Raw genomic sequence first — 72,089 nt, 5'->3', positions numbered from 1 at the left:
TCTCCTTTGGGTCGTCTGGAAGAACTCCATCTTTGAGATAGGAGATTATTCCATCCACCCATGTGGAGCTTCGGTCAATGATTTGCATAGGCTCGGCATCAATGCTTTGCTTTTCTTTAACTTCCCAGAACATGGATCTCGGAGTATCACATGATGCCAAAGAGGCTAGCTTGGACAGAGCGTCCGCTAGATGATTCTCGGACCGAGGAACTTGCTGCAGCATGAAATGCTTCAGGCCCTTGGCCTCATCTAAGAGTCCGAGCAAGCATCAATTTTTGTTGCCTCGGCCGCCTTACACATTCTCAGGTCGGCCAGGAGGGCTTCTTACTCAGCCTCATTGTTGGAGGCTTGAAACTGAAATCTCAAGGCATATTCAAACTTACCTCCTTCTAGAGATATACAAATGATACCAGCGCCACATCTGGTCGTTGTTGCACTTCCATCAACAAAAACTTTCCAGATCTGATCCCCTGCCGGTTGTAGGTCCGGTCGTGTCATTTCAGCCAAAAAATTTGCGAAGGCTTGACCCTTGATAGCTTTCCTGGGTTCGAATGTAATATCGAATCCCCTTAATTCCGAGGCCCATTTTAGCATTCGGTCGCTGGCCTTTAGCGTCGTGAACGGCTTCTTCAATTGTTGGTCCGTGTAGACCACAATCGAATGAGCAAGAAAATATGGCCTTAGCTTTTTTGATGCCATGAACAATGTCAAGCCAAACTTTTCAATGGGTGGATACCTAAGCTCGGCATTGTGCAGAACATGGTTGATGAAATACACAGGGATCTAATGGCCATCCCTTTCGGCAAGCAGGATGGCACTTAAGGAATTATCAGAAATAGCCTATAACACCCCCAAATCTCTCTCTACGTAGATTGTAGAAAAATACGTATAAATACCGTAGAGATAGACTTGGGCGTATTACCGCCGCGTAATAACGCAAGGCTTATATAAAAAATACTTTTGAAGCGGAAAACTTTATTCTTTATTAAATAAACCATTGAAAAAAAAATTCGTTCATAATTCGTGACACAAAATGACTCAAACTTTTCCTAACTAGGTGAAATTCCCGTGGACTCCCGTATGCATCAATCAATTTCCACCTGAAATATTCACCTGTTTACCATAAATGGTAAACCGGGCAAAGCCAAAACAAAAGCACGTATTAGCAAAATATGCTAAGTAAGTCATGTGTAAGATAAGTCAAACGTAATTTAAAACGTTTACGTTTAATTTATAAAAATACTAATGCCATATTCAAATAAGAACTTTTCCAATCCAATTCTTTCAAGACAAGTTTAAAACTCAATCGATTACAATCCAAAACCAATTCCTCACTAAGTGTGCACACCCCCCAAGTGGTTTACTTTATGAACAAAGGCCAATCTTGAGGAAAGACTAGGTCATGCAAAGTCCATAGTCTTCTCTAATCCATTCCCTAAGTGGGATTCATAACCATATCGATTGATTTACTTAAAAGCACCTTTTAAAAATCCATCATTCTTGAATATTAAGAAACCTGTAAATCAATTTTAATCCAATCCTTTTTAATAATTTTAATCATAATTCAAAGTCTATTTTGATTAACCAAAAATCATTAATTCAAACCATCATGAAACATAATTTTATAAGGAACATAATAAGATACAATTTCATGGACAACTTTCGAAGGTATCAAACCACATAACGTACCTTAATTCCGAATATCAATCAACACTTCGTACTTTCAAAGTTCAATCACGAATACATCTTGCAATTAACATAACCATACGGTTATCACAACATCTCTAGACATAAACCCAAATCTAATGTGCATGGACTATAAAACTCTTTTAAAAATAATACTTTAATATAAAATTATAACTGTGAAATAGGTAATTATATTTTAGAAAACTAACCATGAAGAAAATAAAGGAATAGGATTAAAGGAAATTGAATTTGCGTTGGAAAGGATAGGCAGAACTTGCAGAGGTCATAACTCCTTTGATATAACTCCGATTTGAGTGCTTCTTGAGCCTAACCTCAAGGATTTTTCAAGATAAATAATTTTCTGTGAAATAGAAAAATCAAAAAACTGACCAGAAGTGACCGAAAATTTGCTCCAAAGATATACGGGCAGATTTTCTTTTAGAAAAGAGGAAAAGAAAAATAGGAAAAGTTTGAGGGAAAAGAAGAGTAAAAGAAAAGAAGGGAATTGAGTTTTTGGTGTGAAGAATATGAGAGGTATGAGGGGGTATTTATAGGTGTTTAGGTGATGAGTTTATAGAAATTTAGGGTTGTATGATTTATGGTAATTTCAAAGGATGGAAATTAGGGTTTAAGGGTTTAGGAAATAATTAAATGTATAGAAGAATATTTAGATTTTATTTGGTCATGAAATTTTTGTTTAGTAAGTTTTGAGCTTGGAGTGAAAGTATAGAATAAGATCAAATAATTTTTAGATTTAAGAGTAGAAATAAGGAATTTTAAAGGATTTTTATTTTTAATAAAATAAATTAAAATCATTTAGAAAAATCATGAGTGGCCAAAAATATTGAGCTCAATATTGCTCAATAATTCCGGTCCCTCTATGTTAATTTTATAGATTTTGTAAAATAATTTTTATGCCTAAAATTAATAATCCAATAAAATTTATTTTGTGAAAATTAATACTTGAAAGAATAAAATCAGATTTTTATTAAATAATTGGGGTGGCCGAAAATTTGACTTATAATAATTAATTAAGTCAGATTTTTATTATATAAAATCTGAAAATTAATTCTTTAAAAATATATTTCATGAAAATAATTAATTTGGAAAGATATTAAAACAATTTAGATTTTTATTCTATGAAAACCGAAAATACAATTTAATTAATCTACCGAATTAATATAATTTCGGTTTAGCTATTTAATTTTGAGAAATCAAAAAATACTATTTATAACATAAGTATAAAATAGTTTCATTTATTGGATTATCAAATTTAAATAGTTTTGTAAAATAATGATTTAGGCGCCAAAATTTAAATATCATTTTGGCTCCAAAACTAAAATACTCTTTAGGAAAATAATTAATTTAGATAATACGTCAAAAATACGAGACTAGAATATTCTTTAATTTAGAAAATGTCTTTCAAAAATACGGGGTATTACATAGCCAAATACATGTATATATCTTTTCTTTGAGTGGACTAACGAGCCGAGGAAGTGTATGCAAATGATTCTTCAACCGTACAAAGGCTCCCTCGGCCTCCTCTGTCCACTCGAACATTGTTTTTTTCTTAATTGTCTGGAAAAATAGCGGCACTTATCCCCTGATCTTGACAAAAATTGTCCGAGTGCAGCTAAGCAATCGGTTAATCTCTGAACTTCTTTTATAGTTCTAGGTGATTTCATGTCTAAGACCGCCTGGATCTTTTCAGGGTTGGCCTCAATGCCGCACTGATCAATATAAAATCCGAGAAATTTGCCGGACTCAACACCAAAGACACACTTCTTTGGATTTAACATCATCTTATGCCGCCTGAGTTCGGTAAATGTTTCTCGGAGGTCACTCAGATGATCGGCCGGCTTCTTTGATTTAACAATCATGTCATCAATATAAGCCTCCATATTCCAGCCAATCTGATCTCTGAAGACCGTATTCACAAGTCTCTGAAATATGGTAGGGTCATTCTTCCGGCCGAATGACATAACTTTGTAATAGTACAGCCCCTGCTCGGTCACAAACACTATTTTTTCTTGATCTTCTTCCCACAAAGAGATTTGATGGAAACCAGAGTATGCGTCCATAAATCTCATCAGGGCATGCCCGGCCGTTGAATCAACCGGACGGTTAATTTTAGGCAAAGGAAAGCTATCCTTAGGGCATGCCTTGTTAAGATCAGTGTAATCCACGCACATCCGCCAAGTTCCATTCGGCTTCTTGACCAGAACTACATTGGCCACCCAGTTAGAGTAATAACATTGTCGAATCAAACCAGCGTCCAACTACTTCTTTACTTCGGCCGCAGCCGCCTGATTTCTTTCTTCACCATGATTTCTCTTTTTCTGCCGTATAGGCTTTACGGCTGGATTCACAGCCAGCTTATGGACTGCTAAGTCTGGGATTATACCTGCCATCTCATGAACTTCAAATGCAAACACGTCTCTGATTTCTCTTAATAAATTCACCAAGTCATCTCCAAGCAAGCCCATGGCCATAGTGCCCATTTTGACCGTCCAATCAGGATGGTCTTGGTCGAGCACTATGTTCGTATAATCGCTGGTCAGCTGTGGCCTCAACTCTTCTATCCGGCCGACATTCATTAACTGTTATGCTTTTTCTTTCTTGATCGACTTACGTTTCTTGCCGACCTAGTATGCTTGGAGTGACCCTTCTTCGGAGTTTTGCTTAGACGCTTTTCCATGTCCGTGTGATGTTGGCTTCACGGCCAACTGATTACATTCTTTTGCCATCTTTTGGTTTCCCTAAATAGACCAATCTTTCCATCCGACTGCTCAAACTTCATCAGCATCAAGTGAGGGACGATTACAGCCTTTTCTAAGGTCAAAGTAGGGCAGCCAATAATGACATTATAGCCAGTGAGCTCTTTAACAACTAGGAAGCGAAAAACCATGTCCATTCCTTCTCCCTTCTTCTTAATCCGACGGGCAAGTCTATTCATCCGACCAGGTGGATAATGCTCCCACCGAACCCAAACAACGGGTCAGAGATATCCTTTAGGGCATCTTCTGGAAACTTCAAATTCTTTAGATAAGCTAAACTGATTATGTCGAACGAGCTGTCTGTGTCTATCAGCACCTGTCCAACCTTCAAATTGGCGACTTTGAGAATGAACACCATGGGGTCATTGCGGGGAGCTTTTTGGAAAAGGCTCAGCCTTGACCCCTTTTGCGTGCATTACATTCCCTAAATTCCTAGCGTCTTGCTTGATTCCCTTCATGGTTGGGCCGCCTGCAGCAAAGCCGCCTGATATGACGGCCACAAACCCTGAGTCCGTGATGTCCCCGTCATCATCTTTTCTTTTCTCCTTCTTCTTCTCATACTTGTTGTCTGTTCGAGAGTAGGTAAACTTAGACTTCAGAACGTACAAATTGAGCATGCCCTTCTCGACCAGCTTATCCAGCAACCTTTTTAAATTGTTACAGTCGTTCGTATCATGCCCCACATCCTTGTGGTAATGAAAATACTTGTGCTTGTTTCTATACTGGGCCGGCCCTCTCAAAGGTTGTAGCTTCTCAAACTCGAATTTGTCTTTGATTTCCATAAAAATTGAATAACAATCTTTGTTGAACTCGTACGATGGCTCGTACATCTTGGCTTTCTTTGACTTGGTCTGTTGGCAATCAGCCAGCCAGACTTCTTTTCTTTGGTTGTTTCCTTCTTTCTTTTTGTCGGCCGAGTCTTGCTGAGAAGGTAGTTTCTTCTCGGCGCCCTTGGCCGGCTCTTCTGACTTTGTCAGCGAACAGAAATAGCTGCATCAATATATGATTCGGCCTCCCGCAAAACACCTGTGTATGTCCGAATCTTTTTTCTGATCAAATCAAACTTGAAGTCATTATGCCTTAGACCTCGAAGAAACTCCGAGTAGGCCATTTCATCCGGCAGATTCTGAATTTGCGCTTTCTCCAAATTAAACCTCTGAACATACAAACGCAACCCCTCTTTCTTTCCTTGGACAATGGTCGCCAAGTTAAGACTAGTCTTCCAGGGTGGAATATTATAGGAGAAGTTTCCAACAAACAACAGGCTGAGAGTTGTAAAGAAATTTATGCATCCGGCCGGCAGACTGTTGAACCAGTCTTGAGCCACACCCTTGAGGGTGGCCACGAAGCATTTACACCAGGTGGCATCATCCACACTCTGCAAGTACATTTAATTTCTGAACGAGGTAACATGCTCTTCTGGATTGCCCGTACCATCATAGGCACTTACAAGTACACTCTTCACTTTAGCTGGATAAGGAGAGTTGAGAATTTCTTGAGAAAACAGAGGCGGCTTGTAACCAAGATTTAACAAGCGAATTTGCCAATAAATAGGTTGAGGTTGGGCGGCCGGGTCTGGCCAGGTAAGCTTCCTGGTCGTACGGCTGGCCATATTGCCCGTACTGCCCATATATAGGAGGAGTAGGCGGCATAATTGCACCATAGTTATGGGGCGTTTGAAACTAAAGGGGTTGAGTTAAAGGAACTGGAGTTGGAGTACGGGGAGCTTGACTTCTGCTGGTCTTGGCCGAGCTGGTATGATTGGAGAGAGTGTGGTTGGAGAATTCATCCGGCATGGTGGGAGTGGAGGCGGTGTCCGAGTAGTAGGATTGTGCTCGCTCCTGCCGCTTGTGCCGGAGATAGTCTCTAGCATCCTTCCGGGACTGGGATGGCTCATTTGGCTGCCTCAAAGGCTGCTTGATCTGCCCCCCCCCCCCCCAACCGACTGTGTTTTCACAAGTAGCATGGACTAGTTCATCCGAGGCACCCTTGGGGACCTCTGATGTCTTCTGAACGGGTATTCCCTGCATCTTCAGTATTGGCCGTCTTGTTTTGGAGTTTTTTCCTGATGCCCTCTTCTTCTCTTCTGGACGGCTGTCTAGAAGAAGAAGGTATCTTACCCTCAAGCTTTTTTCGGAGCTTGTTCAAGGCAGCACAAGGAGCTGGCCGTTACTAGGGGGGTCCTCGGCCTCATGGAATGAGGCGGTCAGAGGATCACTGGTGTTGATTGTAGCGACTATGTTCTCTACATAGCCGTCCTGACCAGAATCGGGTGTCTGACCATCTTTAGCCATTTCAGTCGTGTATCCCCACAGACGGCGCCAAATGTTTCGGGGTTTTTTGAAATCCCTCGGGATATAGGTCTTAAATATAGCCAGACAATCGTGGACACCTGCAAAACAACAAATATTCCGTTTGACGGTATTCGCCTCCGACAACCAAGTTAATGATCGGAAAACGAAATAATTTATAGAGAAGTTGGAGCAAATTGCTTATGCAATAAATGAGATGTCGCTATCCACCCCTTCCATCATAAATGATTGGGGTATTTATAGGGATAGGATTGTGTGCCATCTAGGGTTTGGTGACCTAGAATGGTGTGCTTTAATTGGCGGCGCAATCAGGTAAGGACAAGTGTCCTTTGGGGGCGTCGTTTTAGCGCCTTTCTCGGTATTTGAGCCTCCTGGTGTAAGGAGGTCTTTCCTCATTCAAGTGCTTTCCTCTTTGCCACTTGTCATCTTCCTATTGGGACACGTGTCGTCCTGTTATTGCGCCACGTGTCTCTATAGGATTAGACCACGTGTCAGGGGTATTTTTATCCTAAATAGGAAACATAAAAGATTAGATAATTTTAATAAACTGATTAGGGATAGTGATGTTGCGTGTAGGAGTGAATTGTGTATGAATGGACAAACCTTTGGTGTACTTTGTGAGATGCTTCGGGATATAGGGGGGCTAAAAGGAACTCGTAGTATGACCTTACAGGAGATTATTATTGCATTGTTTTCGTACACGTTATCTCTATCACAAAAAGAATAGGTTGATAGGAAATTATTTCTATAGGAGTGGTGAAAGTATTAGCAGACAATTCAACCTTTATCTCAGCTCCTTGCGGTTTTAAAGTTACATCATCACTTTGTCGCATTGTTACAGCACGTGCTTTATTACACAATCTGATTCGGAAGTACATGCCCACAAATTTTGATGTTGACATCAGATGAGAGTGAGGATGAGAATGATGATGATTCCGACGATGAAGTTGAATATATTACCCAAGTTCGATCATCAAATGCTTGGACTACTTTTAGGAATGATTTAGCCAAGTCCTTATGATAAATGGAAGAAGGAAGTGGTGCTTGACCTTTTGAGCCGTAATGTTTAAATAGATTATTTTCGTAAGGGTGAAAAACTCTACTGAATTTGACAGAAGAAGATTCTTGAAGGTTCTGCCTTGTTACTCCGTATTTGCTTTACATAAGAAGATTCTTGAAGGTTCACCCCCTCCCCCTAGCCCACTCTTTTCTTGAACTTTTTTTGTACGGCACATCCTTTTTCTAGAACCGCTTGGTGTGTATTGTCCTAACATGTAATGATGTTGCACTACTGGATTTTCATTTATTAGCTTTATGTGCCATTTATTTTAAATTGGTCTCCGTGAAGGTGTTTTTTTCTTGGGGTTTTCATATTCATTATGTTATTTTTCACTTTTTTTGTCGATGCAACATGCAAGTGCTTTGATTGGTGGTCATGGCTTTTTATCCTTATTTTCCCGTTAGTCTCCACCTCTCTCGTTGGTTGAACCGCTAAAGTAAATAGAGTATAGCTTCTGAAGTTGACAAAATTAGAACTTTTGTTCCATACCTATAGTTTTGCATGATGTTCAACTTGGGATTTTTGAGGTTTGATATAAATGTTGTAGCAGTTACTAATTTGGTATGTAGTAGAATGTTACAAGTGCCAATTTCCTACAATGATTTTATATTTTTATGTACTAAAATTTTACTATGTTGATTCCTGATTCCAACATTATGAACCAAATACTAGGTAAGGAGATGATATTCATTCCAGAAATGAACCAAACACAAGGTATTAGGAATTAAATTCCAACCTCATACCACTCTGATTTCATTCCTGATTCCAAACCCATACCAAGTTGGTGGTCTCAATCCGTCGAGTAATTCAAATTGGGTAATCAAATTAAAAGCTAGTTTAGCCAAGTCTAGATCCAAGGAGCAACTGGTCACATACTCCGATATAACTGACAAACAAATCCCTAAATCATTGACCTCAGCACAGGCAATTGCAAATTGACCCAAGTAATTAAAAGCACAAAAAACTACAAGATCAAATTTTCTCCTGATGAAGCATATCAGTTTCACCCTATTATTAGCACATAATCCATTACACATGTCCTGGTATTTCATACACTGATCTGATATCCAGAAGGATGAACCACCATAAAACAAATGGAAATAACATATACATTCACAGGCCTGAAGCCTGTAGTCAAAGGTTTTCTGAAACTTTATGACAGGCGTAAAACAAAGTATTATCGTCATCATCTAGTATCCCCCTTGAATAAATGCGTTCAAGCGGTCTAACTCATCTCGGTGCTCACTAACCACCGCACGGACTACGTCGCCAATAGACACCATACCTTTCATCCCTTTATCATCAATCACTGGGATGTGTCGAATGCGGTTATCTGCCACTCAAAACAATGTGAGAGAACATTCATGTTTAGCAGGTACTCCTAAATAACAGGGGAAAAAAAAAAAAAAAAAAAGAAGAGCCAGCAACTTCAATAACTAACCTGTCATCAATTGCATCGCCTTCAGAACCTTGGTATCAGGTGTAACGGTAATAAGCTTGTTCTGCACGCAAACCAGACATAATAAGAAATGACACATGAGAAAGTCAAATGAGTCTTTAAACAACCATATCTGTCTTGATTATGGTTAGGGTAAGATGCAACATACCTCCTCAGTCATGATGTCACCAACCTTGGTAGACTTTGAGGATCTTCCTTGCACTATGATTTTCCTCAGATAATCTGGAACACCAAAAAGAAACTTTTATTATAAGTCCTGTCATTATGCTTTTGTTAACAGCATTTAGCATGAAATGAACTAGTTTACGGTATAAGATTGTGCCAAAGCAAGCTAATAAGATGAGGCTTTGTTGACTTAAAAAAAAAAAAACTTTGGCAATCTTTCCAGTTTCCTCACCTTATGTTATTATATTAGTAAACAATCAAAAGTTTGGGAAAGCAAAAGATTTAAGGCAAAGACCATCAAGAAGATGTAAAATGTCTAATACACTATGGATAGGAGCATCTACTGCCAGGTAATCAGGGGGGGGTGTTAGAACCACAACATCTTAATTAAGAGCAAAAAGATTAAAATATACCTTGATTTTGATCACTACACCTTATTTCACTTATTTTAGATGCAAGTATACCTTGATTTTGATCACTACACCTTATTTCAACTTATTTTAGATGAAAGAGCAAATCCTTAAGTTAAACGGCCTCAAACAGAAGGGTTGATTATTTCTAAAGGTATAAAATGGATAGAGACAGATGTGGTCACTTTATTACACTTTACACTTAGCTATATACACCAAACAGGATCAGGATCACATCCGCAAATGGGAACTTTTTTTTGAATCACAAGTTCAAATCCAAACCAAAATTACTGAACAACATGATAGCTTTTCTACATATCAAAACCCAAACAAAAATTATTCAACAGTTGGAATTGAATTCAACATCAAACCAAATTTAAATTACTTCTAAACTGATTAAAACCAAAATTTGAATTTGCTGGTTTGGATCCAAGCTAATGCTTTCTCATGCCAATGATGGGTCACTCCAATAAATCTAATATCTAGTTGTATTGTTGTAACAAATTATATACTTCCTCTCTTCACTCTCTCTTAATAACATTTTGACTTTTGCACTATTCATACACCCTACTTTAATGTTTTTACTTGTACATAAAAAAGCAAATTGTAAACGACGGTTAAATTAGTCCCAACTCCCAACGTATATTTTAATAGCAGAATATATACTTCCTCCCTTTACTCTCTCTCTCTCTCTCTCTCTCAGGAGAGCTTTTGGTGCGTCTCGCCAAAAAAAAAAAAGTCACTCTACCCCAATCGCCTTACACCTAGGCAAACTTTCTAATACATTGTTTCTGAGTTTCTCTGCTTATAAGTGACCACCTTTCCATCCAACATAGCAAATAATTGTAGTTCTCCACCATTCGGTCTCTAAATTAGAAATACTACGCATCCAAATAATTGTTGTTATTGAAATTCTAGATCTTTGATAAAACATTACTCCAAGTTCATGAAAACTATTCAATACAGTACTAGATCCTTATAAAACATCTATTATAAAGTTGTAAGGCTCTAAAATAAGGATAAACAGTCATAGAACGAGTGTGTGTATTAACTGTATAAGTAGTAGAAAAATAATTCCTACTTCCTTGAAAAGCCTATAAAATTCACTACTACTACGGCAAGCCACCTCTTCTAATGAATAGGAGAGTTGAGAACCCTGTCACTAAGAAATTTTTCGTGAACAATGCAGTGAATCATATGGTACTTGGGAAGCCTGTATCTGGCTCAAATGATATTATGCAATTAAAATCTCAGCTAAAAGAAAACTAAAAATAACGGCTCCAAATTCTAATACCAGAGAACTCCTTTATGATCAGATAGTGTGAAACTTCAGACAGATTACAATTCAACAGGTTCCAACAAGGATTCAAAACCCAACAATAATCATTCCAACTTCAAAAATACTGTAGGATTCCCTTTAAATGCCACCATACCTTAAACAGATCCAGATTACTTTATCACAATTCTACCTCCTCCTACAAGAATTCAAAACCCAACAATAACCGTCCCAAGTTCAAATACCACTAATTCCCCTTCAAATACCATTATACTTCAAACATATTTCAATTCCAGTTGCTCCGGCAAGGATTTGAAACAGCAATATTAAATTAGAACCTTCATGTGAAACCAATCTAGCCCAGAATGGAACCTTTTGAGAAAACTTAGAAATAGAACAGGAAGTCCTCTTAGAAAATAGAATGCTATCATTCATCATAATAATTAAATACTACAGAGTACTACGTATCAAAATTTACAGAGAATCAGGTTCATAAGTCCTCAACTCAGCAAATCTGCAATCAACAGATCTTATATGAGAATCACTCATCCATGAGTGAATTTTGGCAACCCTGCAAGACCTTATAATGTTGATTAAATTAACCATTAGAGAACTTTGACCCTCCACTCAAACCTAAGAATGCATTGGATCAGAATATTCAGCACACAATAATCCTGCTGACAAAATCAAACTTTTAATGAGAACTTATAATTCCAAACAATCCATCTAAAACCGATCAAAAACCCAAATAAATTTTGGATGAAACGCACTATGCTCAAATTTATGCAATCTTTGACGTGCTTCCCAATTCCAATCCCAGTCCACAACTCAAATTCTTCCACTAGATTTAATCAAGCTCAGTCAGTCAAGATACCTTACAATGCACACTTAAATCATCAGATAGACCCTGATTACTATCAATTGCATCTCGAAACTTCCTGGTCCTCACATGACTTGGAACCTTTATTTGATGTTGAAATGAGATACCTAATTACCAAGTTGCATCAGGTTCTTTGCCGATACATCTGCATCTATTAACTCTTTAGTTTTATCTTACTAAATTTAACAAAATTTTCTTCATGATTCTCACCCTTTGATATCCATGAAATGGGATACCTAATTACCAAGTTGCATCAGGTTCTTTGCTGATACATCTAACATCTATTACCTCTTTAGTTTTATCTTACTAAATTTAACAAAATTTTCTTCATGATTCTCGCCCTTTGATATCCATTATGGCCAAGGACATCATCTTCGCTATCAATAAATAGCATGAAAGATCAAGTAGGAGACATAAGTAGCTTACTAAAGTATTTATCCTCAAAGTTAGCATGACCTGACAGGCACGCAAAATAAGTTGCTTGAGTTGATCATGATTCATTATAAAAAAAAAAATTAAAAAAAAAATAAAAATAAAAAAAAAAAACAACTTCATGGTGCACTAAAAGTGTTGACTCAAGGATTTGATTTATGTCCTACAACATCTGCACATACAAGCTGATCAATCTTCCTTCAACAATCAAAAGTCAAGACCACACTTTTTGGAACAGTTCCTAGAGAACTGGAGCACTATGTGGAAGGCTATAGCCTTTCAAGGTCTAGAAGAATTACATTAGTTCCAAGGCCAAGTGAAAATTTAGAGAGCGATTCTAAGATTATTCATCCAAGATGCAAAGATTTAAAGTCAGTTAAACTTGAATAGTTATATGTATGATGTGAGTGAACTCAGAATTAACAAGCATAATTGAATTATATTATGATAATATTTCGGCTACAAGTTTAAACACATAATTAAGTCATTCTAGTCCAAGCTTTGTACTCCTACACTACATAACTGGGTGATGAACATGGTTGATTTATACAGTCCATCAATGAGTTCATGATAAAAAAGAAAATGGTTGATCTACATGTGGCAAAAATTCTCAAAAAGAAAAGATCCCAAATTTCATGTTCTTCTGTAATATTGTACACATACCTCTTTCTGTGATGATACCAGCAATTGACTTTTCCTCTTCAGGCTTCACAACCAACAATGCTCCCACATTGTGTTGTGTCATCTGTAAAGATAAAGATGATGTCCATGGCTGATGAGCTTACCAAGCAACCAGACATGAAGAAATGAATTCAGTAGTACAAAGCAAAGAGGAAGACATAAGTCGCATACCGACTTAACAGCATCGTAAACAGTGTCCTCAACTGTGCACCAAAGCCAGGAGCCATCAGCCCCTTTACCCTTTTCTTTCAAGATATCAGAAATGGTGGTTCTCTCAAAGCCATGCTCATCTATACGGGCAGACACAGTTGACTCAAATCGTGCACATGCAATGGGTCTCAGAAATTGATTTCCCAGGCGTACATGTTGCAAGACTGCATTCTTTCCATTTAAGAGAAGACCTCGAACTGCCCCTTGCATTTTTTTCCTGCTAACCAAAATTTTAACACTGATTAGCACTTAGCATACTAAATACTATATATTAAAGACCAATAATATTTTAACTATAAAAAAAACAATTAACCTACAATAAGATACTCTAAACAAAATATAGTGAGGAAACTTCAAACAAGACAGGCGAAAGGGCAAGAGATAATGAGAGGGTCAAGGGTGAACGGCAGAGAGGAATGCAGGGGAAATGGTTAGAGATCATGCCATTGTCTAGGAGAAATCAAAGGTGTAGCAAGATAGAGAGATTAAAATATTTGCCCTCTCTTTTTAGGGACTAGGAAGTGGAGAGAGGGAACTAAGGAGGATGCTAAGCACTAATGAACTCATATCTTGTTAGTCGTTCAAACTCCAAGTAGTTGTTTGGAATTAGTTTGATTTGAGAATATTATATCCAAATAAAAGTTTTAGCTATGACATAAATAGGTCCCACTAGTGGGAGAACTATATAGTGGAGAAAAATAGTAAGTTCTTCATATGTTTTCCTTGTATTGTGAATTGTGATAGCAAAATAACTTCATAAGCTGGCAAAACATATATTATTGGAGACAATAATTTTTTTTTTAACCCTTGAAGTCATATCAAGTAGCAGTGACAGCATGTATACAACAATTCTTTTTTACGTTTTCATTCACGCAATCGCGCATGATAATTAGTAAGCATATCACCATGGAAATTCCAAACATTAAAACTAATTTCAATAATATTAGAAGAAAAGTCTATCACAGATCACAATTTACACCTCCATTACAAATTAGTCATCCCTTTAACCAACACTAACAATATTAATTTCACAATATTATCCACTTCACAAATGCAATATTGCTCGTCACTTCAGAAAATTAAGTTCCTACCTCTGAGAAGAGTTTGTCAGTTTGACTACATATAATCACAAATGCGGTTCACAACTTCACATAAATCGACAATCAGTCATCAAATCCTATTAACTTAATCTGTCTTTTTCAAAGGAGTATAAATGTTCCAAGTAGTGGGTGGAGTTCGTTTCATTTGGGAATAATTTTATCAAAACAAAATTTAAATATGACAACAAACAACCCAATTTAGTTCATCTGATCTCTCTAAATTGTGAATTCTAGTAACAAAAGCACTACATAAGCTAGTTACATTCCTGTAAACAAAAAAAAAAGCAGCCTTTTATACATTCTTTATTAATTGAAAACTCATGGGCGCAATCATCAAACAGGTAATTACAGGGAAGTCGATTACAAATCACAATCTGATTCATACACTCCACTACATTACTCGTACATTTAACCAACAATAACAACACTGATTTCACAATACTATTCACTTCACAAATGCAATGTCACTTGTCGTATTAGGAATCTTCCTCCATTTTTTTAGTTGGATCATTTTGACTTTTGCACCAGTCAAATACTCTACTCAGACTAACTTGGGTGATTTATATAAGGAAAAACATAGTCATTTACTCATGTGGGAACTTTTTAGATCCATCTTAACTTATATTTTCAAATATCAACACTAAGGATGCATAAACAAACGTAAAAGTCAACACGTTGCAACTAAAATTAATCGCAAATCGGTCAATCGGTCATCGAATCCTAAAATAACAGTCTATGAAATATCTGATGAATTTAATGTGATCTAACTTCAATATAATTACACTTATAATTTTCAAATACAACGACCAAGTTGAGTAGTTGACTATGGTCCAGCCTTGACTTCATAATACAAAGCCCTTTTTTTTTCTTCATCAAAAAATTTCAACATCATAATAATCACAAATTAATAATTATAATAATAACAATAAATATTAGAAAATAACATTCAAATAAATAGTTGATCAACTACAATAATAGCAAGATCTAAGAAAAATGAATCAATAGAATCGGAAAAAAAAAAAAAAAAAAAAAAAAAAGAGAGAGAGAGAGAGAGGCCTCGGGAAAGGGTGAATAAATTACCGGCGAAAGGAGAAAAGCGACGGCGATTGTCTAGGGTTAATGGGAAGAGAGAGAAAAGTTTAAGGTTAAAGGTTTGAGAGAGGTGGAGTGATGACTGTATTGAAATTGTAGAGACAAAAATGAATGAGTCATTTTTATAGATAAGAGCTTGCTGCTTTTATGTGGACCCCACCTCAATCCACCTGTCTAGATTGAAAGGACAGTTACATTTTTCTAATATTGGATATTGGATTGGATATTTTTATACTCTGTTAATAATTTTTAGGATATTTTGGATTTTAACACCTGACAAAAGGCTGAAAATGGTTTTTAACACCCCCCAAAAAAAAACTTTTATTTTAACACCTCCCAAAAATATAAAAGTTGGAAGTTAACACCAGTTAACGATTTCCGTCACGGAAATTTAACGTGGGTCCCATAAATTGGCTTCAACTCTCCTTCGTTTTCAATTTTTTACGAAACCCACCTTCGTGGCTGCCATCCCATTTTTTCTTCTTATTCCTCCCTTCATCTTTTCTTCGTCTTCTTCCTCCCTTCATCTTCATGGCTGCCATCCCAAACTCTTTCCTTCGTTCTTGCCCACCCTCCCCTCAACTGCCACCCCTTCCCTCCCCCCTCCCTTTCCCCCACCCCTACGCTGCCAACCGAACCCACCCCCCTTCCCTTTCCCCGTTCTCGCAACCAAATCAGCTCCTCTCCAAATACCAGCCCACAATCGCAACCCCTGCAGCCACCTCCTCACTCAAACCGCAAAAAATCAATTCCCAACATCAATTCCCGAAATCAGAGCAAATCGCAGATCCATCGAACCTCGTCTAGAAATCAATTTAAGTTTGCCGAAAAAAGTTACGGTGTGGTGGTTTAGGGGTTAGGGTGGCCGAAAAGGTTAAGGCGGGTCGATTCGTTAGGGTTTGGAGCAAAGTGTTGCAGAAGAGTGGTGGTAGTGGTGGTGGTTGCGGCGATTCAGATCTTTGATTGTGGTTTCGGTGTGGTGGCTTGGGTCGGGGCAGCAGGGGAAAAGGGAGAGGGTTGGGTTGCATTTGTGGGGAAAAGGGGTGGGATGGGTTCGCCGGTCGTCGGTCGGGGGAGGGAGCTGGGTGGCTAACGGGATGGGGCAAGGTTGGTTTCTTGGGTGGTTGATTTAATTTTGGTGGCCGGTCCCCAGTTAACATGTTTGCTGGCTGCGAAGGCTTGGTCAGTAGCCGTACAGGGCCCTTTATGGGCGGCGGAATTGGTGGTAAAAAAAATGGAAGTTCTCAGTCGCTTTGTTCTCCAACGAAGGAGAAGATGAACCGGTGTTGAATTTTTATTTATTTTTTGTATGGTTTGATTTATGAGCACCAAAAATCTGTAAATCTGTAAATTATGAGCACCAAAAATCTGTAATGGATAAAATCAATGAAATGAAGGTTCAGAGAGGAAGTTTCGTGTTTTGCTGGGTGAAAATTGAAGTTGAAGCCAATTTGTGGGACCCACGTTAAATTTCCGTGACGGAAATCGTTAACTGGTGTTAACTTCCAACTTTTATATTTTTGGGAGGTGTTAAAATAAAAGTTTTTTTTTGGGGGGTGTTAAAAACCATTTTCAGCCTTTTGTCAGGTGTTAAAATCCAAAATATCCTAATTTTTATGACAATCTTATTTTTCTAAATTGATTAATCAGTAAGAAAAAAGATCTAAAAATTTTCTCTCCACAAACCTAGCCACCATAGTTTAAAGTTAGGAGTTGTCATTGATTTTTATCGGTGATAAGCTTCAAATTCTTCTTTAATTTAATGTTCTTAGCCAATAAAAATCACCAACAGTATGGTGATTATAGTTAGTCCTTCCATGTAGGGTTTAGTCAGTTCTCTAATGGTGGGATGTTTAGCATTGTTTGTTTGCATGTTTTTCGTGTGTGCAAGGATATAAATTTGAATGATTCGTCTTGCAAATTTATGAAATTGCAGGTCTGTTGGTATAGGGTGCAGATTTAAAAGATTCGTCTTGCAAATTTGCAGATCTTGATGACCAATTAAGTTTTTTCCCTTTTGCGACTATACATCAATGGAGCTCCGTCAAGAACGATGCAAAGACATCTAAAATTATCCAGGAGCAATTCAGAAGCGATACCATTAGTTTAGGGGTGTTTAATTCTTGTATTGAGAATTTAGATCTCTTAAGGGATGATTGTAAGTGCTGAATGGCTATTATTATTTAATGAAATCACCCCTCCCTATTTCATTCAAAAAAAAAAATGATTAATCAGTAGAGGGGGGAAATTAATTAAAAATGTTGTTAAAATAAGGTTAGTGAAAGAGAGATATATTTCTCGTGAAATAATAGTGAACTTTACCAAATAAAAAAGCACTAGATTTAAACTCGTACATAGCACGGATTTTATTCATAGTTAAACTTAACTTTTAGCATTTAATCGAAATAACAAAATATTAATACATAATATTACTATTTTTTTAATCTTATACAAATAAGCCTCACACATATACAAACAAATTTTAAATCTTCCAGGCTTCCATCATCATTCGTAAATCAATCGTTAATCGTGTCAGTTGATTAGTTGCGTAGTTAAACCAGCCCCCTTAATTATGATCTTTGTTCATCGCATTCAAAAATTTCATGGTGTTCAAATTCTAAAATATGCTTCTACTTTTACGTTTGAATATTAGATGAGTTTATATTGGATTGAAAAAATACTGGATTTAAAGTGGTGAAAAAGTACATTAGATATAATAAATTTTATTAACGTAGAACTTAATCTTTTAGCCGAATAAATGATAAATGATGAACATTTTTTATTCGCTGGAAAAAGAGAAAGGATATATTTTTAGTTTCAATGATTTTTTCTTATTTTTTGAATCTAATTCAAAACTGATATTTTTTATAATTGAACGTGATTTCATATTTTTTTATTAGTATTTTTTAAAAAAAATATTTTAGGAAAAATTAGAAAATAACGCCACAAATTTCACAAAAAATGAATTATAACACCACAAAATTTCAAACTTTTATTATAACACCACAAAAAAATCAAAAAAATTTGATTTCACCACCATCTAACGGATTCTTGGATGGAAGCCGTTAGTGGGGTTCACTGTGGACATGTGTCACTCAACAATTTTTTTAAAATAATAAATAAAAATAAAAACAAAAATAAAAAAAATAAAAAAAAACCCTAAATCCTAACCCAATCCAGCCCCGCCACCGAAACCACCTACTAAAGCCGCCGACACCCAAAAGCCAACCGTTGGAGCCCCTTGACCTCCCGCCAGAACCCGTCGGAACCCCCTGACCTCCCGCCGGAAACCCCTAACCCTACCAAAATCGCCGACTCCACCTAATCCCCTCTTCCTCCTCCCCAAAAACCACCGCAGCCACCACAACCATCTCACGCAATGCCCCCACTGTACCGACACCAGCACCCAGCCGGCGACCCACAGAAGTCCGCCTGCCCGACGATCCCCACCCTGATCCTCACCCTAGTCTGCGACTCTGCGACCCCATCTCTTTGCTAGCGCGCGACTGGGGTGTTTTTCGGTGGCTAGGGTGTTTCAAGGTTGGCTCAAGTGGGTTTTTCGGTGGCTGGGGGTGCCGACGGTGGGGCAGGGTTAGGGTTTAGGGGTTGCCAGCGGGCGACGACAGTTGCATGGTTGCTGGTGGTGGGGCTGGGTTAGGGTTTAAGTTTTCTTTTTTTTTAATTTCTTTTTTTTTTCTTTTTTTTTAACCAATCAATGAATGACACGTGTATTTGGTGAGTCCCACTAACAAATTCCATCCAAAAATCCGTTAGATGGTGGTGAAATCTGTAGGGTTTCGTGGTGTCCATTACCGCGCGGAAACAAAACCCGCCCAAAGATCCGTGCATAAATTAAAGCGACTAAACATGCATGCAATTAATTAAACAATAAACACATAATAATAGAGAGAGAGAGAGAGGAAAAGATGATCATACCCTTGATGCGTGTTTTCCACTTAACACGAGCACGAACTCACGAACGGAGAAAGAGCCTCAAACGCGACCCTTCCAACGTAATCCACCTACGCGCCCAAACTTGGCTAATATTACCGGCTAGGGTAATATTAACACTACTAACAAGAAGATCTCTTTATAAGGTTTTCTCAATGGAGATGCCTTATATAGAGTTCAACTCTTGCAATGATTCCCAAGGGAGGCCTTGGGTATTTATAGGAGAAGCATCTTCGTCCCCTTGATTTCCAATCAATGTGGGACTTTGCAAAGTTGAGAAATAAATGCATTTAATTTAATTCTAAAATAAATTAAAATACAAACAACAAATAATCAAACAACAAGTGGCATAAATATGAGAGGGTTAGGTGAGGACCACAAGGCCCTCCTTGCTCCCCAAGCCAAAACCGGACCCTATTCACGTGCGCCAAGTGGCAGCCCAGCTAGCGGTTTGCCTTGAGCAACAAGGCCTGCCATTGCTAGCAGCCTTGTGCTCTCGGCTGGCCTGCTAGCTTAGGTCCATCGCAGCAAGCCTCACAAACATGCGGGCTGCTATGCTGCTGGGCGCTGTTGCTGCTATTGCAAGCTGCACGCCCCTTGCAGGCTACTGGTGCTTGCTAGTCGCAGCGAGTGCTAGCGATGCCTAGAACACTACTCACATAAATGCTGGCCTTGCTAGCCTGTGCTGCCACATGCCGCACTTAGCCAGCACGCCCAGCTCACCCATGCGCGTGGCTTGCTAGGCTTGCGGCCCGAGCATCATGCACTTGGCCAGCAAGACTAGCTAGTGCATGCGCGCACCAAGCTAGGCTTGCGATCAGTGCTTGCTCGTGGCTACTTATGCTAGCCTAGCCCTCGCATGGCTAAGCCACTGCGAGGCTAGGGCTACGCACTTTTAACTTTATTATTGTTGTTTGATTTATTTGTTCGTCTCGTTAATTCCTAGAATTTAACTCGATGTTTGATGTTCGGCTTCGACGCTCTAAGCTCAGAATCCGACGTCGGATTACGTATCCTCTTGTTTGACGTATTAAGGCCTTCGGCTTAATTCGTCGACTTAGTTTGGTTGTGTTAGGTTTTCAAGTAATTGTAGAACAAGAACTACTTTAACAAGAACTACTTTAACAAGTGTGGGAACAAAACCTAAAACATGTATAATTAATATTAAATTATACAATTATCCAAATACAATTCAATGTATTACAACCAAACACCAAAAAATTAAAGTATTTCAGAAATTACAATGAAAAACACTAGTGTGAAAGATAATGTACTTGCCTCTACTCCAAGCTTTAACAATCTACATGAACATGAGAAATAGGTGACTACTTGAGTCTAATTCCTTGATACTCTGTCTTAGGCGTATGAATACTTTCCTAAAGAGTTTAATTTCCCCCACAACGGTGCTTGGGTTTAATCCGGAAATACTCTTTGAGATACAAAAGACAGCCCAATGTTCTTAGCACTAAGAATCAATGAAAGATGAACAATTCACAAGAAAGGATTAATTGTAAGAGATTTCTCACAAAAGTTTGCAAGAAGTTTGTGAGGAATTGTGAAGAATTCTTTTTGGGAGAGAAGCAGAATAATTCTGTATATCTCGAATCTCTTCATTAAGCCTTTTATTAAAGACTTAATAACCGTCAGAATTTCGCGAAATCAGGACTGGCGCGGGCGCTCCACCAGGAGGCGCGGGCGCGCCCCAAAGTGGCGCGGGCGCTCCTAATCAGGAGCGGGCGCGCCTCTCCTGTACTTCCGAAATTCAACAAAGGAGGCAGAAGGGGGCGCGGTTTAGGCGCGACCCAAGCGCGGGCGCGCCACTTGGACGCGCGGGCGCGCCAAATGACGCGCAGGCGCGCCAACTTTCTCCTTTCAAACGTTCAGATTCCAGTGAGGTCCGCGGTTTAGGCGCGACCTCGGCGCGGCCGCGCTTACCCAGCGCGGGCGCTACTCATGGTTCGCGAGCGCGCAACCATCAACACTCTAAATCTTCCAACAATCCTCCCCCATTTAGAGTGTTACTTAAAACATTCTCCACTTCTTACAATTAAACCACATCTCATGCATCAATGTCAATGTCCCTTCGGATTGAATTGACACCTAGTATAACACACTTAACGATGATCATATCCCATGATTTCCATATTGATTGAATCATGTGGATATATCCAATCATTCGAAGGTGAAGTACACATAAGACAAATCGAATTAATCATCACTTGACACCTTTAAACAGCCATGTGTCCGTATCTTTCATAAGTTCATCAAAGTCTATATGTCCAACTAGACTTCTTGAAGCGGCTAAACTTCGAACTTATATAGGTAGGTTCTCATATACGTAAATGTGTCCTAGTGACAAGACACTTACATTTAGATCTTCTCAACTCTAAACCTTTGAGAACTTTAAATGACGCTACCTTACACATCACAAGTACCATAGCAATATGGGTCATCAAATATTGCTAACAAACAACAAAAATGCAATTCAACCACATTGAATCTAAGACTTGATGTTTCTTCAAGCGTTAGATTGGGTTTCACAAATTTGTGTTTTTGGACATAACCCCATTCCATTCATAGCAAATATGATGGAATGTCTTGGCATTGCCTTTGTAAAGCAATCCGCCAAATTCAACTTTGTTGGAACATAGTCAAGACTTATGACCCCATCATTGATAAGCTCTTTCACTAGGCTATGCCTTAGTGAAATATGCCGAGACTTACCATTGTACACTTGACTATAAGCCTTTATCAACGCCGAATTGGAATCACAATGGATTGCCACCGGTGGCATTGGCTTTGACAATAAAGGCAACTCAATCATGAGATTCCTCAACCACTCAGCTTCCTTACTAGCTGAAGCAAGAGCTATAAACTCTGCTGGCATAGTGGAGTCGGCAATGCAAGTCTGTTTCTTAGAAGACCAAGAGATGGCACCTCCTCCAAACATAAATACCCAACCACTTACAGAAGAACCATCTTCTTTGTAAGTGATCCAACTTGCATCCGAATATCCTTCTAAAACCGAAGGAAATCCACTATAAGATAGACCATAGTCTAACGTACCCTTAAGGTACCTCAAGACCCTCCTTATTGCAAACCAATGCTGTGCACCTGGGTTACTAGTAAATCTACTTAGTTTTCCCACAGCCAATGCAATATCCGGTCTTGTACTAGTCATGGCATACATCAAGGATCCAATTATCCTTGAGTATTCCAATTGGGAAATCGTTTTCCCCGAATTCTTAACCAATTTTACATTAGGTTCCATGGGGGTGTTCACGGGGCACTTATCAAACATGTTAAACCGTTTGATCATTTTCTCAATGTAATGAGATTGACTTAATATAAGTCTTCCTTTGTCCCGAATTATTTTGATGCCAAGAATGACATCCGCCTACCCCAAATCCTTCATCTGAAAAGATGAGGATAAGAATTCCTTGGTCAATTCTACTTGTTGTAGACTTGTACCAAAGATAAGCATATCATCAACATATAGACAAATGATGACACCATGACCTTTGTCATCAAATTTGCTATATATACACTTATCAGCTTGATTCACCTTGAATCCAAAAGACAAAATTGTGTCATCAAATTTTCGATGCCACTGTTTTGGTGCTTGTTTAAGTCCATACAAGGACTTAACCAATTTACACACCTTATCTTCTTGTCCTTCCAAAACAAACCCTTCGGGTTGTTTCATGTACACTTCTTCCTCTAGATCTCCATAAAGGAATGTCGTTTTCACATCCATTTGATGGATTACTAGATTGTATACCGAAACCATTGCAATTAATAACCTAATTGAGGTTATTCTTGCAACCGGTGCATATGTGTCAAAATAATCAACACCATGCTTTTGCCTAAAGCCTTGGATAACCAATCTGGCTTTAAATTTCACTATGGAGCCATCCGGTCTCCTTTTCTTAGTGAAAATCCACTTGCAACCAAGAGGTTTGCAACCGGAAGGTAAATCCTCTAAGACCCAAGTGTTATTTCCCATGATGGAATCCATCTCATCATTTATAGCCTCTTTCCAAAATGCACTATCTTGGGAAGAAATTGGTTCACTATAAGTCTTTGGGTCACTATCCACATTGAAACAATATGGAATAGTAGAACTTAGGGTATCTCTAGATCCTTCAACCAAATAAATTATGAAGTCATCTAGAGGATTCCTAATTTCCTTTTCTCTAGTACTTCTCCTCAATTGAGGAGTTTCAACATTCTCATTATCGAATGCACTTTCATGAGTTTCAAGTTGATCATTCAACTCTACTATCTCCCTATCATTGGCACTAATTTGTAGATCTTTCGGTCTACTCATTGATGAAAATCGGTTTTCATCAAAAATTGCATCTCTCGACTCTATAACTGAATGAACAGATATATAGTCATTTTGTTCTATTACATAGAACCTATAGGTTTTGCTATGCTCAGCATACCCTATAAATATGCAATCCAAGCCCCTTTCACCGAGCTTTCTTTTCTTGTTGCCGGGCACTCTTACGACTGCCCTACAACCCCAAACCTTGAGATACTTCAAGTTTGGCTTTCTTTTGTACCAAAGTTCATAAGGAGTAGATTCTTTTCCCTTTGTGGGAACCCGGTTAAGAATGTGACATGCTGTCAACATAGCTTCACCCCAGAACCCTTCACTCAAACCTGAGTAAGATAACATGGAATTTACCATTTCTTCTAGGGTTCTGTTTTTCCTTTCAGCTACACCATTTGATTGTGGTGCATAACCAGCTGTTGTCTCATGAATTATACCCAAAGATTGGAAATAACTTGGATCATAATATTCCCCTCCCTTATCAGTTCTAATTCTCTTAATAAATGAATCTACTTGCAATTCTACTTCCCTTTTGTAAATATCAAACTTGGTTAAAGCTTCATCTTTGGAATGCAAAAGATACACGTAACAAAACCTAGAAAAATCATCTATAAAAGTGACCATGTATCTTTTGTTCCCCAAAGAAGGCGTACTATGAAAATCACACAAGTCACTATGGATTAGTTCTAAAATGTTAGAACTTCTCTCAACTCTCTTAAATGGAGTTCTAGTGATCTTGTTCAACATGCAAGTAGAACACTTATTAGGAGAAATATCACAACATGGAATCAATTCTTGTTTGGACATAAACAACATTTTATTATAATTCACATGTCCTAATCTAGAATGCCACAAGTCAAATAAATTCAAATCAACATGATTATCACTTGCATCAACATTCAAACAAACATCATTAAATCCATACATGTCTTTCAAAGAAAGCTTAAATAATCCATTACATAAATAACAACGACCTATGAAATTTGTTCCTCTAGTAATAATACACCTATTAGCTTCAAACACTAGTTTATAGCCAAGACTATTCAGGGAAGGCACCGATACAAGATTCCTACTAATATCCGGAGCATACAACACATCCCTAAGAATGATTGCATTCCCCGAACTAAACATTAGTTCTACTTGTCCTCTACCAAGGACCTTGATGGTTGAATTGTTCCCCATAAAGAGATCTTCTCCATCACCAACCTTGTGAAAGGTTTTGAACCAATGCCTCATCTTGCATACATGCCTTGAAGCCCCCGAATCAATCCACCAGGAGTCATCATCCTGCACCATAAAAATGTTAGGATCCGTTGCATTTAAATCCAAACCGGAATTAAATTCAACCTCATGAATTGGATTACCTTTGGTGGGTTGTTCCTTGCTAGTACTAGCATGGCCCTCCTTGGCTTTCTCCATCCTTTTCTTGTAAGAAAAGCAGTCCTTCTTGCGGTGTCCAACTTTACCGCATTCCCAACAAGCAAACTTGTTATTGTTTGCTTGCTTCTTGGACTTTCCTTTGAAAGAGGTATTATTCTTCCTCTTTCCACTAGTGGAAGCACCAGTTTTTCTTTCCTCTACCAAATTAATGGTAGATGAGCTAGGATTCCCATCCTTAGCACTTTCCATGGCTCTTATCCCTTCTTCAACTTGAAGATGGGTGGCCAACTCGGACAAAGACATGTCCTCTTTCTTGTGTTTAAGCTCATGCTTAACACTTTTCCAACTAGCAGGCAACTTGTCAATTATACTTGAAACTACAAACAATTCATCCATAGAAATACCATGTTGTTTCAAGTTCCCATAGATTCGTTGTAATTCATGAAATTGGTCCATTATGGACCGACCATCAACAAACTTAAAATTATTGAAATTACTTACTAAAAACTTCTTACTTGAAGCATCTTCAGCCATATATTTGCCTTCTAAGGACTCCCAAAGCTCCTTAGCCGACTCCACATTTTGATACACATCAAAAAGATCATCTTCCATACCATTCAAAATATGACCACGACAAATAAAGTCATCGTTGTCCCATTTTGACATTTCCCGAACATTTTCCAAGGATTCTTTCTCATGTTCACTAGGCCTTGGAGTACTAATAACATAGGCTACTTTCAAAGATGTAAGAAGAAAGTACATCTTCTTCTTCCATCTCCGAAACTCCACACCGTCAAACTTCTTGAGTTTGACAAAGTTTGTGGTCAATTCTTTCACACTAGACATGCTTGATTACTTCTAAATTTAAACTCTTTAGATTGTTAGGTTTTCAAGTAATTTTAGAACAAGAACTACTTTAACAAGTGTGGGAACAAAACCTAAAACATGTATAATTAATATTCAATTATACAATTATCCAAATACAATTCAATGTATTACAACCAAACACCAAAAAATCAAAGTATTTCAGAAATTACAATGAAAAACACTAGTGTGAAAGATAATGTACTTGCCTCTACTCTAAGCTTTAGCAATCTACATGAACATGAGAAATAGGTGACCACTTGAGTCTAATTCCTTGATACTCTGTCTTAGGCGTATGAATACTTTCCTAAAGAGTTTAATTTCCCCCACAACGGTGCTTGGGTTTAATCCGGAAATACTCTTTGAGATACAAAAGACAGCCCAATGTTCTTAGCACTAAGAATCAATGAAAGATGAACAATTCACAAGAAAGGATTAATTGTAAGAGATTTCTCACAAAAGTTTGCAAGAAGTTTGTGAGGAATTGTGAAGAATTCTTTTTGAGAGAGAAGCAGAATAATTCTGTATATCTCGAATCTCTTCATTAAGCCTTTTATTAAAGACTTAATAACCGTCAGAATTTCGCGAAATCAGGACTGGTGCGGGCGCTCCACCAGGAGGCGCGGGCGCGCCCCAAAGTGGCGCAGGCGCTCCTAATCAGGAGCGGGCGCGCCTCTCCTGTACTTCCGAAATTCAACAAAGGAGGCAGAAGGGGGCGCGGTTTAGGCGCGACCCAAGCGCGGGCGCGCCACTTGGACGCGCGGGCGCGCCAAATGACGCGCGGGCGCGCCAACTTTCTCCTTTCAAACGTTCAGATTCCAGTGAGGTCCGCGGTTTAGGCGCGACCTCGGCGCGGCCGCGCTTACCCAGCGCGGGCGCTACTCATGGTTCACGAGCGCGCAACCATCAACACTCTAAATCTTCCAACAACTTGCACGCTTGGGTGTGACCCGTTGGGTTCAATTAAAGGAAAGCTGTGAGATTAATATAATTAATCTCACTGATTGGAGATGGCCTCTAACCCGACTTTCCAATCACTCGACTTTACTACATAATTAACTTTGTAATTGATTCTAAACCCTCTATCGCAATAATACACTTGTTGGAAGAACATCATTCCTTTCAAAATCTAATTTTTGGGTTTTTTTTTATGGTGTTATAATAAAAGTTTGAGATTTTGTGGTGTTATAATCCAATTTTTGTGAAATTTGTGGTGTTAATTTCTAATTTTCCCAATATTTTATAATAATCACTTCTCATATTTCATTATCTTCTTTATCTAATCCAAATTATTTTTTCAAAAAAAAAAATCAATTGAAAGTGAATTTCTTTTTAAGTTTAATACTATTTATATATATATATATACAAAATAAAATAAATTGTTTCTTTTCTCTTAGATAAAATTTTTAATTTTAAAAGATAATATTTTTTTTATAATAAATTTAAACCTGTAATTTTAATCCTATGTGACGCTTTAAAATAATAATCCTAAGCATAATCTTATACGGAACGCTCTAATACTAATCCTACATGGCGCTCTAATAATTTTTAAAAAATTAAAATCCTACGTGGCTCTCTAAAATCTTGAGAAAAAACTCCCCTTTATATATATACACTAGTTTTGTGCCCGGGCGATACCCAGATTGTTGATAAAATGTTTTGGTTTGAATGTTAAATAAATACGGTTATATAATCCCTTTTGATAATGCTAGATATTTAGACATACAATATCATATCGCTATTTATATAATAATTGTACTTTTTGTAGTTTTGTTTGTAAATCGATATCTATGATATTATAGACTTAAAATTATTTTTTATTGAACTTAGATTATTTTTACTGAATTGAAAGTATTTAATTTTTACCAAAATAAAATTATTTTTACTGATTAAAACTCATTTTTATTGATTCATTATTATTTTTAAAAATAAATTAAATATATTATAAATGGATCTTATTTTAAAGAACTTTTTAAAACAAATTTTATGATGGAATTAGAACCGAGTTATAGGATATTTATTAAAAGTTATGATTAATTTTGTATATGTGAAATATTAGAAGTATATCAGTAATAAAACTCTATACAACATTTTTATCTTAAAAAATCTATCCAAAATTCTCTTCCTTACCATCATATGTGTCACTATAATATCTATTTATGGCCTATATATGGGGCTCGACAGTTGGAGAAAAACTAAAATGCCAAGTGTCGCTGTCTCGTGGCTTGGCTGCGAAAAATCGGCTTTATTTATTAGTGATATGATATAATATTATATTGTAATAAATCATAAATGGATGAAAATAAAAAGTGTTGTGATTAATCAAAAAATGGAGAATACGAAACAAATTTGCTATTAATTTAATCTACTTTGTCCTAATTATTGCTTTTAAAATAGATAATTATCAATAAGTTTTTTTTTTTTTTTTTTTGACAAGTAGAACTAAGAAAGAACAAACCAAACCAAAACAAACCAAACAGTTAAAAAGACCAAAAAAGAAAATGACGTTGACGACTTCGAACAGCTAGACAATGAGCAGGGGCATTCCACTGACGAGGAACCTTGCGAATCCTACAAGCAGGAAAATCATGAAGAGTCTGGCGAATATCCCCTAGCAACCAAAGGCAAGAAATGTCCGCCGACAAGAAGCACACAACAACGAAATTAACATAGCATAGGCTGTATAAATGGACACCGAAGAGAATCCTTTCCGCAAAGCCGATCGAAGACCCCACAAGCAAGCCTACAGTTCTGCCTAAAGGGCGGAAGAAGCCCGAGTAGCACGAGAACCACCGCCCAAGACTACATCAGAATACAAATCCCAAAGGATCCAACTGGTACCTGCACTACCATCTTCACCATCCCATGCACCACCGAAAACCACACAGGCAGATAAGAAGTCGATATCATTACCCTGTGAACAAGTAAAAATCGTAAGCCTGAAACGACTAGGACGGTGGGTGCAAGAAGGAGAAGGCCGCCGGGGAAAGGAATCAAATTGTTTGAGGCGTTGGAACCACTCGTCAGCAATATGGAAAATGGCTATTGAGACCACACTGCTTGCCTAAAAACATAGTGATTCCTGGAAATCCACACAGCCCATAGCAGAGAAAGAAAAGGAGAAAAGACCATCCTAATTCTTAGATCCAATGTAATCAGAGACCTGATTTGCAAACCAAAACTCAAATCGAGGTGTAGGAAAGGGAGAGGGGCCAAAGTCCGAAAGACCAGTAACCAGGAGTTGACGAACAAAGGAGCAATCTTGAAACAAATGAGCAGTGGATTCCGGATGCTGACGACAGAAAACACACAATGAATCAACGGGAATACCTCGTTGACTGAGAATAGCAAACAGAGAAGGGCATTATGAAGAATCTTCTAACAGAAAACTTTCAACCTTGGCAAGAGGCCCCAAAGCCGCTTCCACCAAGAATCCAAAACTGGATGACTGACCATAGGGGAAACTAAACGCCAAACCGGCATCGCATAAACCGACTTGGTGGAAAATTGGTCATCCCGAATAGATTTCCAGTACACAAAATCATCCATAGGACGAAGAGGCCGCTCAGCAGAAAGAATTCGAGTTGATGTAGCGTTATCAAAGTATCAATGAACCAAAGAAGGTTCCCACGCGTAAGAACGCGAATAAATGATAGAAGAAATATGAGACGGAAGATCCGACTCAACCAAACCATCCCTGAACTGCACCGGCCCGACGGCCCCCCCGCGGCCCAGTCGTCGTCAACTAGATGAACAGACGACCCATTGCCGACCTTCCAAGCTAGCCCCTGGCGCAAAGTAGACATGCCTTCCAACAAGCCTCGACAACCCCAAGAAGGCCGCGGAATACGACCAAGAGCGAAAGCAGTCAGCGAAGGGTACTTAGCCTGTAGGACTTGAGTAACAATTATCGAAGTTGTTACTCAAAGAAGAAACGCGCTTCATCTCTATTTCTGTATTTACGCAAATAAAGGAGTATCCAATATAAATAGTTGATGAAAAATAAAATGGGGAGTTCGATTTTGAGGTGGATTTAGTACATAAGGGAATCTAACATCCGACAATGATCCAAAAATCATTCACCTGATCCAAATTAACACAAATTTCGACATATTTATATTTCAGTGGGCTGATTTAAAATGCAAATAAGATCCAGTGGGCATATAAATATACTTCGTACACAGGGTGATTAGACAACAGTCCACTCAAATTATTTATTATAGATTAATACTGTAATAATTTTTTTCAAAACATTTCCTCGTTTACTCTGTAAGCCTAAAATTAGCCAAACATCAGTCGATAAATTTTCCCATTTAAAAGGCCACTTTTACAGATTGTTCACATGACATGTTTTTACCCAAGAATAAAAAAGGGGGGATCAACAAAAAATTTTACTGCAACCTCACCACTTCTTTTCACAAGCTCAACGAGTAAATTACAGTGTAACTTTACATGGAAGGTTGACTAAAAAAATGCTTCCAAAATACAAACCTGATAACTTGTAAACATACATGGCTGTAAAATTACAGGCTTTCGGTTTTTATGTCCCGTGTTGATTAATGGTTAGAGGTTTCCATCCAAAAGGAGAGGCCGAACTGAGGAATTTGAAAGTTGAGGGACTAACTGCCAGTCTGCCACACTGGGCAAAGTTTAGGGATCTCCAGTGTTGTAAACTCACCAAAAAAACGAAAAACAAAAATGTGTCGCACGCACAATGTTAACTGTGCATATGCCTCTACCATCTAATTTGCAGCTTGAAAAGACCTTGAATCGTCATCTCACAGAAGCCATCATTCTCCAGTCATGCTTCTTCCGGCGGCCTCTGTGATGGGCTTTCTGCTCTGAGAAAGTGTTTTCCCCAACCATTTCCAAATTAGTACCTATATCAACATTATCAAGAGAGTATAATTAGCAATGCCACAATTATTTCTATAATCCACTAAAGCAATTGAACCATTGTTCCTTCGATCTCCCAACCTATCAATCAATGTGTATTTGGATGTTTCTAATGGACAATCTTACTGAAGATGCTAAGCCTATCAATTACAGTCGATTTTCTATCCAACAACAAATCTCATAATTTCAGGAAACAGCTGCAGACGGTAGTAAGCTAAACAAGCTTTGATCAATATTTGCTGAAAGTCTGAAACTATCCATAACAAAAAGGCACAAGTATAAAGGAAAAACTACGTTGAAACTGTCAACACTGCCAGTCAATTATCCATCCATCAGAAACTGGTAGAACCACGAATTACTGACAATGATGAAAGACACCACACAATCTCTATATGATCCATGAACAGCCAATCCAACTTTCTAACTTCATTTTCTATGATTCCCATACAATGCTAAGCTTTGAAGTATACAATACTTTGTGATACATTCTGAGTCATCTTCAGTTTAAAATCAATGAAGTTTTATCTCTTAATTTTGGATTACATTTTACTTAAAAGTCACCAAGGAAAACGGTGATCTCCACAACTGAGTATAACCAAGAACCTTTTTACATTCTAAACCTCTTCCAAGGTGGTACTGACCCTCATAAACTGTTTTGTGTTGCAAGTCGCACTATATAAAGAATTTTATAAAAAATTTTAAAAATCATATACTGCAATGTTGAAAAAGGGAAGGAAAAAAGAAACATTAGGCAGGTGTTGGTAACTATAACAACTAAGTGGTCAAACTGATCCTCCAATTCCTCTCCTCCAATGTTATCCACAAAAGAAGTATTCTAACCCATTTGAGTAAAAGAACGTGGCACTGCAAGCCAGAAATTACAATAGTAATGTTTTTGCACTAACTGCTCTGAACTATTGATATCTCTTCTGTAGTATATTAGCACATGTAGAGCAGATCATTCTTGTGAGGCAAAGGTCTTGAATATTGACACCATAAAACTACAACAAGAATACAAGATTACTATAATTATGTCTAATGAATACGGTATTAGAGTCAGACAGCTGAAGAGCAAGCATTGATTGAGCAACTGTAGATCATATCAAAGGCCTGTAGTAAAAGCTAACACCTAGGCATCTTGCTATGAAAAGCATTTAAGAAACTAGTCTATTCTTCCTTTACTACCACAGCAAAAAATGAGTTTCCATTTACAAAAATTATACAACTCTTTTGTTGATCAATGCTCTTACATATAAGAGCCTAAGAAGCTCCTGATGATGGATACTGAAGTAAGAGCCAAAGCTAGATAAGGACTTTCAGAATGTGTGACCGCTTACTCAGCATGACAAATTGGATGCTTGTTCCTACAGGTGACTTACTTAGACCTGCTCCTCACTAGAATATCCAAAATTGGCAGAGGACAAGAGCAGTTGCAATAAAAAGAGACAAAGGACCTGGGTAATGGTCCAATCCAAATTACACACACTTAAAGGAAGGGGGAAAAAAAGAAGTAAGAATATAGGGATAGAACACGTGCAACTAGCAACTAAAGTCGCTTTCTCTGAAGTTCTAAAGCATCATCATGGTATGATAGTTCAATTCTTCTTTTGAAAAAGGAAAACTTCCACAGCATAAAATCTAAAAAGATTCCCACTACACATTAAATACTAGCCACATATTCTCCTTCACTTTAAGTTTCTCACTAGATTGCTTTCAAGTTTCAACCTAATAAAGTAGTCACTGCTTCCTACAGCACTCACCATCTAAATTGCAGCATATCAAGTCATGTACTGAGTTTACTACTTTTGCTTTTAGTGATTTAGGTTTTGTGTGTGTGTTTTGTTTTGCCTTTTTTTTTTTTTAATATAGATCATATAAACCAATCTATCAAATACTAGGTCTCCAGACACTCCCAAATATATTCATTCCGTTCTCTATTCCTTTGCCTTATACTCACCTAACATCCTCGATATTTATTTTCACCCTCATCCATAAGCAATATATATTAATTTAGAAGCTCCAAAGCCACTATACATTCACCGGTGTATAAAAATGCTATTTTCTTTTTTCTCTGCATGCTCATACACCTTCGTTTCCTTCACATGCCTCTCCCCTTACTTTCTAAATCCCACTGCACTCCAACTTCACAGCACTTAGCTTAGAGTTGCTGACAGTGTAGGACATAGATATGGCCATATGGCCACACAAAATGGGAATGAACAGTTGTAAAATTTTGAAACTTTAAAATATGTACAAGTATATGTGTATTTGAGCCAAATTGTGCTATCTAGAAAGCACTCCTCCCACCAGCATACACACACAAAAAGCAATTTTTCTCTCTATCTTAATCTTTTAAGACTTTTCCTACTTGACTTGCTCACCACCAACCACATGCATCAGCTGCAGGTGGATTCAGGTGCTATGAGGATAATTAATGGTTTCAATACCTCAAAAAGTTTCCAGTTCTCGTGGTATTACTAATTGTGAAAAACAATGGCAAGTAAATTCATGTAGTCTTTCTTGTTTGGAGAAAAAACCCTTCACAAATCAATACACAATCTCTAAATCGTGGTTTTCATTTGTTATCCTGTGGCATATAATCTGAATACTGTACCTCCCACATCTTAACCCACAGCCAACCATCAATGCATTCTTTCTGTTCAATCAGTAGGCACATAATTCAACAGGCGTTACCTGGTTAGCTAAATAATTGCAACCAGCTCCTATTCACTCATATGGAGTGTATGGACACATTCAATTGACTGGAGCTGAACTCCTATATTCTACTCTTGTATTATCAACCTTCTATATAGAGTCAACATCTTCACCAACATGTTTTAAGCTATACTTTCAAAGTAAATCAAACGAACACGATCAGTCTATTGTCAATAGTCTACAATACTCCATTGGGTTAATGCAACGAAGACAAGTAGTATTGTCAATATTCTACAAGTTGAAATTTCTGAAGTTTTGCATGAACTTTTCGCAATCAATCTATGGAAATAAAACAAGAGACAAACTATTACGAAGTAGTACATACATTGGGTTAATGCAACGAAGACAAGGGAGTATTGTCAATATTCTACAAGTTGAAATTTCTGAAGTTTTGCATGAACTTTCCACATACAGTCTATGGAAATAAAACAGGTCAAGCACAAACAAGAGACAAACTATTACGAAGTACATACATTTACACTCACGCAACTAAACACACAAAACAGTTAAGACTTGATAATGCACAACTGCACAACAAACACAATAGAACCAATGAAACTGAATCATTGCATATAGCATACTGTATATCCTAACTGAAGTCTACAAGAAATTTCATAAGCCAAAAGACCGAAGAATGAATGAAATGACCAATATCCAAATCCAAAAACAAGTAAAAGATAGTTAAACTATGTACCTCCAAATCTTTCACCCCATAACAACAATCTGGTATCCTCTTCCTCATCATCAATCTCATCACCATACCCAAACTCCGCATCGCCACGATACCCGGGTTCACTCCCGTACCCGGATTCGCTCCCCTGCGCATCAAACCCGAACCCCAAATTCGAACCTTCCCTCTCCCCAACCCCATTCCCCCTATCTCTCTCCCTCTCCCTTTCTCTCCTAGCTTCACTCACATCAGAAGCCCAACCATTTGCATTCCCACTAGCTCCACCATTCACAAACAACTCCCCACTCGAATCGGTCCCGCCTGCCGCCACCATAAAATCCGAGCAAGTAGCTGTCGCCGTTGCCCCAACTGAGCAGCCCCTGCCATTTCGGGTCCCACTACGATCACTGCTCCTCCCAGAAACCGACCGTGACCCCCCTCGACGACGTCGTTTCTTTGCCATCCACCGAAACTTATCCTTCCTACTGTTATAGTTACGGGATTTATCACCGCCATCGTCGAAAAGACTGAGCTTGGAGAAATCAATGGAGTCAATCGAAAGAGAAAACAAAGAAGTAGCTCGATCTGCTAAACAAGGACGTTTGGGATGAAGCCCAGATGTTTTTTTATGATTAGGGTTTGAATTTAAATTGGAATTGGTTGAAATGTATGAATCGGAATCTAGGATTTTGGAATTGGAATTGAGATTGGAATTAGGGTTTGTGTAATTGTTGAAGGGTTTCCATGTATGAAGTTGCAATAAGCATGAATCAATCGAATTACGAGATGTTAGGGATTTAGGTGACATAATTTACAGAAATTATCCAGAATTTGGTGAAGAAATTAAATTACAATTGGGGGTCAAAAGGGGCTGAATTTGAAGAAGTTAGAGAAAATAATTGGTGGGAATTGTGAAGAGAGTTTACAAGCAGTAGCAATAAAAGTTGCAGAAGATTGAGGTTGAAGATGAAAGTGATGGTGATGGATAGATTCTAGAATAGAATACAAGTACAAGAATTGACATATACGAAGTACTTTCGAAGAAGCTGGAGAATGGTGTACAAAATACAATAAATATCGTATTCCCTCCGTTTTTTTCAATACTGTATTATCAGACGATCTTTAATGGTGCGACTTAATTTTGAGTATTAAAATACAAAATTAGTTGTTTTTCACACCCAATGTTGATATCCAACCCACTTTTCAATTTAACGACTCATGTAATACGTAGTATATAATTTTTCAATGGTGAAATTCTCTTATACAAGTACTCCGTATATACTAATGTCATTTTCCAATATGACCCACTACATCCAATTAAATAAATAATTTTAAGTTTTTACAAAAAACATTTAAAGTTAAATAAATAAATAAACCAATATAAAATTGATAAGGGTCCACTTATTTTTGTCAATTGAGACTCAAAGTTGAGTATCTAAACTTAGCAATTTTCTTTTGGAGTATCTAAGTTTAGATACCAATTTATTAATATCCTTTACAAAAAATACTCTATCTCCTAAAAAAACTTTAATGAGTCTCACCATTGGAGATGGTCTCATATTCCCTCCGGGCTTTTCTAGTGCATTACTTTTGTGAATTGATCATTATCATTAAATGCATCATTTCTTTGAATAAATCAAAAGTTTTACCTTCCTAAAGAAAAAAAAAAAATTCCAAAACCTAAATTACTAATAAATCTCGGTTTACATGTAATAAATGTCTCAATACAAGACCGAGGTGTTTTGGGTTTTTAAAATAATTTTGACCTCAATATTCACCCTTAACAGCCAAAATGACCCTCCAAAGTCTTTACCAAACAATTTTCTTAGCTTGTAAAATAGCGACTCACAAACCCAAGTGTTTCTTGACACGTAGTGTCGTAACCAAGTCATTAATGGTAAGTATTTTTTACTTACCTCAAATTTGATTCTTAAGGGTTAAAATGACCCCTAAAATCTTAATTGATCAACTTTTCCACATACAAACCACAACACGCAAGCTGAGGATTAATTGGCACGCAAAACATAATATTTCTGGATTATTTTTTGCCAATTATGACCTCAAATTGGGCCCTTTAAAAATAAATAATCTCAAAACCTTAATCAATCAATTTTCCTTGACATGCTAATCAAGAAAAAAAAAAAAAAAATTAAAGCGACAATGTCATTGAGTGGCCCCACAAACGATTTCCACGGACATAAACTATTAGTGGTGAAATTAAACAAATAATAAATTCTAAGTAATAATAAAACACAAAAGATGGGTATTTTTAAAGGGAAATTACTGGCTGATCTTCATGGTCAACATAATTTGTCAATCATAGGGGGGGATGGTGTCTTTTCATTCATTAAGTCAAGGATAGTAATGTCATGGGACATGTATTGATGTGTTCATAGTGGCAGCTATGCACTATTGTGGTAGTTATCGTTTGATAGCGTTAACAACAAAGTAAAACGTCTATTAGGGGCAAAGCCCCAAAATCCAAAATCACTCCTCTCTCCTCTTTCTCAAGTCTCAACAGTGGCGGGTGCGTAGTGTTAGGTTTTACAGCAATTCAACAAAATAAGAATTACTTAAAGATGGTGGAACAAAACCTAAACAGTGTATAAATCCAAACAAATTATACAACAACCAAATACTAATTAAAGTATTACAAACCAAGCACTAAATAAACAATGTAATTCAGAAATTACAAAAATAAAACACTAATGTGAAAGATTCTACACTTGCCTCACTCCAAGCCAATGAATCCACCAAGAACATGAGAATACCAAGGACCACGTGAGTCTTCAATACCGGATACTTGTCTAAGGCATGTAAACACTTTCCTAAAGTGATTATTTCCCCCACCACGGTGCTTGGGTTGAAACTGGAAAGTCACTTTGAGATACAATAGACAAACACTACAATCTTTGCACTAAGAATTGTAGTAAGATGATCAAATTCTCAAAATTAACTTAATTGATAGAGGATTTCTAGAAGAGATTGCAAGTTTCTTAGAGAAATTGTGAAGAATAGAGAATAATAGACAATAAAAATCAGAGAGAGCAAAAAACCCGAATCCCCTTCATTCTTTTAATTTCGCAATTAAAAGAACAAACGAATCCGCAACTGCCAGGGCCGCGGGCGCGGCATCCTGTGTAATACCCCTAATTTTTGGATATACTTTCTTAATAACTTAATAATTTCTTCAATTTGGAGACAAAATAAATTTTAAATTTTGGCGACAAAAATCTTTTTAACAAATTAAATATTTTCATATTTCTAAATTAAATGATAATCTTGGTCGATCCACATTTTTTTACTAATTAATAATGTACGTCGTTTTGAACTAAATTATATTATTTTCTGATTTTTATCTTAATAATAATTAATAATCTTAGCCTAATTATCTTATGATTTACAACTAATTTAGATTTTTAATATTATCTAAAATATTTTAAGGATAAACTTGATTTAATTATCATTTTCCTAACTAATAATTAATTTCCGTTGGTTTAAAAAAAAAAAATGTTTGCCGTATGTTTTGGGATGGAATTCCCAACTTTCAAGATTTCTTTGATTTCATCCTTACTCCTCCAACCAAACCAATGATAATCTTATTTTCTTCTCATCTTTTTCACTTGATCCTTTTCACATAAATTAACTTAGGCCAAATTACATCCAAATTCATCTAAAGAACCCAAATTTATCTTGTTTGCATACCAATCCTACACTCTCTTGAACTTTATCTTTTTCACCCTTATTCACCTATAAATAGACCCTTAATCCCCTTCATTCATTCACACCAAAATCAGAAAAAAAATCCTCTTCTCAACCTTCAATCCCACGCCATCCTCTTCCTCTATTTTCTTCTTGTTTGCTCAAACAAACACCGTACCGCAACTACACTACCGATTGTTGGCACCCAAACAACCACCACTACTACCATCTACTTGCCACCATACACCACCTGCTGTCACTGCCGGCCACCTGCTGCACTATCCTTGCAGCCAGCCGCCCCGTAAGCTGCTGCCAGAAGGTCCTACCTTCCTTCACCTTGCCGTACTTGGTTGAACAACAAAACAAAGAAAAACTCCACTTAGTAGTACTACTATTTTAACCTTAAACTTTTCTTTTCCTCCTCCACTCTTATCAATGATGCTATAATTAATTATACTAATTGTAGTACTAACACCACTATTATGATACTAAAATTTTATTTTTGATACTTAAATATACAATTTGCTACAAACAAAACTTGGTTTTATAAAGGTTAATGTTAGGTGGTTCATGCACTAGTAGAGTATTAATTATAGTTTGGGTTTATTTTATTAACCTTATATTAATTAAGGTTATTTTAATTGTGTAGGAGGATTCCATTGATCGTGGTCAAGTGTAGTAGTCGTACCATAATTCGTTCTTGTGATCAAGGTACGTATAGGTGGCTAGGTCCTTGATACAAGTTTTGAATGCGTGTTTTGGTGAATGTTTATAGTTGTTTAAATATTGCGTATGAAAGATTTGTTTAATGATTTTCATAATGTGTTAAAAATAAAATTTTACGACTTAAAAGTTTGATCTTAAAAGTGTTGTTTAATTTAATAAAAAATTGTTTATAAATCACTTGATTACATGTTATTAAATTAAAGAAACTAATTTAAGATTTGCGGCTCATTATGAGCCTGAGTATTGATTACATATTATTTAATTAAAGAGATTTATTTAAAATTTGCAGCTCATTATGGGCCTGAGTATTTAGTATTTTATTGTCGCTCTACCCGGGACTGGTTAAGTAAGACCATGAGCTTTGTATGATCTGGTCTTTCCTCAAGTACAGTTTAACTTGCTTGGGGGGTGTGCACACTTAGGTGAGGAAAATTGATTTTGGAACTTTGTCTGAAATTAGAATTCTATTGATTTGGGAAGTTTTTATTAATGGACGTTACTACTTTTGGAAGACTTAAATTTGGAAAGTCTAATTTTGGAAAAGTGACTTTTGGCAAGTTTGAGTTGGAATAATTATTTCGAAAGCATGTCTGTCTAATAAAAGCATTTATATGCCTTGCACTTATACGTACTTAGCGTTTTTGCTAACCCGTTTTCCTTTTTGTTTTGGTTCGCCCTATTTACCATTATTGGTAAGCAGTTTTGATTTCAGGTGTGAAGTTGATCGTGCGCATACTTGAGTCGGGAGTGGGATCACTTAGTTAGGAGTTTATTCATTCATGAGTTAGACATGTATTATTTGGAGTAGTAATTATTTTTTTTTTCAAACCATATTATGAAGTTATTATATTATTAATAAAATCAGTTATTTTTCCGCTGTCATAATTAGTAGTTAAAAAGCCTTACGTTTTCACGTGGCGGTAATACGCCCAAGTCTACCTCTACGGTATTTTATACGTACAAATATAGTATTTACGTAGAGAGAGATTTGAGGGTGTTACATCTTGTACCGCGGGCGCGGTTGCCTGTGCCGCGGGAGCGGCGGCCATGTCACGGGCGCGGACAGGGTAACCCGCGAGCGCGGCTGCCCATGCCGCGGGCGCGGACAGGGTAAATTTCAATTCACCCTCAGATTCAGGAGATGGTTGGTCGCGCCCTTGCCGCGGGCGCGGCTTTCCGTGGCTTCCCAGCCGCGACCTCTCCTGAATCAGGAGTGGGCGCTCCCAACACACTCTAAATATCTAACAATCCTCCCCTATTTAGAGTGTGAATTTCAAAACTTTCTCCACTTCTATCAATTAAGTCACATCTTATGCATCAATGCCAATGTCCCTTCGGATTGAATTGACACCTAGTACAACACTCTTAACGATGATCATATCCCATGATTTCCATATGGATTGAATCACACGGATATATCCAACCATTTGAAGGTAAAGTACACACAAGACAAATCGAATTAATCATCACTTGACACTTTTAAACAGCCATGTGTCCGTATCTTTCATAAGTTCATCAAAGTTTATATGTCCATCTAGACTTCTTGAAGTGGCTAAACTTCGAACTTATATAGGTAGGTTCTCATATACGTAATAGTGCCCTTGTGACAAGACACCGTCATCTAGAGCTTCTCAACTCTAGAACTCTGAGAACTTTAAATTGATGCTACCTCTCACATCACAAGTAACATAGCAATATGGGTCATTAAACATTGCTAACAAACAACAAAAATGTAATTCAACCACATTGAATCAAAGACTTGATGTTTCTTCAAGCGTTAGATTGGGTTTCACAAATCGGTGTTCTTGGACATAAACCCATTCCATTCAAAGCAAATAAGATGGAATGTCTTGGCATTGTTTTAGTAAAGCAATCTACCAAATTCATTTTTGTAGGAACATAGTCAAGACTTATGACCTCATCATTGATAAGCTCTTTCACTAGGCTATGCCTAAGTGAAATATGCCGAGACTTACCATTATACACTTGACTATATGCCTTTATTAAATCCGAATTAGAATCACAATGGATTGCTACCAGTGACATTGGCTTAGACAATAAAGGCAACTCTAACATGAGATTTCTCAACCACTCAGCTTCCTTACTAGATGAGGCAAGAGCAATAAACTCCACTGCCATAGTGGAATCGGCAATGCAAGTTTGTTTCTTGGAAGACCATGAAATGACACCTCCCCCAAACATGAACACCCAACCACTTACAGAAGAGTCATCCTCTTTGTAAGTGATCCAGCTTGCATCAGAATATCCTTCTAAAACAGAAAGAAATCCACTATAAGACAAACCATAATCCAACTTACCCTTAAGGTACCTCAAGACCCTCCGAACTGCAAACCAATGCTGTGTACCCGGGTTACTAGTAAATCTACTAAGTTTTCCCACAGCCAATGCAATATCTGGTCTTGAACTTATCATGGAATACATCAAGGATCCAATCCAATTGGGAAATTGTTTTCCCCGATAACATTAGGTTCCATGGGGGTGTTCACAAGACACTTGTCAAACATATTAAACCGTTTGATCATCTTCTCAATGTAATGAGATTGACTTAGAATAAGTCTTCCATTGTCCCTAATGATCTTGATGCCCAAAATGACATCCGCCTCCTCCAAATCCTTCATCTGAAAAGATGAGGTTAAGAATTCCTTGGTCAATTCTACTTATTGTAGACTTGTACCAAAGATAAGCATATCATCAACATATAGACAAGTGATGACACCATGACCTTTGTCATCAAATTTGCTATATATACACTTATCAGCTTGATAAGCTTTGAATCCAAAGGACAAAATTGTGTCATCAAATTTCCGATGCCATTGCTTTGGTGCTTGTTTAAGTCCATACAATGACTTAACCAATTTACACACCTTATTTTCTTGTCCTTCCAAAACAAGCCCTTCGGGTTGTTTCATGTACACTTATTCCTCTAGATCTCCATAAAGGAATGCCGTTTTGACATCCATTTGATGAATCACTAGATTATACACCGAAGCCATTGCAATCAATAACCTTATTGAGGTAATTCTTGCAACAGGTGCATAGGTATCGAAATAATCAACACCATGCTTTTGCCTAAAGCCCTGGATAACCAATCTGGCTTTAAATTTCACTATGGAGCCATCCGGCCTCCTTTTCCTAGTGAAAATCCACTTGCAACCAAGAGGTAAATCCTCTGAGACCCAGGTATTATTTCCCATGATGGAATCCATCTTATCATTTATAGCTTCCTTCCAAAATGCACTATCTTGAGAAGATATGGCCTCGCTATAACTCTTTGGGTCACTATCCACATAAAAACAATATGGAGTAGTAGAACTAAGGACATCCCTAGAACCTTCAACTAAATAAATTATAAAGTCATCAAGAGGGTTCCTAGGTTTCCTTTGTCTCTTACTTCTTCTAACATGAGGAGTCTCATCCTCATTATTAGGAGAACATTCATGAGATTCAAGTTGATCATCAAAATCAACAATCTCCTTTCCTTCGGCACTAACCTGTAGATCCTTCGGCATCTCTTGACTCAATAACCGAATGGATCGATGTATAGTCATTTTGTTCTATTACATAGAACCTATAGGTTTTGCTATGCTCAACATAACCTATAAATATGCAATCCAAGCCCCTTTCACCGAGCTTTCTTTTCTTGTTGCCAGGCACTCTTACGATTGCCCTATAACCCCAAACCTTGAGATACTTCAAGTTTGGTTTTCTTTTTTACCAAAGTTCATAAGGAGTAGATTGTTTTCCCTTAGTGGGAACCCGGTTAAGAATGTGACAAGCTGTCAACATTGCTTCACCCCAGAACCCTTCACTCAAACTAGAGTAAGATAACATGGAATTAACCATTTCTTCAAGAGTTCTGTTTTTCCTTTCAACTACACCATTTGATTGTGGTGCATAACCAACTATAGTCTCATGTATTATACCCAAAGATTGGAAACAAGCAGGATCATAATTCTCTCCTCCCTTATTAGTTCTAATTCTCTTAATAAATGATTCTACTTGTAGTTCTACTTCTCTTTTATAAATATCAAACTTTATTAAACCTTCATCTTTGGAATGCAAAAGATACACATAACAAAACCTAGAATAATCATCTATAAACGTAATCATGTATCTTTTGTTCCCCAAAGAAGGAGTATTATGAAAATCACACAAGTCACTATGGATCAGTTCTAAAATATTAGAACTTCTCTCAACTCTTTAAAAGGAGATCTAATGATCTTGTTCAACATACAAGTAGAACATTTATTAGAAGAAATATCACAAGGAGGAGTTAACTCTAGTTTAGACATGAAATTCAACTTATTGGAATTGACATGACTTAATCTAGAATGCCATAAATAAAACAAATTCACACCATTGTCATTACTAATATTTAAACAAACATCATCCATCATTACAAACTTCTCTCTTAACGAGAGTTTAAACAATCCATGAGTTAAATAACAACGTCCAACGAAAGTGCTACCTCTAGTAATAATACATCTATCTGCTTCAAACACTAGTTTATATCCAAGACGATTCAGGGTAGGACCAGATACGAGATTTCTAGAAATCTTCGGAGCATATAATACATCCCTAAGAATGATACCATTGCCCGAACAAAACATTAGCTCAACTTGTCCTCTTCCTTGGACTTTGATGGAAGAGTTGTTCCCCATATAGAGCTCTTCACCATCAACAACCTTGTGAAAGGTTTTGAACCAATGCTTCACCTTGCATACATGCCTTGAAGCCCCGAAATCCATCCACCATGAGTCATCATCATGTACCATAAAAATATTAGGATCCGTTGCATTTAAATCCATACCGGAATTAAATTCAACCTCATGTAAAGGATTACCTTTGACAGATGGCTCCTTGCTATTAGAAGCATGGCCCTCCTTGGATTTCTCCATTTTCTTCTTGAAAATGTAGCATTCCTTCTTGCGGTGTCCAGTTTTACCGCATTCCCAACAAGCAAACTTGTTGTTGTCCTCCTTCTTCTTGGACTTCCCTTTGGAAGAATTAACATTCTTCCTCTTTCTACTAGTTGAAAAGCACTAGATTTACCTTCCTCCACCACATTAATGGTGGAAGTGCTAGGATTCCCATCCTTAGCATTTTCCATGGCCCTAATCCCTTCTTCAACTTGAAGATGTGTAGCCAAATCAGACAAATATATGTCCTCCTTTTTGTGTTTTAATTTATGTTTCACATCTTTCCAACTAGTAGGTAGCTTATCAATGATACTTGAAACAACAAACAGTTCATCAACACTAATTCCATGTTGTTTCAAATTTCCATATATACGTTGTATCTCATGAAATTGATCCATGATGGACCTACTATCAACAAACTTAAAATTATTTAAATTACTTACAAGGAACTTCTTGCTCGAAGCATCCTCCGCCATATATTTGCTCTCCAATGACTCCCATAGCTCCTTAGCAGACTCAACATGTTGATACACATCAAATAAATCATCCTCCATCCCATTGAGAATATGACCCCGACAAATAAAGTCATTATTATCCTATTTTGATTTCTCACGAACATCTTCCATGGTTTCATTCTCATGTTCTACTGGCCTAGGAGTACTAATAACATAAGCAATCTTCAACGAAGTAAGAAGAAAATACATCTTCTTCCAACGTCGAAATTCCACACCATCAAACTTCTTAAGTTTGACAAAATTAGTGGTAAGTTCTTTCACACTAGACATGATTAAATAATCACTTTAGATTGTTAGGTTTTACATCAATTCAACAAAATAAGAATTACTTAAAGATGGTTTAACAAAATCTAAACAGTGTATAATTCCAAACAAATTATACAATAACCACATACTAATTAAAGTATTACAAACCAAGCACTAAATAAACAATGTAATTCAGAAATTACAAAAGTAAAACACTAATGTGAAAGATTCTACACTTGCCTCACTCCAAGCCAATGAATCCAACAAGAACATGAGAATACCAAGGACCACGTGAGTCTTCAATACCGGATACTTGTCTAAGGCGTGTAAACACTTTCCTAAAGTGATTATTTCCCCCACCACGGTGCTTGGGTTGAAACTGGAAAGTCACTTTGAGATACAATAGACAAACACTACAATCTTTGCACTAAGAATTGTATTAAGATGATCAAATTCTCAAATTAACTTAATTGATAGAGGATTTCTAGAAGAGATTGCAAGTTTCTTAGAGAAATTGTGAAGAATAGAGAATAAAAATCAGAGAGAGCAAAAAACCCGAATCCCCTTCATTCTTTTAATTTCGCAATTAAAAGAACAAACGAATCCACAACTGCCAGGGCCGCGGGCGCGGCATCCTGTACCGTGGGCACGGCGGCCCATTCCGCGGGCGCGGACAGGGTGAATTTCAATTCACCTCAGATTCTAGAGATGGCTGGCCGCGCCCTTGCCGCGAGCGCGGCTTTCAGTGGCTTCCAGCCGCGGCCTCTCCTGAATTAGGAGAGGGCTCTCCCAACACACTCTCAATATCTAACATGTAGTAGTTCCGACGATGGAGGGTGCAGCAGCAACAACAAAACTGAAATCAGTGTTGGGTGAAAGCTAGTTGTGACTCCAACAACGAGTGGTAATCGATCTCTTTCATCCATCAACGTCGGCAAGAATTAAGTCTAAGAGCTCCTTGCACAATGCCCAAGGTTATTAATTTCAAGATGAAATAGTCACCCCTACCTTTTGGGGTTGACCAAGCCCTTAATATCACCTTTTACTCCTAGGATTTTCTTTTAATATGGTGCTGTCGATGGTGTTGGTAGACGGTTTAATGGATGAAGCTTGGACATGATGAAGATGGTGGTGTCGGTGGTAGCTTCAATGGAGGAAGCAACTTGGACACCATTGTTAGCGTTATTAACGAAGGTAGGATCTAGGCTTGCGTTTTTGGTGATTAAGTAGCTGACGAAGCACTAGTATGAGCTAGCTTTTATGAGTAAGCACTAAATTGACAAAATATGTTGATCATGAAGATCAACTGGGCGAGCCCATTTTTAAAGGTTGTAAAAGTCATGGGATTTTTTTTTCTTTTTTTTTTGACGGGTATGTCATGGAAAGTTATTAGGAGGGTTTATTTTTTTAAAAAAAAAAAAAAAAAAAAAAAAAAAAAAAAAAAAAAAAAAAAACCCTCATTTTGGAGAGAGTCTAGAATGGCTAAGCTGGGGTTTTCAAGTACTGTTAAAGTTGAGAGAGTGACTCTACAATTATAAATTGTAGGTTATTAGCCATAATATTATGAACTTATTAGACACAAAATAGTATTAATTGTACTTCCTCCAATTGTTAGATGCTTTTCATATCTATACCTAAAAACAACTGTATTAATGAATGAAAGTAGGATAGGGAGGACGAGTAAACCTTTATTGATCATGAACGTAAAGAGGTTTTTGTCCTAAAACACAAGGGTTGAACAAAATGATGAAGAGGAAGTGAGAGAGAACCACAAAATGCCCAGAGATTCAGTTATCAAAATGATTTTCCGCATAAAATCATATTCATCATATTCCAATATGCAATTTCAAGTTGGCTGGTTAGCTAGACAGTGCAGTTCTTCCCATACTAAGTACTAAAGAAGTAAAGATCACATTATGCTTCAGATAGTTACAGCGACACAAAAACACTACAGAAACTGCACAGATTGACCCATATTAAGCCCACAAATCTATATTTACAAGTTGTAAGTAGCCAGTCTAATTATTTACTGGTTGCTGTGTAGACTATCATGCAAAGCAGAAGCATAATCTCCAAACTGCAGGTCAGAAGGCGGATGCAAGGTGAAAACATAGGAAATGGGACTGGATGTTACTAGAGGTTTTTTTGTATTGACAGCATCTGGTACAACTCCAAAAGTAGTTTCATCAAACTGGAAAGACTCCTTAAGAAAGAAGAAGCACTCTGCACCCAACTTCTCCACCTGAGACACCATTAACAGATTATAGTAGTATGTCATATATTCAACATAGACGGAGAAATGATTTGTATTGTGCCTAGAATTATCAACCAAGGAGAACATATAGCATGAACACGGGATAATCATTTCATATTGATCTGAAACAAAAACAATCCATACACTCCCAAATTTCTTAAGATTCTGTCGGTGTGTGATACATCAACCAACTTCCATGGTTCAAACATTTAGTGGTAGGAGAGAGACTGAGGTCAACAAAAGAGGGACATTTGACTTTCTAGGCAGCATCCTTCGGGTACCACTCCTAATAAACCTTGTATATACCTAAGCCTGCTGTTCTGGACAGGCATGGATACAATGTAAGATTAGGAATAACTGGCTAGTGGGCTATCCCTAATTCAAGCATCACGAAGTATCAAAGCTGTCCAACACACATCAAAACATATTCTCGAGCATAAAATTTTGTATGACAGCCTATTAACTAGGTCAGAGTCACAGCAGTTAAACAAATCGAACAAGATATTGAAGGTTTAAGTAATTAACAGCTGTACCTGTAGGCGTGAGAACCTGACATTGTTCATGGTAAGGATGACATGAACTTCAAACAGCATATCAGCTAAAATGCGGATAGCCAAATGCTCAAAAAAGTTATGTATAAGATGCTTTTGGTTTTCCGCGATTTCTTCACAACTATCAAAATTAGGAAACCAGAAGATACGCTTCACTTTGTCCCAAGAAATTGAATTTTCAACTGCTCCAGATTTAAAAATCTCAAAAGGTTGACTTATGCCCCACAAAATTTGAACACCAGACAGAGATGGATCAAATATAGTGGTCTTTGAAAGAGAGGTTGTGGCTATAATCTTTGATGATTCACAATGCTGAGAGAACGTTGATGAAAAAAGCAAGTCTGTGTCATCCAGTAACAATAGACAGCCATCGGAAGATGTGGGAAATAATTTAATAAATGCTGCAGCATCACCAGCCTCATCTTCTGGAATGCATAAACTTGATCCAGCAGACACGAATTGAGCACCATGATCATGAGAAAAGACACATGCGTCACCATTTCGACAACCCTGCGTAAGCACTAAACAATTAAACAAAAGTAGAAACTAGTAGCAGAAGAATGTGTGGAAGACTTTAAAAACGTAAGAATGATAATGAAGAAGGCAGCAAATAGCATAAGGGCAGAGAGGTGTGGCTATCCATTTTCTTTATGCCTGGTCATGATGATCAGGTAAATATCAAGAAAAGAGCTACAAGGGCTAACTATTTCCCATTATTACTAATACTTGTATATATATGTGCACTAGTTGACTCGCTTTATAGTTTATGACTGATGTTTGTGTTCATTTGCAAAGGACTACTAGAGAGGACTAAAAACTGCCAGTTAAATTTCTAAGGATGTTCACCTTGCTCATTGCTCCTGATACAAAAAGAACTAATAACAAAGCAACCTTGTTATCTTTTCTGCTTCTCATCAGTCATTACACACAACAAAAGCAATGGACTTAAAGTTATATCATCAATTCAAAGCACCGATGAGCAATGATACATCATTGAGACATCTGCAAAATGTTGCTTTGTACAGCTATTCATCATCTGATACAAGGCAACACAAACATAAGTGTCGACAGAGACTGATACCTGCAAAGATGCAAAAAATTTGCACACAGGTTTTTTGGCTTGTTGTGAATGGGAGAATAGACAATCACTGCCTCTCTTACAATACCCTTGGACAAAAAACCTACACATTGATACTTCCACGTTAAAATGTGATTCCCTCTCATTAACATACTGGTGAGGGTCTCCAACCAAGGCTTCTGCATGCTGAACTCGGATCTGAGAAGCAAATTTACTAGACAAATGAGATTGCATATAATCAAATATAAGTGGGAGGAGGGGGGGGGGGGGGGGGGAGATGCGACAGATGCTACCTCTTTAATAACAGTTGCAAACTTCTCTGCCATGCTTTGACTTTGAAAGTGGTGAGGGGACACAAATGGTGTAGCAAGGCATTTCTTTGTTTCATCATCCTCAAGAAGAGCATCCAAATCGTCATTTGGCTGACATTCTAAAAGGCACGTATGTCTAAATTCATAAGGATCATAGTAAGAGGGCAAGCCACAAGATGTGGCAAGAAACTTAGGCCTATATTGATGCAACGAGCATAAAATTTCATTGTCTGCATAGAAAAGTGCAGCAAATATTAAACCAGATTGTAATGAAGAGTTTCAACTTCAAGGGGTCTAAAGGAGCATAATAACATACATATTTCAGAAATCTGATGCATCGATGCCTGCAACAGATTATGGAAGCAGCACCATTCTTCTTCGATTTTAGAGAGCAACACATGCGGTGCTTTTATCTCCTCGACATTTAAAAGTTGTTTCAAACGCTGCAACCGTTGCTTATCCTTCATAGCAATTAAAAAGGTAGAAAACAATCATATATAGCAAGAAAACATAAACCCTTGAGTCTAGAGATACGCAGAAGGAACATCACTATTACCTTACATACTCGCTGCCAAAATTGATAAGCACACAGATTTGCCATGCAAACCACCTCTTTCCTTCCAGCCAGAGAAGGATTCTCTCCGTTTACAGCAAAGTAGGAATCAGTATATTCCATAAACTGCAAATGGTAGCTAATACTTAGAAAGACAAATGCATACCAAAATTATGTCAAATATAATTGTTACAGACATACTCCGGATGCCAAATAAATGTATAGATAGTACATGTACCCGAATTTCCTGACCAAAGGGACGAATAATGGGCTGTGGCTGCAAATCCATCAATATGCCAAGTAAAATGCCCTCACGTAACATTCCAGCACCACCTAATCTGAGGATCAGCACAGAAGCATCAAAAGATAAGGAGAAACTGGCGAGCAATCGTCCATAAAAGGTGGGTTCATATCGACCCCTAGGATGAGCTTTGTGAAGGGCCTTTATATGAACTAGTAAGTTCAGTGCATCCTCTATAATCTCAAGATCAGGTGGGTCCAAAGCCTTCTGGGACAAAGCTGGAAATCAAAATCAACATTTAAAACATCTACTTTCAAAGTAAATAAATAAATAAATTATTTATTAGAATGAATAAAAGAGAGAACACAAAACATATTAAAACCGTAGTCAGGCCAGAAGCACACTGTGCTTGAGATATGACGCTATGACTTATAACATGACTAGTAAACGCACTAATGTATCCCAAGGAAAAGTGTGACTGGTTTGATTACCCAACCCAGAGTACTTTGAAGATACGCGCATTTTTCATATGACACCATTAGGGATGTGGGAGACAACTAGCATACTCCAGGGAAAGTATTACTCCAACGAGAAAGAGAGGAAATAGTAGATCCATTTTGATAGAGGGGATTAGGAATGGATAAAAAGAAAGAAAATAACTTGTTTCAATTCCCCATGGTTAGTTCCAATAATGATATGAAATTTTATAGAAAAAGCAATGGAAGTGATGAGAAAGCCCCATCATAAAATTTTCTTTCCCTTCCTCCCAATATTGGGGGAATTTGGAAAGAATAATAAGAAGATTAAAGTATGTCAAAACTCAAAATGAACTTTTTTTCTTTTTCCTTAAAAAAACAAACACAAGGAAACAGAGTTTCTTTCTCTTCCCTTCCCTTCCCTTCCCTTCCCTTGACAATCTGTTTAATATTACACCAAACAAAGTGCTCTGTTAACCAAGCCCAAAAAGAAACAATTTACTTTCTTATAAATTTTTATTTTTTATTTTTTATTTTTCGTGAATGAACAAATACCAGAAAGTACAATAAAATTGTCCTCCCAACAGCTCTGTTGAATTTTTCCCATTGAGTAACTCTAAGTTCCCCTACCACCTTAGCCCACAAAGAAGCTAAATAAGATATCCTATCCGGCTATCCCACAACATATCAGCAGTGAAAAGCAATTCCCTTAAAAAACCAAGCATCCCATTCTAATCACAATATACACAAATACCACCAAATAGCCTTAAAATCATTTCACCACAATATTTTCTTCTCCTTTTCCCTTCCAAAGCCCAAAAGGCAGATTTGCGCACAGATCCAATGAAGTGGCTGGTACTTCCCATGCACAGCAAAGAGCTTCCTCCAAATATTTCTAGCCACCTCACAATGAAAGAAGAAATGTGAGCATGCCCCATTGTAGGCACAGAAAAATATGCACAAATCTGGCATAGTAGCCATCTGTAGTTTTCTTCTTTGGTGCAAATCATTAGTGCTGATTCTCCCCAGCACCAAAGTCCACACAAATGCTCTTACCTAAAGTGGAACTATGGTCATCCAAATAAATCTATATACCAGCAAGAGAGGGGGGGGGGGGGGTACCTCGTTGGCAGTGAAAGGCAGACTGCCAAAAAAAGATTTGCAAGAAAAGGTGCCCATTATATCCCTCAATCACTTCCTAGAATCCATAACCTGCATTACTTGGGGATACAGAACCTCAAAAATCACAGTGAACGCATCTATTTATCTATCTTGAAGATGACTTCATTAATGAGGATCCAAAACATTGCTAGAATGGAATGCGGAAATGGGAGCTTAAGAGACTAATCAGAACATACTGCCTTACAAAATGGTGACAGCAACTAGTGGTAAATGAATTAACCCATGCAAAGAAACTACAGACTTTTGGATTACATCCACATTCTGAAAAGAAAGGCCCATGATCCAAATGAGGCAAATTCAAAATTAAAAAAAAAAATGAAGAGAGCAGCGATAGCAGGGAGGTACCTACCTTTTGGGTCATTAATAAGTTTTGATTCGGCACAGCAAATGAAGAGCACCTGTAGTCTTAGTGATAGCTTGAGAATTGCAGGGGACTCAAATTCTGGCAGCTTATTAAAAAATGATCCTGTAACCAACCTATAAATCTGGCCATCACACGTTCTGCCAGTTCTTCCTTTACGCTGATCAGACTACAGGACAATCCACTGTTCAATTAGACTTCATATGTTTGACTATTTATTAATTTTATATATAATGGTACTATAACAATACCTGAGATTTAGAAACCCAAGCAAGCTCAGATGTATCCATTTTTCGGTTGTCATCCCAGTAAACTTGTAGTGACCGGCAAGAATCAATGACATATGCAACATCAGGAATTGTCACTGATGACTCTGCAATATTGGTAGCTAATATAACCTGCATCATGTGAGTAGTAGCATAAATCAGACAAAAACTCTAAAGTAGCTCAGGATCCAGAACAAAGAGACATGGGCCAGACCATTTGCAAAAGATTCACCTATTGGGCCTAATCTGAGTGTGTTAATTTCTTAATGGTTTTCCATAACATTTCAAAGATTGCCCACAATTCATTAATGAGATGCGATATGCCCGTATGCAAGTCAGAATATATATTGAAAAAATTAAGGACCAATTACAAGGTTTAGAGAAACAAACCAATGAAAACATCATCAATTAAACAGAAGAATGCTTTGTGAGAACAAGGTGACAAAGGGGATAAAGAATAAAGATACATTTTTGAATTTAAAAATACGCTCTTAATCCCACAATGTTACATACTCCCTCTGCTTCCAAAAGATGTTCCCATAACCTGTCTTGAGGTGTTTCTTAATGATTTACCCATTTCTACTTTATCCTTTGTTAGATAAGCCAACTTTACTATCTTACTCCCTTACATCTACAATATATACTCATTATTCACACTCTTTCTTACTTGTTTACCTTATTCTTACACCCTTTCAACCTTTTTACCCTCTCTCTCTCTTAATCTATGCACCTTTTTCTTACACCCACTTAACTCTCTCAGAATCAAGAGTCACCTGTAAATGAGTACGAAAAAAGAAAACGGAGGGAGAATGTTACAAAACAAGCGTGTAAAATCAAAGTGGATTGATAGAGAAAATTTTGCCCCTAATTTGTACTTTCTAGTTAATATATGTGCACACTTAAGAAGGGTAAATTATACTGAGAGAGAGAGAGTTTGATAGTAACCGGGTAAGGTTGCTTACATTTAAGTATTTGACCCCTATATCCCACCTAGAGTGAGAGCAATTTTAAAGGCATAAATAACTTCAATGTTACTGCTTATGCAGTCCAAAAATATTTTATTTTCTATTTTATTTTTATTAAATCATGATAGGGTGATAGTAATCCATGAAAGTACAGCAACAAACAATTACAGATTTCAATTCAGAAGTCTTTATTGACTCCAAGTATTGATTAGTGACTCCATCCTAAATGCTTACAAATTTTTACCCTTACTAGTTATTACTACCTCCGTTTTCCCAAGTCTTACTCACTTTCCGTTTACATCCGTTTTTCTAAGTTTTACTCGCTTTTACTTTATTCCTTATATGACAGCTTTTTAAACATTTTTTATCATCCACAACCCCACTTTGTGGGACCCAATTTTATACTTCCTCCGTTCTAGTAATATTGCTGCAACAATTGGACTTTTGCACTATTCATCATGCTTGTTTGACCACAAATTATGATTTATACGTAAAGTAAACTATAGTCATGTGGGATCTTATTAGATTCGTCTCGAAAAATAGTTTCACAAAATCAACTTTTTATAATTTTTACTATTATATAATTATAGATATTTAACATATAAAATGTGCTTTGAGATGCGTAATTTCATCCTTGTTACAATATTTGTGGAACAGAGGAAGAGTAATATATCTATTACTCTCATCTTTAATACAAACGTATCCACATATATAGTCCCCATTCTTACTTTTCCTTGGTTTGCACAGCTACAATACTCAAAAACACTCAACAAAACAGCAGTAGTTATAGTATAATACAAATGCTGGCATGTATTGCACATGGCTAAATAACTTATTCGTTAGTGTGTAAACTCATAATGACTATTTCTCTAGATTTACACCATAATGACTACACAAAAGTACCAACTTATAATGGCTAACACTTTTTCTTTAGTGTGAACTCATGATGACATTAAATATACAGCGGAGGCACATTTGATTGAAGATAATTTTCAAGGAATAGGGTAGAAATTCCACAAATATCCTTTTGTATGTAAGCTTTAATATCCTCATCATGCCATAGGTTACTCTTTCCTTATTATACGAACAAATTGTAATTTTAAAACTAATTTTAGAAAGTGGAATTATTTTGGGACAATACAAAGAAATATGGCCAATATTTAGGGAGGAAGGGAGTAATAATCAAGGAAACTTTAGAAGTTGACAAATTTACTATAGTTTCGTCTTTGGAAAGGATGAAAAAAGAGAAGAGATACAGAAACATAAGGCTGTAAAGAGTACTAAGTAGGGAGAAAACACTACAAAAATAACCCCTTTCACCTAGAGACCCTTTAGATTTTGTTCTTTACTCATCCATTGCATGTTCCATCTATATCATCACTGTAGTTATAACTTAAAATAGGTCAAATCAGTAATTGATAATTTGATATACCTCGGTGCCAGCACTAATTGTGTCTGCAACACTTATGACGACAAAACAGACCAACAAATTAACCACCAATATAGAAAAGAGAAAATCCAAATGCACCTTACGATGGGACTTTGATATCTTCATAGCCTTCAAAGCTTGGTTTGTATCCACACTGCTGTGTAAAATATGGACCTTGAAATCTGAACTGAAGGGTTTTAAGAGGTACCATTGCTGCTCTAAGGAATAGTATGTTGGAAGGAAAACCAAAATACTCTTTTCAATGTCTGGCTCACTTGTATGTATGTACAAGACAAGTTTATGAATAAGATTGTGCACATCACGTTTGATATCAGCCTTAGCCATGGATGGGGCTGTACCGCAACAGTATTTCACAGACAATGAGTCTGAAGACTCTGAACTCTCATCAAGAAGTTCAGCAACCTGCCATCAAACAGAAGTCAGTAATATAATACTTCTTATTGAAAGAAGAGAATCTGATAAATCATGAAAAAATAAAAAAAATTTAAAAAAAAAAAACAACCTTATTTGCATCAGTTAGCTCAGTATATATAGACTCAATCAGTATAAAGATAAAGAAATTTTAAAAAGTAACAGAAAAGTTTCCTTATAAACAGCACCCTTCAGGAAACCAAAAAAAAAAAAAAAAAACCAATATGAAAATTCATATATAAGCTAAACAGGACGTTAAACTAATATCAAACACCAAAATTAGGAAACGCAGGCAATTCTACGTAATTCCTCCTAATATATGTTAAAACATTTAGGTAAAATGCAGTTTCTATCAGATACTCCCAAAAACAAGTTCCCCAAAAGTGTTTCCGGTAGCTGTGTTAGCTTTCAGTAAATCAGGTACTAAGAAGTAAGAACATGTAAATACTTGAAGATGCCTTCAAATAGTTTGGTAGTTAAGCCCTACGTGCCCTTAAGTGCACTGTTAAAATTCTCACATCAACTAAGTGAGAAATCAAAATGCCCTAGAAAGTAAAAATAACAATAACAATAACAATAACAATAACAATAACAAAATAATAACAATAACAATAACAACAACAATAGTAATAATAATAATAGTAAAATTAATATAACTAAGAAACATAGAAAAAACTGCACTAACAAGTAAGCTTCAACGAATACCAAAACAAGATCCAAGAGAAAAGAAATGGATGTTTACCTGTTCAAGATAAAGGACCTTCCGCTGAAAATTGATGTGCTGACTAGAACTGGGAATAGCAAGGACTTCCACTCGCTCATCCCTGCCAAGATCCTTAAAGTAATCCCGGTATCTCGAAATATCAGCAGTTGCAGACATCAACACCAGCCTATACAAAATTTGATTTCTATCAGGCAGCTAAAAGCAAAAGCTGCATGAAAGTCTCAACTATGTGCTAGAAATCATAGCACAAAAATCAAATATAGTTTCTTAGATACAGAAATCTTTTAGCATATACTTCCTCCAATAGCTATGCTGTAAGTTTAGATAAAATGTAGCACTTGTCACCATAAGCAATGAGAGTATGAAATCAGACAGTGAAGATTGAAGAAAACCAACATGCACTTAACAGCATGTTTGTTAGTTTCCCTCAGGTGCTATGTCAACTTTCTAAGTAAGCTCAAATTACGATTATAATCATTATTATAATTGTAAAATGAAAAAGCACTTTATCTTCCACGACTTCTAACATGGATCAAGGCAAGTCGCTCAGATGACTAAGACATGGGAGCTATGAACACTTGCAGCCAGGGGTAAAGATGGATAGAAGGAAGGAACAATAAATTGAAGCAAACAGATATATGAATAAGGAAAACCTTATATCTTTGTTTCTAAGAAGAAACTGTTTCACACAGACAAGAACAAGATCAGATTCTACTGATCTCTCGTGCACTTCATCTAGTATGATAGCCTTGTACTTGAGCGCAAGTATCCCCTTTTCTCTTATTTCCTCCAGCAGTACACCAGCAGTTTTAAAGATGATTTTTGAGCTGCATTGATACAAGTTAATTTTAGCAAAGATGCCACTTCAAAAATAGAAAACTGCCCCGTGGTTTTCTCCACGGGATACAATAAATCAGTCAAAAATACAAATGCAGAGTATTATACACAGAGCTACATGCAAAATTGCATATACATACCATATAAGGAACCCTAACTAGACAAAATGTATACAAAGAGACAACTTTAATTCTGAAGTTCATGTTAACTAGTAGAATACAAGAGAGGATGGGTGTCTTTTATGACAAAAACCCATTACATGAGTCAAGGCACTGGAATATGAGTAAGCTACAGAAACATTCAAACATAGTAGAATAGAGATGCTGTCTTTTTCAAAAAATAATAGTTGGGAACAGATGTTCAGAAAAGTGTGTGCCAATACCTGGATGACATGACCTTAGAGTGCCCAATGTGATATCCAACCTCGCCTCCCACTTCACATTGAACAACACTTGCAACCATTTTAGCAACAGCTACAACAGCAAACCTCCGAGGCTGTGTACAAATAACTGGGGTTATGTTTGCTTCACGGAGAAACAGCGGAACCTGTGAGCTTTTCCCTTCAACACCCAATTAAACACGTTGTCAGCATACGTTAAAAGTAATAACAATCTTAAAATAATTAAAACTTTAACACATTAAATAAGATAACGAGAAAATCTTGTTTTAACCCTGAAAGGTATAAAACAATCCAAACCCAAATAGTCATAAGGTGGAATCTTATATAGCTACGGCCAACGATGGTTGTTGTGTTACACGCATTGGAATGATACTTCAAATGCCTGTGATAACACCTTAGGAGGCAGTGGTAGTAGAGACATGCAAAATTGTTACCCTTTTTTTTTTTCTTTTTTTTTTTTGAGGGCAAATTTGTTACCTTATGAGATGAACATATTTATCCATTATGCCATAACATCGTACCCTTTAAAAAAATGTTCTAGGTACCTTAGTAAGGAAATTTATTACTTATTTTCATTAGATACACACCAACTCAAATCAAACAACACTAAAATGAATCTAAAAAGACCCATTTGATATGTATTTTCTCATTTATTAGTGTATAAATAAGGTCAAAGTACAATTTTTAAAAAAATCATTTTACTACCATCCTCTTCCTTCACCTTCAATAATCCTGGTATAATCTAAGTATCTAACTACATCACCCAGGCCTAAAATTGAAATATCAAAATAAATAAAACACTAGACATTATAATCCAAAATTAAATGGAACATTCACAAGGTCCCTCCCTATAGAATTAACACTCCCTCTTTTTTCTTTTTCTTTTTCTTTTTTTCTTTTTTTTTTTTCTTTGTGTGGGTGTGTGTGCTTTTTGTACATTTTCCATCGTAATATTGTAAATAAAATATCTCAATAATACATACTTCCTCCGTTTCTTTTTAGTTGACACGTTTGACAATGCATAACTTCAACCATTAATATCTTTAATTACCGATAAACAAAAATTATAAAAAGTTGATATTAAAAATATATAGTGACGAATCTAACAAGATCCCACATGACTATAGTTTTCATTACTTATAACCACAAAACCCGGTCAAAGGGGAGTGAGTAAATAGTGCTAAAATAAAAAAGTATCAACTAAAAAACACGGAGGTAGTATTACAAAAAATTAGAAAAAGATTTATATGAAAACTAAAATCAAGATGAATCTAACAGGTTCCACAAAGACTGTGTTTTGAAATTAATAAAAAAAAATAAAAAACTCATTAAATCCGGAATATCCATTTTCCATGAAATCTTAAGAGATTCAAAGTTTCTAAATGTGACAAATAAAAACCAAATGAAGGAAAAGTCATATTACTACTTCAAATTACACTATCAACAACTAATTCCTTCCAGAGCTAATTGTCACATTACTAGTTCAGGTCACACCATAAACACGACAACTAATTCCTTCCCGGTATTGTCACGTTATTAGTTCAAATTACACTAGCAACAACAACAACTACAGCCATCACATTATTAACCAACAAGACAACTTCTCGCCAAAAATTGCTACTTGATCAAAGAAAAATTCAAAAAAATAGGAAACTCATGCTTGATTTTATCGAACACATTATGAACAATGTAGAAATTGAGAAGAAAAAAGTAAAAAATTTATACCACAACCAGTTTCGCCGACGATGAGAGTAACTCGATTCTCCATAATTTTGTCAACAATTTTGTCCTTCATAGCCGTAATCGGAAGAGAAGCGAATTTCTCAGCAGAAAACGGAGAAGGATACGACGAACTGCACGACGAAGACGACGGCGATGACGGCGACTCCATTGAAACTCCGGCGAATTTAGGAGAGAGAAAATGACTCAAAAATAAAAAATCAAAAATCAAAGACCAAAAACACTCTTTTTGCTTTAGAAGTCGTCTTTGTTAATTGTGAATTTGTGATAGTATTATAGTGTATGAACTGCTAATGCTGCTGCGCCCTTTTTTTGCTTTTAGTCTCTCGCGCTTTGAGAGAGTGATTCGGTGTGACGCGGGTGTAAGGGAGTGATGATGTGTGATGGGGTTTGATTTGATAGAGTGGGTTTAGGGGGTGGGATTGTGTACGTGGAGTGATCAGAGAGAGGGTGTAGGGAGGTATGGTGTAGTGGTGGTGTAGGGGAGAGAATTCTCTTGCAAGTAGGGGGAAAAATTAAGGATCCCATTTACTTGAAGTGAGAATCGAACCTCTGTTCACTAGGGTGGAAGGAAGGCGTCCAACCACTAGGCCAACCTTAATTCTCTATACAGTCCTAGTTGTTGAAGGTGGGTAGACTCTTGAAATGGGATTGTGGAGAATCGTACGTACAGTTGCCGGTTGGATCTTGTAGTACGCGATGTCATTTGGAATAAAATACGAGTAGGTGGGATCTAAAAACTATGAAAATTAAAGTTTGATCAGAGTCTTATACTTCATACAAGTATAACTGTATAAGATATAATCAGGAAAAAGCAATACTCCTACTAAATAACAATTTTACTCTCTTACTTATCCATATCTTCATATCACAATTTTACTTTCTCATAAATATGCTAAGGACATATAATTTCTCGATTACTCCGCTCCAAATTACTTCCTCCGTTTCTTTTTAGTTGACACATTTCTTTAATCACGTTAGCCAATGCACAAATTCAACTATTAATATCTTTAATTAATTACCGATAAGCAAAAATTGTGAAAAGTTGATATTGTGAAACTATATATCGTCACGAATCTAACAAGATCTCACATGACTATATTTTTCATTACATATAAATCACAAAACACGCTCAAAGACAAATGTGTGAATAGTGCTAAAATCAAAACGTGTCAACGAAAAAAACGGAGGTAGTATTTGACATATTTTTTTATTCACATTTGACAATGCTTGCAATCGTGAATATTAATTGACAATACTGTCAATACTACCAAAAATACAAATCTAGAGAAATAAATCCAAATCTTGTGTGACAATATTTTTCTTATACATTAATCACAAAAGCTAGTCAAATCCGAGTTTGTGAATAGCGATAAAAGTCAAATCATATCAACTAATTTGGCACATGAGAAGTATATACGAAATATTTAGAATATCTAATATGATTAATATACTATTGCGTTTGCCCTTATCTACTCTAATACAAGTATATAACTTTAATTTGAAATTTATTTGGGAATGTAAACAAAACAGAACTTTTTTTTAAACCAAGGAAAAAGAACTTTTTTTGTGTTCCACCCGGTTAATCCTTTGGGTTAATTCGGATTCGGGAATCAGTTTTGAATAATTAAGTTTCAGTCCCCTCCCAATTGTTGTTGTGAAGGATCGAACCTTATTAACATTATAGATATGATCGAACAAACTAGCAAATGACAATAAGCAAAGCATCCATTGAGGGATGTATTAGCCATTATAAAGGTCATGCCTCATTCGAAAATAAGATACAAATCTTAAACTATATATCATGATATTGATTATTGTAAGTAATCAATGAGAATTGGACCTCTAACCATTGTTAAATTATATGATTTATTTACACTTGACCATTAAGGTATTGTTTGGTTGCACTTGATTTCCAATCAAATTTCCCATGAATTTTGTTTCGGCCATGTTGTTTGGTTGTCATTGTAAAGTAAAAATGGAGGGAATCACAATTTATGGGAATTTCTATTTCCCATAAAACATGGGAATTTATTTACCCATCCCACCATTAGTCATTCACAATTCCTATGGTTTACAAATTCCCACATGACAACCAAACACATTTATTTAAGGGATTATTTGGCCTCGTTTTTTTATTTCAGTTTTCAATTTTTTTTAAAACAAAAAACCAAAAACAGGAAACAAGAAAAAGGTGTTTCCACTTTTTTGTTGTCAGTTTTCAAAAGTATCATGATTTTAATAAGTTTGACTAATTTTTGATTCATTATATGATATATGTCATATGATTTTGAAAAACAAAAAACCAAAAAACCAAAAAACAGAAAACTACAGCAATGCCAAACGAACCCTAATTAATTTCTAGGAATTTCATAAGAGAAATAATTTCCCATATATTAGAATTTTCCATAGAAATTTATTTCCTACGCCAACCAAACAAACCCTAAGTCATGTTTAATATAGTCATACAATTACAGTAGGTTATTTATTTCCTTAAATTAATTTGAATCCCAATCATTTTTGGGCCATATGTGTCACCTCCACTAATTTATTATTATCTATCGTTTTTCTTTTACGCTTATGTATACGTTAAACTACTACTCATATGAAGGGTGTTGTTTGTTATCTTGGCATTTTATCAGACCTATGTTTCCTTATAAGGTTTTATTACTTTAAAAGGCAAAAGCTAATGAGCACCTCCTGAGGCGTTAAATAAGAGAACTAAAAGTGAAAATATATAAGTAAAATTAACATTAATTACACCGATCGACGCGTGATTTTCTCATGCATTTATAACTTAATTCTATTTAAAGTAATATATTAATTAGTTATCTAGCACCCCGTGACGCTTGTTAGAAAGATCCATTTTGAAAATATATTAATAAAGTTATTAAAGGAATAATTTTGATAGACATAGTTTTCATTTAGATAAATTCTTAAATGCAAATATATGGCCTTTCATGCAAGGTGTTCAATATTTTGAAAAAAGTATATCTCACCCAAGTAATGAGTTTAAATACAAAAACTAGGCTTTTGGCTCGTACAACTTATAGGCTTATTATTGGTGTTTATTTCGGTTTGTGTGCTTTTGAATATTGAGTGTTATGTGTATTTGGAAAGGATAAATGGGGTAAGACACTTTGCTAAATGTAGTGTATTTAGTTATTACATATTAGCATGGAAACATGGGTGATTATTGGTCATTATAGATGGAATGTGTAACCGGAAACATGATTAAAGAAATTGAATTTTTGGAAATTTAATTCAGAATGAGACTTAAAAAAAAGTGGAGGGGCTAAAATTAAAGAGAGTGAAGGAAAGGTTGAATTGAAGAGGGGAGATTAAGTACAATTGGTTTGAATTATTGTGAGTTTTCTAAAAAATTAAAAATGTAATGAGACACAAGCACATAGTAGTATAATTAGGTATACCTCTATTTGTTGCCACTTTTAACCCTAAGAAGCCAACTATAACTAGTTCAGTCTCCCATGCAAGCAGCTTAGGATCTTTAATCTCTGTGAGATCATCCCATATAGAGATAGTCATTGGCATTATAGTGCTGCAAATTTAAATAAAGCATTGTGAGATGAAAAATTTAGTGTAAGTAATTGATGTAATGTTTTAAATTGGAGTATTATTATTACAAAACTTGTACTGACATGTGGTCTATCACACTTTATGTCTCGAACTGGATGTTCAATGCCCTGCTCACTTGTTATTATTCTTATATCACTGATAAAGAGCACCAGACCTAGGATATCTGTGTTTATCATGTGCAATAACTTAGTTACCAAAACACTTTCTAAACTTATTATAGAGATATTTTGAAATAAAAAAACCACAAAATTTAGAGATATATATATATATATATGCGATCATATGAGACCACAAACCTTATGTGAGAACCCTATTATATGTGAGGACGGATCAATTACATCCAACGGCCACAATTAATTCCGGTCAAACAAAACTCCTGCGTTTTTTCTCTCTCCTCCTTCCTCTTTCATGCGTTATTTTCTCTCTCCTCATTCAATTTCTCTGTTTTCTACTCTCTTTCTCTCTGCTATTCTCTATGATTTTTCATCACTACTTCTTCAATCTTCATCAATTCTTCGTCAAGGTGAGTTATTGTTTATATTTTCGTGTTTTTAAATTACTTTTAGGTCACATTCAGTTACATTCATTGTTGATTTTCGTTTGATTTTCGCTGATTTCAGCTCACATTGTTTATTAATTTGTGTCGATTATGTTTTACTTTTTTTTTTCGTTGCTTTTAGTTTTATTTTCGTTTTTTTTAGTAGTTATCAAGTTTATTTTAGTTTTATTTTGCCTTATTTTCGTTATTTTCCAGTTTTTTCATTCTTTTGAAACCTAGAAATCATTGATAATTTGTGCTATTTTGTTGATTTTAGCTTGATTTTAGGTATTTTAATTTGATTTTTCAGTTTATTTTAGTTCTCAATTATGTTTTATTTTTTGGTTTTATCTTATTTTTTGTTTGATTTTAGCTTTATTTGAGTAATTATTAGTTGATTTTAGTTTTAATTTTGCTTCATTTGAGTAATTATCTTACATTTTCTTTGTTTTTTTTGGAGACCTAGAAGTAATTGCTATGGATTCTGCAAATGCAAATGTTGTTGAATCATCCCTAATTGTTCTTCAAGAAAATACAATGTATGTGTTTCTGCTCATTTAATTTTATTTTTTCATTTTATTTTTATTTGCTCATTTTATGTTTGTTGTTCAATAAAATACTTAGTGTTTAGTTTTATTTTTTATATTTTGTTGCATTTTTTTTTTTTGCTGAATTCCATATATTTTTTGCTACTGGAAGTATGATATTCAGTTTTGTTGGCTGTGATAGCTTGGCTGGACAGTAGGAATGAAATGAGTGTTTGGTTTTACTCAATGCTGTTATAAGGTTGGCATTTGTTAATATTGGGTTCCCATTAGTACATGATTCCGAGACCAAGCAATTAGATGAGGCTAATGAATTGCGGTTGATACTAATTATCCACAGTGAGTTTGATACATTGGCTGGACACCAGGAAGACGGGAATGTAAATTAGCTATGTAAGATAATAAGTTTGCTGCCAAATTTCTGTTCCTGCCTGTGTGATTGCTACTTTTCTAAGATTGAAAGGGATGTATGAGTCTAGTGTAGAGATATTGCAATGTTGGATAGCTATGTGACATTGCCACACAATGAATATTATATTGCTTATTTGGAGGAAAAAAAAAACATATTTAGAGATAGAGTTCTTTTAATATGGTAATTGTATAAAGATTTCCTAGCAAAATTGCATACAAATCCATTACCATTCCCACTATATAGGACCGTTTACCAAACATGGTTTAAGTAATATTCTTAAGTAATAGAAATAGGCTGTGGTGTAAGGTTGGAGGGTGGGAGGAGGGGGATTTAAGTTCACATCTTATTATCGTACTTTTGTTTATTTACCTCATTGGATATCCATGGGATCACTTCCATCACAATCAACAAATAGATGACTGGATGTGAATTTCTGTCTAAGATTGGGTTGGGGCTATGGGGGTGGGATGGATGCTCAGGTAGAGACAAGTGGTCTAGAGATGTTATGATTCTCGTCGAGTAATTGGCTGAAGCAGCCTGGTTCATTTCCATTTGCAAGGGTGTGTTCACACTTGTTGTAGGAGCTCTGTGGAGCAGTGGCTGAAAATAAGATTAAGGGGAAAAGCAAAAGTTATTGTAAATTGCTAACCATCTAACATTACTTTTTGATGTTCATAAGAATTAAGGGTCACTATGAAATGCATAGCATCTGCGACTATTTTGAAGGACGATGTAATATTATTGCATATTACTCGGTATGAATTGTAGGCTGATGTTTAGAGATATTTTGAAATAAAAAAACCACAAAATTTTATGTAGTTGCTTCTCATAGATTCATATAATTTGGCATTCATTGGACTAAGATTCAGTTTCATCTCTTATTAAATTCAGTGAGCAATTAATGTACTCCTTCCTCAGTGCTCTTTGGAGTTTGTGGGTTCACTTTATAATGAAATGAAGCATAGGCTGTTTGCTATAATTTATGTTCATGCATAAGCAGCAAATTGCTTTGCTTGAATTATTAAGCACAACTCACTTTACAGAAATTTGGTTTACTAACTGTTATTTTTGGATAGATTTTAAGTGAATGTAGACACAGTGATTTTCTATGCAAATAATTATTCATTTTTTTTTTAATTTTGTATGAGCAGGACATCTGTTGAAACAGATTTTACTACTAATGGTGGTGGTGATCAAGATACAATAGGGGCAGCACAATTAGGTTAGTAGCCTTTCATGCAAGGGAAACCAAATAACAACCCTTGCTTGAGGTTTCTGGTTTTGTGCAAGACTGCGAGTGTTTCTATTTTTTTTTATTAACTTGATTTTATTTTGATTTTTCCTTTGTTTTAGTTAGCTTACATTTTTTTTTTTCAGTTTCTTTTTTTTTTAATTGTAGAACTGTTCAGTGCTATGGATTCTTCGGTTGCTATTGATTCTACTAATGCTATTGATTCTACCAATGCTAAAGATTCTTCGGTTGCCATTGATTCTACTAAAGCTCTTGATTCTACCAATGCTAAATATTCTACGGTTGTACCTTTGGAAAGGAAAATGTACGTGTTTTCTTATTTGCTCATTTTATGTTTTCTTAGTCAATATAATAGTTATTGTTTGGATAAAACTTGCTCATTTTATGTTTTGTTGCTCATTTATGAAATATCAGGTTTTTGATTTTGTATAACATATCTGATGAAATGTATGTTCTGTTTGGAGTTGCAGTGATTTGTTAGATTAGTACTAACTATTTTCTCATTTGCTAAATGAGCAAAAAATTAATTGCTCATTTCCCAAATGATCAAAGAAGTGTTTGCTTATTTTACAAATGAGTAACTAATTATTTGCTCATTTGACAAATGAGCAAAGAAATGCTTGCTGATTTTATGAATGATTAAAGAAATGTTTGCTCATTTGACAAATGAGCAACTAACTATTTGCTCATTTGACAAATGAGCATCTAAGTTTTTGCTCATTTGTTAAATTAGCAACTAAGTATTTGCTCATTTGATAAACGAGCAACTAACTATTTGCTCATTTTCTAAATGAGCAAAATATTGATTGCTCATATGACAATTGTTCATTAGATAATTTTTCAGCCTATGCTTTTCTATCATAACATACTCCTTAGGGTCAATTTATAGTTTGTACCAGGTTATTCCTTAGGGTCAGTTTAGGCTATTAGGAGAAGTTAATCCTGCTTATCCTGATGGCATGTGCTTTAGCTGAGGACACCCACTAACATCAAGCCTACCCAAATTGATAAGTTTTCTAATATTTTTGGGTAGAGTCCTAAGCTCCCTACAAAATTTTAGATTAAGGCTCCGTTTGGTAGGGCGTAAAACATTTTCATTGAAAAATGTTTTCCCATTTTACATTGTTTGGTTTGGTGTAAAACATTAAAATGTAAAACTTGGGGTGGAAAATCATTTTCCACCTTATTGAAAACATTTTCCCCCCAATTTAGAAGGAAAACATTTTCCATCACAAGTGGAGGGAAAACATTTTCCATCACAAGTGGAGGGAAAACATTTTCCCTCACAATTGAATTTTCAGTTCAACCAAACAATGGAAAATGCTTAAAATGGAAAATTATTTTCCATTCAACCAAACAACGGAAAACTTTTTTGAAAATGAGTTTTCCATTGTAAAATGATTTTCATGGAAAACCATTTTACATTGAAAATGTTTTACACCCTACCAAACGGACCCTCAGTGTTTGCAAATTTTGAAGATTTGTGATTGAATTAGGGAATTCTTCAATATGTGAGCTGGATAGATTTTAAGTGAATGCAGACACGGTGATTTTTCTCTGCAAATAATTATTCTTTTTTTTTTATTTTTTTTATTTTTTTATTTTGTATGAGCAGGACATCTGTGGAGACATATTCTGCTGCTAATGTTGGTGGTGACCAAGATGCACTAGGGGCAGCACAGTTAGGAGTTGTGGTGGTTCTACACAGTCTCAACCACAACATAAGGGAAGGAGCTTCAAGACAATTGCTTCTAGGGACAAACGAAAAAGGTTTTAAAGGAAACAGTAAAGAAAGAAAAACAGATGATTAAGCTAGAGGAGATGAAATTCAGCAACGAATTGCAAGGTTTGAAGTCAGGCAATGAAGTGGAAGTTTTGAAGTCTCACGTTCATGGGACATTACATAGTCGGATGTCACCCTCATCCATTGTTCAAGTTATGGAATCAGTTTCACTTTCAGAAAATCAGTTGAAAGCAGTTACAGCTATAGGATTTGGCTCGATGGAGTTATTGAAGGTGACCCAACTGCCTTTGCAGTTGGGTTTATGGTTGGTGCAACACTTTGATGCTAAGACGTGCTCATTAAATATTCCTGATTTTGATCCTTTCTGTATTATTGAAGACCATGTCCATGAAGTTCTTGGGTTGCCAATAGGGGGCATAGAGATTGATAAAAATAATTTTTCCACAAACAAGAATGTCATTCAGCAATGGAAAAAGCAATTCCAAAGGAACTCACTCTCTATCAAAATAGGGGAGCTTAAAGTGTTTTTGAAGGAGCATAAGTCAGTTGGTCCTAAGTTCAAACAGAACTTTGTAGTTCTTTGTGTGTCTACACTGATGGAAGGTAGTCTTCTTATTTTTATTTTGCTCATTTTACTTTCAATTTTCCATTTTAAATTTAGTTTGCTCATTTCTATTTTATTTTGCTCATTTAAATTTCTGTTTGCTCATTTCTCTTTTGTTTTGCTCATTTTTTTGTCAGGGAAACAAAACATGAATATTAATCCTAATATTCTTAGATTTCTTTCTGATGTTGATAAAATCAAGGACTTGAATTGGTCAAAGTATATCCTTGATTCTCTCGTGAAGGCCAAGCTTTACTGGGAAGCGCGTCCAACTCGTTCTTTTTCTGGGTCTTTATTGTTTCTTATGGTATTACTATAATTTTTGTTTATTTTTAATGTAGTATTTCTTACTTATTTGTTGATTTTTAATTTACTAATTTTTCTTTTCTTGTTTGTAGTTATTGTATGTTGATCGATTTGTACTTGAGGAAGTTCGAGCTGCACGTGAAACTCTAATATTAAAAGGGTGGACAACGGCTATGTTGTCAACACGTGAGAAATTGGAACTCTTTAAAGGGAGGCTTGGAAATATTTGTGCTAAAAAGCCTAATGTTGGTTCTTCTGGCATGAAACAGCCTAAAATGGTATTAACTATATAATTTTTTATTTTATTCTTTTTTCTTTTTATCCTACATTTCTAACTTTTTAGTTTTTTATTTAGGAAAAATTCATTCCATCTGAAGTGGAAGCTCAAGTAGGTGCCAATAAGGTAATCATATGTACTGTAATATTTTATGTAGGAGATCTACTTAGGTGCCTTTCCCTTTGCTTGAAGAATTGAATAGGTATAATTCTTGCTCATTTAACAAATGAGCAAATAATTTATTGCTCATTTGCCAAATGAGCAAATAATTCTTGTTAAATGATCAAGAATTATACCTAAGTAGATCTCCTAGAAGTTTACAAATATTAATTATTTGCATAGTGGAGCTTTTCAAATTATAGTCTCATTAACAATAAGAATTTTTGGTCTTGTTTGATCATTTACTCCTTGATTTATATTCCAATCAAACAAGCAATTTTCAAATGAGCAAATAATTCTTGCTCATTTGTCAAATGAGCAAATAATTCTTGCTCATTTGTCAAATGAGCAAATTTGTCTTTGCTTATATATCAATTGAGCAAGCAATGATTTGCTCATTTTTTTTAAATGAGCATATTATTCTTTGTTCTTTTTTGAAATGACCAACTAATTCTTGCTCATTTGTCTAATGAGCAAGCAATTACTTGCTCATTTTTAAAATAAGCAATTTTTTTGCTCATTTGACAGATGAGCAAATAATGCAATTGGTTATATCTTATAAGCTTGGTTTATATTTGTTAGGATATTTGCTTTCAACTTGTTCTAACTTTCTTTTTCTTTTTTTTGTTTTGTTTTTGCTTGATTATAGGAACAATCTGATCCAATTGGTACAAAAAATGAAGAAACTGAACAAGATCTAAAGAAGGTATTTATATGTTTTCTGGAAACCAATATTAATTCTTTGCTCATTTTTAGACGTTGTTTGAACACGAGTACTGATCCCCTCTAATTCTGCACTCCCCCCCCCTCTCCCCCACCCCTTAAACACACACACAATTATTCTTGTTTATTTATCATTTCTGAATCAGAATTTGATTCAATTTTGCTCATTTTATATGATTTTGATCATTTGATATTCAGTTTGCTTTGTCTTATTTAGTCCTTTGATTTATATTTTTGTTATTTATGTTTTTGTTTTTTCTAGAAATGCCTTATGGATCTTGCAACAACTTCAAGTAACTTGGTATTGGCATACATGGAGTTTTATGAAAAGCATGAACAAGCTGTTAAGTATTTTCCTAATAATGAGAAAATACAGAAGTTAAAAGAAGATGCTTTAGGTATATGTGATGAGCAACTATTGAGTTCACAGGCTGTGCCAAAAAATTAGAATCCTTCTTTCAACCAAGATGAGGAGTATTGGCAAGATCCAGCTGTGATTGAAGCTTGGGGATAGATTTTCCAAGATTTCAGAAAATGAGAAGAATGTTGAATCCTCAATCTTTTCTAGGGTTGATTGTCCAACCGTAACAGACGTCGTTGATGTTTCAAAGATAGTTGCTGAAAGTGTTCATATGGCAAATACTCTTGTTATAGATGAAGGTCCTGCTGTTGTAGTTGAAACTGAAAAGGCTGGAGGAGGTTCAAGTATGTGAGCTGATTTGAGATCTTCAACTAAAAAAGGATGTGGAACTCCTTCTTTCAGTTTAGGATTAGATCCTCAACATAGTGATGATCTGGAGAACTCCCCAAGCAATGTACCAACTATACAACCTTCAGTTGCTCCTGTGACTGGAGATGTTGGTCCTTCTTTTGCAGCTCGTTCTGATGTTCCTGTTCCAAAGGTTTTTGTTCCAAAGAAACACAAACCTCAGCCATCAATGCTTCTTAGATCACCTTTTAAGTCTCGCGTTACCCAAATTTACTCTCAATATCACAAGTTCAGAAAAGCGTCTTGGAAGCAGTGTTTGATGATGATAAAAATCGTTTGTAAGTATTTTTTTATCTATAGAATTTGTTATCTTGTACATTAACTCCCATTTGTTTTTGTCATACTAACTTTCTTAATTCTTTTTATGCAGTGAACAAGTAAATTTATCAAAATTTAATGGAGAGGATGATCTTGAAATTATGAGATTTTATCTTGTGAAGCTTTATACTCAATATAAAGTTGATTCAGACGTCATTAATGCTTGGTGTAGCATTTTGAATTATAATGAGCAATTTAGAGACTCAAATTCTCCTGCTCGTTTCTTTTTTTACCTTAATGCTTCTATAAGTTCAAAGTCTTTCATTTATTTTGTTTTATTGAATTATTTTACAGTATTTTTGATGTAATTAATTTTATTTTATTTTCTTAAACATGTAGGATTGTCTTTTTCACAATGAGACAGATTCTGTTGCCTGTCGGAATAAGATGTTTTATGATGTTGCTGAGAAGCTGTACAACAAATCAGTTGTACCAAAGAAGGATATTCAGCTTTTTTTCTTCCCAGATTATGAAGAAGATCATTACTATTTGGTATGTTTTAACACTACCACACAGTATGGTAATATCGAGCTTTTTTATTATAGTGAAGATGCTGGAGATCATGGACAGTTTTTACAACATTTGGTATGGCTTAAAAGTTAATCTCTATTCACATTATGTTTGTTTCTTTTAGCTGAATGATTAGATTTTATTATGTTTGCTTATTTGATGTTTTTATTTTCAGTGAAGTGCATTTTCAAACTTTATACAATGTGAAGGAAATCTACAGAGTTCTGTTTTGGCAAGTGATATCAAGCAGATGGAAATTTCTGTGATTAATTCTTCATGGAAGTCTTTGGATATCAATCATTTGCACTGTGGAGTTGCAGCGATGAGACTCACGGAAACATACATGGGTTGTGCAAAGTGGGATTCTAGTTTGAAGAAAAATAATGTAAGTCTTTCAAATTAGTCTCATTAATAATAACATGTTTTGGTCTATTTGCTTATTTAATGGTTATTTATCTGTCAATTGAGCAAATAATTCTTGCTCACTTGTCAAATGAGCAAGCAATTATTTGCTCATTTTGCAGAAAAGGACAGCTGCCATTTTCTCCCTGCCCTGATGCTTGCTGCTTACTGATTGGATTGCTGCAATACTACTTTGCCTCTTTGTCCTCTCTTACCCCTCCTAGTGTAGGTGATCCAACCCCCCTCTTACTTAGCTGCTACATTCGTTACACATATTATTTGTTTTGCAGGTGATAATCTTGGATAAACTTCGTGTAAAGTACATCCTGGGAATAATTACAAGTGAAATGAACACTATTCAATCTGATTTTTCTTCTTTATTTTCCCCTTTTGATTGAAATTACAATCTTGGATAAACTTCGAGTCCCTTCCTTTTGATTGAAGCTTTTTCTTCATTGCTTTCCCCTTCCTTGTTATTTAAATCTTTTTCAACAGTAGCCTTTCTTTTCTCTTTGTATCCTTCCTTATTGCATAAGATATATTGTGATTTTAATTCTTTGCTTCTTCTTTGTCTTTTAGTTGTAGACTTCCTTGCGTTGAATCCAGTAGCAAATGCGTAATATTTATAAAATTCAAGGCCCTCTTCAAGATTATTAAACTTCATCCCTATAGCTAGTTTCAACTCATTGGGGCATAATGGAAGTCATTCTTTTGTTCCTCCAGGAGTGAGCAAAGGTGTTATTTTAGGAGAAACTGCTATTGTAGGAGTAGTTGGCACATTTGTGATGGCACTAGAATGACTCTCAAGTTGTTCGTTGTTGCTCATCATTTCTATGATTAAACATAATAGAAATAACAAGTCATGAACAAGTGAAGAACAATTCAACAAAACAGTAACAAGTGAATAACACAATAATATAGAAAACATAATTGTAATTGATCTGCTGCAATTCTGCACCCCCTTAAACACACTTACACACACACACACACACACACTCTCAATAATTAGAACTGAAATCAGATTCTTAAATAAGAATGTACATGGGCAGAAGCAAACACACACACTTACACATACTCATACACTCACTCACTCTCTCTCTCTCTCTCTCTCTCTCTCTCTCACACACACACACACAATAATTTCAGAATCTAAAATTAGAACTGAAATTAGTTTCTGAAATCAGAACTGCAAGCAGAAAAAGGAGGGGGCAGGGGGGATAGGTTTGTGCAGGGAAGTGGAAGAAGGGAGTGGGGTTGGTGTACATGAAACAGACTAAGAAGGGGGTGGGGCTTGTGCGCAGGCAAGCAACCAAGGAACTCATAATATGTTTGCTCATTTTGAATATATTTGTTCATTTTAATTATTTTTGCTCATAATCTATTTGCACATTTTTTCAGAACAGCTGTGTTTATTCCTTAACTAACAATCTTTACAGAATTGGTAGCTTTGACTTTGCCTGAATCATTATAACTGTTGATTATTGTAAGATTGAGTTATTCATGCTCCTATATTTGGAAAAGAAAAATGCATTGTTGTGCATATTGTGTTTATAGAGTACTTATAGATCCTTGAATTATCTGTGAATCTCATTAATATTTGCTCATTTTAATTCTATTTTGCTCAAGAACAAGTTCAGAAAACAGTAAGA

At 36.1% G+C, this 72,089-nt stretch overlaps 3 protein-coding genes and 1 long non-coding RNA gene across 4 annotated transcripts; 1 reads left to right on the top strand and 3 right to left on the bottom strand.

Annotated features, from left to right (window-relative positions):
• Positions 1-8,800: 8,800 nt before the first annotated feature.
• LOC110739245 (CBS domain-containing protein CBSX3, mitochondrial-like) lies at positions 8,801-15,677 on the bottom strand. The gene is made up of 6 exons (XM_021919707.1): positions 15,529-15,677; positions 13,310-13,565; positions 13,121-13,202; positions 9,443-9,516; positions 9,277-9,337; positions 8,801-9,168 (listed from the first exon to the last, which is right to left on the bottom strand). The coding sequence occupies exons 2-6, from the start codon at positions 13,556-13,558 to the stop codon at positions 9,026-9,028; spliced, it is 609 nt and encodes a 202-aa protein (XP_021775399.1). The 5' UTR covers positions 13,559-13,565; positions 15,529-15,677; the 3' UTR covers positions 8,801-9,025.
• Positions 15,678-30,463: 14,786 nt separating this feature from the next.
• Positions 30,464-35,438, bottom strand: LOC110739244. The gene is made up of 2 exons (XM_021919706.1): positions 34,380-35,438; positions 30,464-30,954 (listed from the first exon to the last, which is right to left on the bottom strand). The coding sequence occupies exons 1-2, from the start codon at positions 35,161-35,163 to the stop codon at positions 30,848-30,850; spliced, it is 891 nt and encodes a 296-aa protein (XP_021775398.1). The 5' UTR covers positions 35,164-35,438; the 3' UTR covers positions 30,464-30,847.
• Positions 35,439-37,714: 2,276 nt separating this feature from the next.
• Positions 37,715-39,823, top strand: LOC110739190. The gene is made up of 3 exons (XR_002514749.1): positions 37,715-38,442; positions 38,707-38,768; positions 39,484-39,823. It is a non-coding gene; the product is annotated as an uncharacterized LOC110739190 (long non-coding RNA).
• Positions 39,824-46,154: 6,331 nt separating this feature from the next.
• On the bottom strand, positions 46,155-58,614 carry LOC110739243 (DExH-box ATP-dependent RNA helicase DExH8-like). Its single transcript, XM_021919705.1, has 14 exons — positions 58,270-58,614; positions 56,527-56,704; positions 55,961-56,134; positions 55,326-55,473; positions 54,251-54,574; positions 51,743-51,889; positions 51,480-51,660; positions 49,470-49,750; positions 49,235-49,357; positions 48,995-49,139; positions 48,661-48,908; positions 48,371-48,565; positions 47,272-47,799; positions 46,155-46,726 (listed from the first exon to the last, which is right to left on the bottom strand). The coding sequence occupies exons 1-14, from the start codon at positions 58,433-58,435 to the stop codon at positions 46,511-46,513; spliced, it is 3,054 nt and encodes a 1,017-aa protein (XP_021775397.1). The 5' UTR covers positions 58,436-58,614; the 3' UTR covers positions 46,155-46,510.
• Positions 58,615-72,089: the final 13,475 nt, after the last annotated feature.

Source organism: Chenopodium quinoa, unplaced genomic scaffold, assembly GCF_001683475.1.
Source record: "Chenopodium quinoa cultivar QQ74 unplaced genomic scaffold, ASM168347v1, whole genome shotgun sequence".
In the NCBI taxonomy this organism is placed as follows: domain Eukaryota; kingdom Viridiplantae; phylum Streptophyta; class Magnoliopsida; order Caryophyllales; family Amaranthaceae; genus Chenopodium; species Chenopodium quinoa.
This window is presented reverse-complemented; position numbering and strand designations above follow the sequence as displayed.

What these genes read in the sequence shown, in the direction of transcription:
- LOC110739245 (XM_021919707.1), bottom strand. Translation starts at nt 13,558, where the DNA reads ATGCAAGGGGCAGTTCGAGGTCTTCTCTTAAATGGAAAGAATGCAGTC. An exon ending in TGGTATCATCACAGAAAGAG is followed by an intron (nt 9,517 to 13,120) that starts GTATGTGTACAA and finishes TTGGTGTTCCAG; the next exon opens with ATTATCTGAGGAAAATCATA. An exon ending in GGCGATGCAATTGATGACAG is followed by an intron (nt 9,169 to 9,276) that starts GTTAGTTATTGA and finishes TTTGAGTGGCAG; the next exon opens with ATAACCGCATTCGACACATC.
- LOC110739244 (XM_021919706.1), bottom strand. Translation starts at nt 35,163, where the DNA reads ATGTCACCTAAATCCCTAACATCTCGTAATTCGATTGATTCATGCTTA. An exon ending in ATGGGGTGAAAGATTTGGAG is followed by an intron (nt 30,955 to 34,379) that starts GTACATAGTTTA and finishes ATGTTGATATAG; the next exon opens with GTACTAATTTGGAAATGGTT.
- LOC110739243 (XM_021919705.1), bottom strand. Translation starts at nt 58,435, where the DNA reads ATGGAGTCGCCGTCATCGCCGTCGTCTTCGTCGTGCAGTTCGTCGTAT. An exon ending in ACTTATTAATGACCCAAAAG is followed by an intron (nt 49,751 to 51,479) that starts GTAGGTACCTCC and finishes TTTGATTTCCAG; the next exon opens with CTTTGTCCCAGAAGGCTTTG. An exon ending in AATTTTTTGCATCTTTGCAG is followed by an intron (nt 47,800 to 48,370) that starts GTATCAGTCTCT and finishes GTGCTTACGCAG; the next exon opens with GGTTGTCGAAATGGTGACGC.